The following is a 72,089-nucleotide window of genomic DNA, read 5'->3' on the forward strand; positions in this document are numbered from 1 at the left end:
CCACCACGCCGTTGTGCTGCTGTTGGATGGAGTCTTCCTCAACCTCTCCCTCTCTCCTTGCTGGATCAAGGCGTGGGAGACGTCACCGGGCTGTACGTGTGTTGAACGCGGAGGTGCCGTCCGTTCGGCACTTTATCATCGGTGATTTGAATCACGACGAGTACGACTCCATCAACCCCGTTCACTTGAACGCTTCCGCTTAGCGATCTACAAGGGTATGTAGATGCACTCTCCTCTCCTCCTTCTACTCGTTGCTGGTCTCTCCATAGATAGATCTTGGTGATACGCGTAGGAAAATTTTGAATTTCTGCTACGTTCCCCAACAGTGGCATCATGAGCTAGGTCTATTGCGTAGATTCTTTGCACGAGTAGAACACAAAGTAGTTGTGGGCGTTGATGTTGTTCAATATGTTTACCGTTACTAGTCCAATCTTGTTTCGACGGTATTGTGGGATGAAGAGGCCCGGACCGACCTTACACGTACTCTTACGTGAGACAGGTTCCACCGATTGACATGCACTTGGTGCATAAGGTGGCTAGCGGGTGCCAGTCTCTCCCACTTTAGTCGGAACGGATTCGATGAAAAGGGTCCTTATGAAGGGTAAATAGCAATTGGCATATCACGTTGTGGTCTTGCGTAGGTAAGAAACGTTCTTGCTAGAAACCCATAGCAGCCACGTAAAACATGCAACAACAATTAGAGGACGTCTAACTTGTTTTTGCAGGGTATGCTATGTGATGTGATATGGCCAAAAGGATGTGATGAATGATATATGTGATGTATGAGATTGATCATATTCTTGTAATAGGATTCACGACTTGCATGTCGATGAGTATGACAACCGGCAGGAGCCATAGGAGTTGTCTTTATTTTTTGTATGACCTGCGTGTCATTGAAGAACGCCATGTAACTTACTTTACTTTATTGCTAAACGCGTTAGCCATAGAAGTAGAAGTAGTCGTTGGCGTGACAACTTCATGAAGACACGATGATGGAGATCATGATGATGGAGTCATGCCGGTGATGATGATGATCATGGAGCCCCGAAGATGAAGATCAAAAGGAGCAAAATGATATTGGCCATATCATGTCACTATTTGATTGCATGTGATGTTTATCATGTTTATGCATCTTGTTTACTTAGGACGACGGTAGTAAATAAGATGATCCCTTACAAAATTTCAAGAAGTGTTCTCCCCTAACTGTGCACCGTTGCTACAGTTCGTCGCTTCTAAGCACCACGTGATGATCGGGTGTGATGGATTCTTACGTTCACATACAACGGGTGTAAGACAGTTTTACACAGCGAAAACACTTAGGGTTAACTTGACGAGCCTAGCATGTGCAGACATGGCCTCGGAACACGGAGACCGAAAGGTCGAGCATGAGTCGTATAGTAGATACGATCAACATGAAGATGTTCACCGACGTTAACTAGTCCGTCTCACGTGATGATCGGACACGGCCTAGTTGACTCGGATCATGTGATCACTTAGATGACCAGAGGGATGTCTATCTGAGTGGGAGTTCATAAGATGAACTTAATTATCCTGAACATAGTCAAAAGACCTTTTGCAAATTATGTCGTAAGCTCGCGCTTTAGTTCCACTGTTTAGATATGTTCCTAGAGAAAATATAGTTGAAAGTTGATAGTAGCGATTATGCGATCAGTAGAAAGCTTATGTCCTTAATGCACCGCTCAGTGTGCTAAACCCCAACGTCGTTTGTCGATGTTGCGAACATCGGACATACACGTTTTGATAACTACGTGATAGTTCAATTAAATGGTTTAAGTAGAGGCACTAAAGACGTTTTCGAAACGTCGCGGAACATATGAGATGTTTCGAGGGCTGAAATTGGGATTTCAGGCTCGTGCCCATGTCTAGAGGTATAAGACCTCCGACGTTTTTCTTAGCCTGCAAACTAAGGGAGAAAAGCTCAATCGTTGAGCTTGTGCTCAAGATTGTCTGAATATAACAATCACTTGAATCAAGTGGGAGTTGATCTTCCAGATGAAATAGTGATAGTTTCTCCAAAGTCATTGCCACCAAGCTGCTAGAGCTTCGTGATGAACTATAACATATCAGGGATAGATATGATGATCCTTGAAATATTCGTGATGTTTGACACCGTGAAAGTAGAAATCAAGAAGGAGCATCAATTGTTGATGGTTGATGAAACCACTAGTTTCAAGAAGGGCAAGGGAAAGAAGGGATACTTCATGAAACGGCAAATCAGCTGCTGCACCAATGAAGAAACCCGAGGTTGAACCCAAACCCGAGACTAAGTGCTTCTGTAATAAGGGGAACAACCACTGGAGCAGGATTACCCTAGATACTTGGTAGATGAGAAGGCTGGCAAGGTCGATAGAAGTATATTGGATATACATTATGTTAATGTGTACTTTACTAGTACTCCTAGTAGCACCAGGGTATTAGATACCGGTTCGGTTGCTAAGTGTTAGTAACTCGAAATAAAAGGCTACGGAATAAACGGAGACTAGCTAAAGGTGAGCTGACGATATGTGTTGGAAGTGTTTCCAACGTTGATATGATCAAGCATCACACGCTCCCTCTACCATCGAGATTGGTGTTTGCGTTGAGCATAGACATGATTGGATTATGTCTATCGCAATACGGTTATTCATTTAAGGAGAATAATGGTTACTCTGTTTATTTGAATAATACCTTCAATGGTCTTACACCTAAAATGAATGGTTTATTGAAACTCGATCGTAGTGATACGCATTTTCATGCCAAAAGATATAAGATAGTAATGATAGTACCACTTACTTGTGGCACTGCCATGTAAGTCATAATGGTATAAAACGCATGAAGAAGCTCCATGTTGATGGATCTTTGGACTCACTCATTTTTGAAAAGTTTGAGACATGCGAACCATGTCTATTGGTATATATGCATGAAGAAACTCCATGCAAATGGACCGTTTGAACTCACTTGATTTTGAATCACTTGAGATATGCAAATCATACCACATGGGCAAGATGACTGAAAAACCTCGGTTTCAGTAAGATGGAACAAGATAGCAACTTGTTGGAAGTAACACATTTTGATGTGTGTAGTCCAATGAGTGATGAGGCATGCAGTGAATATCATTATGTTCTTACTTCACAGATGATTCGAGTAGATGTTGAGAATATTTACTTGATGAAACACAAGTCTGAATTATTGAATGGTTCAAGTAATTTCAGAGTGAAGTAGCAGATCATTGTGACAAGAGGATAAAATGTCTATGATATGATCATAGAGATGAATATCTGAGTTACGAGTTTTGGCACACAATTAAGACATTGTGGAAATTGTTTCGCAATTAATACCGCCTGGAACACCATAGTGTGATGGTGTGTCCGAACATCATAGTTGCACCCTATTGGATATAGTGCGTACCATGATGTCTCTTATCGAATTACCACTATCGTTCATGGGTTAGGCATTAGAGACAACCACATTCACTTTAAATAGGGCACCACGTAATTCCGTTGAGATGACACCATATGAATTATGGTTTAGAGAAACCTAAGTTGTCGTTTCTTAAAAGTTTGGGGCTGCGACGCTTATATGAAAAAGTTTCAGGTTGATAAGCTCGAACCCAAAGCGGATAAAATGCATCTTCATAGGAAACCCAAAACAGTTGGGTATACCTCCTAATTCAGATCCGAAAGCAATATGAATTGTTTCTAGAATCGGGTCCTTTCTCGAGGAAAGGTTTCTCTCGAAAGAGTTGAGTGGGAGGATGGTGGAGACTTGATGAGGTTATTGAACCGTCTCTTCAACTAGTGTGTGGCAGGGCACAGGAAGATTGTTCCTGTGGCACCTACACCAATTGAAGTGGAAGCTTATGATATTGATCATGAAACTTCGGATCAAGTCACTACCAAACCTCGTAGGACGACAAGGACACGTACTACTTCGGAGTGGTAAGGTGATCCTGTCTTGAATGTCATGTTGCTAGACAACAATGAACCTACGAGCTATGGAGAAGCGATGGTGGGCCCGGATTCCGATATATGGCTCGAGGCCATAAAATCCGAGAACGGATCCATGGACTTTGGTGGACTTGCCCGATGATCGGCAAGCCATTAAGATAAATGGATCTTTAAGAAGAAGACGGACGTGGATGGTAATGTCACCGTCCATGAAGCTCGACTTGTGACGAAAAGTTTTTCACAAGTTCAAGGAGTTGACTACGATGAGATTTTCTCATCCGTAGCGATGCTTAAAGTCCGTCGGAATCATGTTAGCATTAGCTGCATTTATGAAATCTGGCAGATGGATGTCAAGACAAGTTTCCTTACCAGTTTTCGTAAGGAAAGGTTGTATGCAATACAATCAGAAAAGTTTTTGTCGATCCTAAGGATGCTAAAAGGTATGCTAGCTCCAGCGATCCTTCTAAGGACTGGAGTGAGCATCTCGGATTTGGAATGTATGCTTTGATGATGATCAAAGATTTTGGATTTATACAAAGTTTATGAGAAACTTGTATTTCCAAAGAAGTGAGTGGGAGCACTATAGAATTTCTGATGAGTATATGTTGTTGACATATTGATGATCAGAGATGATGTAGAATTTCTAGAAAGCATATAGGGTTATTTGAAAGGTGTTTTCAATAGAAAACCTGGATTAAGCTACTTGAACATTGAGCATCAAGATCTATAAGGATAGATCAAAATGCTTAATAATACTTTCAAATGAGCACATACCTTGACATGATCTTGAAGGTGTTCAAGATGGACCAGTCAAAGAAGGAGTTCTTGCCTGAGTTGTAAGGTACGAAGTTAAGACTTAAAGCTCGACCACGGCAGAATAGAGAGAAAGGACGAAGGTCGTCCCCTATGCTTAAGACGTAGGCTCTTCAGTATGCTATGCTGTGTACCGCACCTGAAGTGTGCCTTGCCATGAGTCAGTCAAGGGGTACAAGAGTGATCCAAGAATGGCTCACAGGACAGCGGTCAAAGTTATCCTTAGTAACTAGTGGACTAAGGAATTTTCTCGATTATGGAGGTGGTAAAAGAGTTCGTCGTAAAGGTTACGTCGATGCAAGCTTAACACCTATTCGGATAGCTCTGAGTAGAGATACCGGATACGTATAATGGGGCAACAAATTAGAATAGCTCCAAGTAGAACAGTTATTTGGAACAGCTCCAAATAGAGCGTGGTAGCTGCATCTAGGAGATGACATAGAGATTTGTAAAGCACACACGGATCTGAAAGGTTCAGACCCGTTGACTAAAACCTCTCTCACAAGCAACATGATCAAACCCTAGACTCTTTGGGTGTTGGTCACATGGTGATGTGACCTGTCAGTGTTAATCACATGGTGATGTGAACTAGATTATTGACTCTAGTGCAAGTGGGAGACTGTTGGAAATATGCCCTAGAGGCAATAATAAAAGTATTATTATTATATTTCCTTGTTCATGATAATTGTCTTTTATTCATGCTATAATTGTATTATCCGGAAATCGTAATACACGTGTGAATACATAGACAACAATATGTCCCTAGTGAGCCTCTAGTTGACTAGCTCGTTGTGATCAACAGATAGTCATGGTTTCCTGGCTATGGACATTAGATGTCGTTGATAACGGGATCACATCATTAGGAGAATGATGTGATGGACAAGACCCAATCCTAAGCTTAGCACAAAGATCGTGTAGTTCGTTTGCTAGAGCTTTGCCAATGTCAAGTATCTCTTCCTTTGACCATGAGATCGTGTAACTCCTGGATACCGTAGGAGTGCTTTGAGTGTATCAAACGTCACAACGTAACTGGGTGACTATAAAGGTGCACTACAGGTATCTCCGAAAGTATCTATTGTTTTATGCGGATCGAGACTGGGATTTGTCACTCCGTGTAAACGGAGAGGTATCTCTGGGCCCACTCGGTAGGACATCATCATATGCGCAATGTGACCAAGGAGTTGATCACGGGATGATGTGTTACGGAACGAGTAAAGTGACTTGCCGGTAACGAGATTGAACAAGGTATCGGTATACCGACGATCGAATCTCGGGCAAGTAACATACCGCTAGACAAAGGGAATTGTATACGGGATCGATTGAGTCCTTGACATCGTGGTTCATCCGATGAGATCATCGTGGAACATGTGGGAGCCAACATGGGTATCCAGATCCCGCTGTTGGTTATTGACCGGAGAACGTCTCGGTCATGTCTGCATGTCTCCCGAACCCGTAGGGTCTACACACTTAAGGTTCGATGACGCTAGGGTTATAAAGGAAGCTTGTATGTGGTTACCGAATGTTGTTCGGAGTCCCGGATGAGATCCCGGACGTCACGAGGAGTTCCGGAATGGTCCGGAGGTAAAGATTTATATATAGGAAGTCCTGTTTTGGCCATCGGGACAAGTTTCGGGGTCATCGGTATTGTACCGGGACCACCGGAAGGGTCCCGGGGGCCCACCGGGTGGGGCCACCTGCCCCGGGGGGCCACATGGGCTGTAGGGGGTGCGCCTTGGCCTACATGGGCCAAGGGCACCAGCCCCTAGAGGCCCATGCGCCAAGATAAAGGAAAAAGGGGAGAGTCCTAAAGGGGGAAGGCACCTCCGAGGTGCCTTGGGGAGGATGGACTCCTCCCCATCCTTAGCCGCACCCCTTCCTTGGAGGAGGGGGCAAGGCTGCGCCTCCCCCTCTCCCTTGGCCCTATATATAGTGGGGAAAAGGAGGAGCAATCATACCTAAGGCCTTTGGTTGCCTCCCTCTCCCTCCCGTGACACATCTCCTCTCCCGTAGGTGCTCGGTGAAGCCCTGCGGGATTGCCACGCTCCTCCACCACCACCACGCCGTTGTGCTGCTGTTGGATGGAGTCTTCCTCAACCTCTCCCTCTCTCCTTGCTGGATCAAGGCGTGGGAGACGTCACCGGGCTGTACGTGTGTTGAACGCGGAGGTGCCGTCCGTTCGGCACTTTATCATCGGTGATTTGAATCACGACGAGTACGACTCCATCAACCCCGTTCACTTGAACGCTTCCGCTTAGCGATCTACAAGGGTATGTAGATGCACTCTCCTCTCCTCCTTCTACTCGTTGCTGGTCTCTCCATAGATAGATCTTGGTGATACGCGTAGGAAAATTTTGAATTTCTGCTACGTTCCCCAACAGGTGGGTAGGATGTCCAACGTTACTTGGCTTGAGGGCACTTTCGTGGAAACCATCAAGGGGTGGCAATCGGGGTGGTTCTACATCACCGAGCTGCGTGACCCTGAATGGGCAGCGGCCCCCAAATTCAGATCTGGCATCCCCACATGGCTCACCTCCTGGAAAGAGAGCGGCCGGACTTGGGGTGATTCGGAGGAGCTGACCGGACTCCAAGCCTGCGTCCAAAAGCTGGTGGACAAGAAGCTCAAGCTTGTGAACGTGGTCCAGGTCATGCTCATCCGTCGGATCCTCCCGTGCCAACGACGGGGCTTCAACATGTGGGAGTTCGATCCGGCGCAGCACCAGACTTTGAGCGGGCTCTTCGACACTACGTACGAAGATGTCTAGAAGGTGCTGTTCAAGGGCGCCGAGGCTCCCGCATCCCCTACCGAAGATCGCGGATTCAGCTCGCAGCGTCCGGCTGACGAGGTAAGCGATTTTGTCCTTTATGGGACGCTTGTTTTCCATAGTTTGACTCTATGCGGGATCTAAACTCCCTTTCCTTTGACAGGACTGGCTGGCGAAGGCCGAGCGGACTATCTGTCCGGCCCCATTGCCAGAGGACCCAGCGGACGCCCGCCTAACGGGGCTGCTGGCTCCGGCACCCCACGTGGTGCCGAAGAAGAAGGCCACGGGGACTCGGAAGAGTTCCCATTTTCAGGTGCTATCGGATGACGACTCCGAGGCCGACTCCTCTCACCAAGGTGAGGAGGAGAAGAAGAAAGCCTCTCCCCCGGTGGGGGGAGAGAAGAAAAGGAAGGCCTCCCCAACGAGGGAGGCCGAAGGGTCCAAGAAGGGAAAAACTCTTCCCCCGGACTGCTCTGCCAACACCAGTGACGACGACGAGGACTAGACTCCAAGGGCCAAGCCCCTGGCGAGATCGTGAGTATCCGGACTCCCAAATAACTTCATGGTTTTTCTTTTTTGCCACACAATGTCTTTCTAATGCCGCATACAGCCCTGCAGCCCGCCCAAGGACGGTCTTCCTGCTTCGTCGAGCGGGTCCTTAGGTGCGTCGGATATGGATTCTCTTCCGACCGCCTCCACCCCCCGTGACACGGACGATGCCGACGTGGGATCCCGGGAAGGGACCCGCCAGGAGGAGGAGGCCCCGGAGGTGTCGCAGGACAACCTCTCGGACTTTGCACCGGACTCGGCTCCGGATCCCATAGTGGCTTCGGAGTCCAGTGGGCGGCCCCTTCGTAAGAAGGGCAAGACCGTGACACCGGCAGCCTCCGTCCAACCGGAGGCGCCGGATAGCTTGCTGGAGGCGCTCAATGGTGCCTCCATCAAAGAGGAACACCGCACTATTATGAGTGCGGTGATTCAGAAGGTGTAGCTCGCCAAGAGCGGGCTGACCGAAGCCTGCAGCAGCCTTCTAACAGGCTTTGAGGTAAGAATTTTGATATATGTAAAATAGTACTGCATAGACAGTAGCCCCTGATGCTCGGTTCGGTGTTCGGAAAGAAAAGCCGGACTGAGGATCTAAGAAGATATACGCAGGAGTCATAAAAAATACGTCAATATGGGATTGCAGGCTGCGCTGCTGACCTCTGCCGCACTGACTGCGGAGGTCAATACTTTGAAGGAAAGCCTTGAGTGGTCCGAGAACGAGCTCGGCGGTGCCAAGAAGCAGCTCGAGGACAAGGAAGGTGAGTAACACCTTATTAAAATTGTACCTTACAGAAAAGGATTTTGGTTGCAAAAAAATGACAAGGATAACGTGGGTATTGCAGGGGCCACTAACGAGGTGGCGACCCTGAAAGAGGCGGTGGCCGCGGCCGAACGCAATGCGGCCGCGGAGCGCACCGAGCGAGAGAAGCAGGAGGCGCGGGTGGCGGAGGTACAGTAAGAGCTCCAGGATCTCGTGAAAAAACATGAGAGCCTGGAGCGTGACTCGAAGACTCGAGAGTCTGAGCTTGCAACGGCTCTTGAGAGTGCCAAAGCCGCTAAGGCCGAAGCCTACAAGGCCCTCCAGGAAATCGAGGCATTGAAGAAAATAGCAGCGGGTAAGGCATTTTTCATGCAAAGTGAGCATGTGAGTGTTAATTACCTGTTGCTTACCCGAATTCGGAGCTCTCCAGGAGCGTTCGCAGATCTTCCTCGCAGCGCGTCCGATGCTGACGCGTTCTACCGGGCCGAGGAGGGGAGCTCGATGAAGAAGGTCTTCTGGTCTCAGTATGCTGAGGCCGGACATCCGGTTCCCCTTAGCGACCAGCTGAAGCAGCTGGTCGAGCTCCACAAGGCGGCCGAACAGGCCATGAAGGGCCTCATCGTTCGGCTGTGGCCTAAGGAGGCCATGCCTGGGAGCTACTTCGGCCTGGTGCGGCGGCTGGTGGATGCGTGCCCGTGGGTTGAAGTCATCAAGCACTCCGCCTGTATTGAAGGTGCCTGTCGGGCCCTTGCCCGCGGAAAGGTGCACTGGGGCAAGATGGATGCCCAGAAGCTCGTGACGGACCCGCCACCGCAGGGCAAGGAGCATCGGACGCCCGAGATGTATTATAAGAGTGTGCTGAAGGGCTCCCGCACTATTGCGGGTGAGTGCTCCAAAGATGTAATATTTGAGTAGACTCGCATTTTGTTATCCTGTGCGCTGAAAACTTAGTTCATTTGCGCTAAGCAACGCATTTTAATTTAAAATATTACCTTCTGTGCGGCTGTTTATCAAATCTGAGAGATGGCAAGTCGTCGGCTTCAGCCCCCATGCCACGAGTGCTGGGGTGTTCGGGATAAATTTGAGCACTCTTGTTCCCATATTTGGGTCCATCTAGGGAGGCGCTCAACACAACGAACAAGGCAACCGGACTTATAATGCTTGAACACTCTCACTTAGCCATAGAATTCTATAATTTTAAATTTCGGCGAAGCCCCTAGTCTTCGGAAGGCCGAATTTGGGGCGCTATCCACGCCTGGGCCGGACAAAGTCGGTGTCGGTGTCAAAACCGGCGGATATCGGGTAGGGGGTCCCGAACTGTGCGTCTAGGCGGATGGTAACAGGAGACGAGGGACACGATGTTTTTACCCAGGTTCGGGCCCTCTTGATGGAGGTAAAACCCTACGTCCTGCTAGATTAATATTGATGATGTGGGTTACAAGAGTAGATCTACCACGAGATCAAGGAGGCTAAACCCTAGAAGCTAGCCTATGGTATGATTGTTGTTCGTCCTATGGACTAAGGCCATCCGGTTTATATAAACACCGAAGAGGGCTAGGGTTACATAGTACAAAGGTAGGAGATCTACATATCCGTATCGCCAAGCTTGCCTTCCACGCCAAGGAAAGTCCCATCCGGACATGGGACAAAGTCTTCAATCTTGTATCTTCATAGTCTTGAAGTTCGGCCGATGATGATAGTTCGGCTATCCGGACACCCCCTAGTCCGAGACTCCCTCAGTAGCTCCCGAACCAGGCTTCAATAACAACGAATCCGGCGCGTATGTTGCCTTCGGCGTTTGCAAGGCGGGTTCTTCTTCATGCTCCATGTGTTTGCCGGATAGTGTCCGGTTGCTTCATAAATGTTGCGCTCCTTGGCTTCCGCTTGCAATAATGGTCTTCTTCCACGCGTCGCACGAATGCGAAAAGCCAGGGTATTTTTATGCTTTACCCCCTAGCTGCGCAAATAAGCTGCCTATAAGAGAGGCGAGGATCCAGATCCAAATCACATCATCCTCCTTCCGCAAGCACTCATCGGGGTGCATCTGACACCAAACCCATTCCAACATGGACAGTCGACGCGGCCCCTCTTCTCGCGCTCCCAGCCCTAAGCCAGGAGATTGGAGGAGATGCTCAGTCCCACACGGCGAGTTAGTGATGCTCTAAGCAGAGGGATATCTTCCTCCGGCCTTCATGGTTTCGGTTCGAGCCGGACTGGCCACCTACAAAGGGGGGAAGCAGGCGAAGAGCACCCCCAATCCCTTCAAAGGAGAGCGGGTGTGCTTCATCTCCTACTTAATAAGGGGACTCGGATTTCCTATACATCTGTTTCTCCGGGGGCTCCTGGAGTTCTACGGACTCCAGCTTCATCACCTTACACCTGCCTCCATTTTGCACATCGCGGGCTTCGTAGCTCTATGCGATCTGTTCTTGGGCATTGAGCCCCATTTTGCACTGTGGAAGAGGCTGTTTTGCCTCGTACCCCGCTCTCACGAGGGGTCGATATATAAAGTGGGCGGAGCCGAAATATGGCGCATCGCCGGGACCGGATACCTGTCCGGGACTCCGAAGATTGGCCTTCGGAGTTGTTTTATATGGAGGACGCTCCGCTGCCGGATCCAGTCCGGATCGGCCTTCCGGAGTTCAGCAATGCTCCCCTGAAAAAACGCCTAAGTTGGCGCCCACGGAGCCCTCGACGAGAAGGTGATAATAGCGTCCATTACTTGATGGGCCAGATACGGCTGCTAGCCCATTCCGAATTAACCATGATCGGAGTCATGGCCACATGCATTATGCGTGGGGTGCAGCCGCTCCAATATAGGGGCCACCCCATGTGGGACTTCAACGGAGACGACGACACCACCCGTCACGGCCGCAAGGGACCTGGCTCGGCCGACGATCTGGTGAAGATCCTGTCCGGCTTGTACAAGGGGGAGAAGGAGGACTTTCTCCGCACGAATCCTCTAAACGGATTCTCCATGAACAACCCTCGGAGCTGGGTAAGCGGTCGCATGCATATCTAAACCGTGCCTTTAAAGGCAATTGTCTTATTGTATGATTTTGACACAGGAACTGCGTCGGGATGTGGAGGGCATAAAAAGCCCAGCCCCGCACCCCGAAGACCCAGAAAGGTCCCTTGATCCGGCCTCCGAAGAGGATCTGGACTTAGCGGTGGAACTGATCGACGGGGTGTACCACCAGCTCAGCATAGATAATGCTTTAGTCGCCATTACGGCTGACTACCCTGCTTTGTGTCCGGCTTCCCCGGTGAGTACGACTGAAGTCCTGGCGCCGTTACTTCTTTAATGCTTAGTTCTGACCACCGTGCACCAATGGTGTTCGACAGGAAGCGCCTTTACAGCAGGAAGTCGAGCCCGTGGTGACCGGCCAACAAGGGTCAGTCCGGCCTAGCAGGCGGAAGAGGAGTGCGACATGAACTGAAACGTCGCCTCAACGATACGGAGCACTGCAATTTTTTAAGGGAAGGATTCCCAGGAGGTATATTAATGCTCATAACTTTTCCAGAAAGAGCGCTCGCCGGACAGTGTCCGGAGAGGTTGCCAATCAAGACTCCGCCAGCCATGCTCCAACGCATGGCCCGAAAGGGGAGGCGAATACAAGGCATGAGTCGGACGCTCCTCTGACGGAGGATGCCGACAGGCTGTCCGCCACCCGGTCTGAGGTGGAGAGCGCCATGAATCACAGGCGTCGTCGGACAGTTCTTCGTGACGCGTGTTTCTCCCCGGAGGCATTAAGTGCCTTTGATGTGGGAAACGCGCACCTCCGTGCCGCTCAAGATGGGTTAACCAGAGCCACGGAGCAGTATGTGAAAGACATAAGTGTAAGTAATTTTAATAGCTATATATGCCAGTAGCCCCCGAGACTTAAAATGATTAGAATAACTGATTTAAGGATCAATTTTTATGCAGGATCTTACGGAGAAGAATACCCATCTGTCCCAGGAGCTCCAAGAGTGCAAGGCCCAACTAGAGGCCGCACTGGCCGCCACAGGGGGAGCCACAGAGACCCCCGCTGGTAAGACGTACTTTGAAAAGATAATTAATTAACAAAGTGCGGCGTGAATCTGACAATAATATTGCAGAGGGCGCCGGACTAGATCCGGACAAGCAACAGCTACTTCGTCAGCTAAAGGCTGGCGAGAGGGTGCTTATGAAGGTGCAGCAGGAGAGAAACAAGCTCCAAGATGCCCACACCCAGCTAGGAGAAGAGCTGAAAGGTGTTCGGGCCCAGCTGTCTGGCTCCTTGAAGGAGAATCAGCGACTTCGTCGCGGCATTTATAGTAAGTGCTTGAGCAAATTCCTTTGAAAAGAAGAATTCGGCGAGGAAGTCGTTTGACAGAAATATGTCTTTAGGTGTGCTCACAGGTCGCCCTGCGGAGGAAATGCCTGGGTCAACAAGTGACCAACTTCCCGAGCTGGTGTAATTGTTTGAACGTGTTCGGCAGGCGATGAGTGGCGTCGTTCAGGCTTTATGGCCATCCGTCTCCCTACCCGAGGGCCTTGGTGAGCTTGCTGAGAAGCTCCAGGGAGCACGGCGACGCCTCCGTTTGTGGAAAATATCGGTCTGCCGTCAGGGCGCCAGGGAGGCCTGGGCCATGGTGAAGACGCGCTACCCGAAGGCTGACCCAAACCACATGGCTGAGGTCGGACCTGCGGGGCCCGATGGGAAGGAGATCCCTGTGAGCTTGATGTATGGCCAAGTAGAACTGGCCGCGAAATATTCCCAACAGGACTGTAAATTAGACAGCCTGTTAGATGGGATTGAGGAGGAGTACAATCAGTCGGTTTGACGATGTAATTTGAAATGACATGTAAGATGCCTTCTAGCCGGATTGTAGATCGTTTGTCTTTGCAGACCGTTTCGCTTCAACCTCGGGACCCAACAGTCCGGAGTGTGTCCGAATACCCCTATGGTTATAGAAGAACCGGGGCATGCATGGAGACAAGGCGTCGGGGTCATAATTGCTTTATCAGACAAGTGCCCAACTAGTTATGTTATATTACATGGTTATTAAGAAACATCTTCCAGGGAGAATAGTTCCGTTAAGGGTTCCTTTCCCTGGGAGGCATGCCCTAAGGTGCAATGCCGGACTGCGAAAATAGCAGAAAAAGCATCTGGGGGCTTATAAATAAGTAAGTAATAAATCATCTTTCAAGTCACCGACCGAATATTCTCTTAAGAACGCTAGCTTTCGGCTTCACCCAGTCTGAGGTACACATCCGGCTGAACCGGCAGTAACAATCGCAGAGGTGCTCCCTTTACCTCCTAGCCGAACAATCGGGAACGTAGGGGTAAGCACAGGAGCCAGGCAACCCAGCTTGGCCAAAACTTAAGTCATATCGATGCATATAATGGTGAATAAAAGGTACATGCCGAAGTATGACACATGTATTGGGCGTGAAGCCCATATTAATAAGCTTCTGGTAAAGAAGCCCCCAGGTATAATGAGTGCTAGGAGCACATCAAGTGTGTGCGAACAAAGCGCAAATCAGCCTATAAAAGGTATTGAAAAGAAAAAAGTGGGAAGAAGGAGGGGGACAAGAGACAGTAAAAAATATAAAAAGGTGGACGGGGGAGTGAGACGAACTCTGAGTCCGGTGTTTAGGCGTAGAATCTTCGGAGACGGGCTGCATTCCATGGGTTTGGCTCGAGTCGGTTGTCAGATGCTTTACGTAGACGGTATGCTCCGCCGGTCAGGACTTGGTCGATGATGAAGGGACCTTCCCACTTGGGCTTAAGTTTGTCCTTTTTCTTGTCCGGCAGGCGTAGAACGAGTTCGCCGACATTGTAAGTTTTGGCCCGTACTTCTCTGCTTTGATATCTTCGAGCCTGTTGCTGATAGAATGCGGAACGAGCCTTTGCCACGTCCCGCTCCTCCTCTAAGGCGTCCAAACTATCCTTCCGATCCAACTCGGCTTCTCTTTCTTCGTACATGCACACACGAGGTGAGTCATGAATTATATCGCAAGGCAGAACTGCCTCTGCACCATACACCATAAAAAATGGTGTGTATCCGGTAGTTCGGTTTGGCGTGGTCCGCAGCCCCCAGAGTACGGAGTCGAGCTCCTCTACCCAGTGCGTGTTAGATTCCTTGAGGGACCGCACTAGTCTGGGTTTGATGCCGCTCATGATGAGACCATTTGCTCGCTCGACTTGACCGTTAGTTTGGGGGTGATAGACTGAAGCGTAATCGAGCTTGATGCCCATGTTTTTGCACCAGAGTTTAACCTCGTCGGCAGTGAAGTTCATTCCGTTATCAGTGATGATGCTGTGGGGGATGCCAAAACGCTGTACTACCCCGGATAGGAAGTCTATCACCAGTCCGAATTCTGCCGTTTTAACTGGCTTGGCCTCAATCCATTTGGTGAATTTGTCCATCATGACCAATAAGTATTTGTGCTTGTGGGTTCCCCCTTTAAGGGGTCCAACCATGTCAAGCCCCCAGACCACGAACGGCCAGGTAATGGGTATAGTTTTGAGGGCGGTGGGTGGCATGTGGCTCTGATTAGCAAAGAGCTGGCAACCGACGCATCGTTGGACTAAGTCTTGAGCATCTGCCCGGGCTGTCGGCTAATAAAATCTTGTACGGAAGGCCTTGCCTACGAGTGCCCGGGCTGCAGCGTGGTGCCCGCCTAGTCCGGCGTGAATTTCAGCCAGGAGATTCCGCCCCTCCTCTTCGGAGATACACCTTTGAAGGACTCCGGTTGTGCTTTTCTTGTAAAGTTCTCCCTCATGGACCTTGTAGGCTTTAGATCGCCAAACTATGCAGCAGGCCTCATTTTGGTCTTCGGTAAGTTCCTGCCGAATTAAGTAGGCTAGGAATGGTTCTGTCCACGGGGCAATTACTGCCATTATTTCGTTGGCTGAGCCGCCGATTGTGTCAGATTTGTCTGAGTTCGGTGATGCAGCTGGCTCCGGATTGTTATTTCCGGGCTCCTCTTCCCATAACACGGATGGCTTGAAGAACCATTCCAGGAAGATGTTTGGAGGGACGGCGTCTCATTTTGCGCCGATGCGTGCTAACACGTCTGCTGCCTGGTTATTATCCCGGGCTACATGGTGGAATTCGAGTCCTTCGAACCGAGCTGACATTTTTAGGACGGCGTTGCGGTAAGCTGCCATTTTTGGATCTTTGGCATCAAAGTCTCCATTTACTTGGGATATTGCGAGGTTTGAATCCCCGTGCACCTCTAGGCGTCGAATGCCCATGGAGATTGCCATCCGGAGGCCATGTAGAAGGGCCTCGTATTCGGCTGCGTTATTGGAGTCCATGTACATTATTTGAAGTACGTATTGGATTGTGTCTCCAGTTGGGGACGTCAGGACGACGCCAGCCCCCAAGCCAGCCAACATTTTGGATCCGTCGAAATGCATGATCCAATTGGAGTATGCGCCGTACTCTTTAGGGAGTTCGGCTTCGGTCCATTCGGCGACGAAGTCGGCCAGAACCTGCGACTTTATAGCTCGCCGTGGTTTATAGGTTATGTCAAATGGTAAGAGCTCAATAGCCCATTTTGCAATCCTGCCCGTTGCGTCACAATTGTTTATAATATCGTTGAGAGGTACTTCGGAGGCCACCATTATGGAACACTCTTGAAAGTAGTGTCGCAGCTTCCGGGATGCCATGAACACCGCATATGCTATCTTTTGATAATGTGGGTACCGGAACTTGCATGGAGTTAGAACAGTGGATATGTAGTACACTGGTTTTTGAAGAGGGAATCTGTGCCCTTCTGTCTCTCGCTCGACGACGAGTACCGCACTGACAACTTGATGTGTTGCTGTGATATATAATAACATAGGTTCGCCCAGGTTGGGCGCGGCCAGGACCGGATTTGTTGCCAGTATGGCCTTTATTTCTTCGAGTCCGGCTGTGGCAGCATCCGTCCATTCGAAATGTTCGGTGCGCCGGAGGAGGCGGTAGAGGGGTAGAGCCTTTTCTCCCAAACGGGAGATGAAGCGACTTAAGGCCGCTACGCATCCGGTTAGTTTTTGTATTTGCTTGAGGTCTTTTGGAATAGCCAATTGTGATAGAGCTCGGATTTTGGCCGGGTTTGCTTCAATTCCTCTACCGGATACGATGAAGCCCAAGAGCTTACCGGCTGGTACGCCGAAGACGCATTTTTCCGGATTGAGCTTAATGTCATGTGCTCGGAGGTTGTCGAATGTCACCCTCAAGTCTTCTACTAGAGTTTCGACGTGTTTGGTCTTGACGACCACATCGTTTACGTATGCCTCTACTGTTTTGCCTATCTGGGTAGCCAGACATGTTTGAATCATGCGCTAATATGTTGCGTCGGCGTTTTTGAGTCCGAAGGGCATTGTGTTGAAGCAGAATGGCCCATATGGAGTAATGAATGCCGTTGCGGCCTGGTCTTTCTCCGCCATCTTGATTTGATGGTATCCGGAGTATGAGTCGAGGAAGCACAATGAATCGTGCCCTGCGGTAGCATCGATGATTTGGTCGATGCGAGGGAGGGGGAAAGGGTCCTTTGGACAGGCCTTATTAAGGTCTTTAAAATCGATGCAGAGGCACCAGGATTTGTCCTTTTTTGGTACCATCACTAGATTGGCTAGCCAATCCGGATGTTTTATATCTCTGATGAATCCGGCTTCTAAGAGTTTGGCCAGCTCCTCTCCCATTGCCTGTCTTTTGGGTTCGGAAAATCGCCGAAGAGCTTGTTTGACCGGCTTGAATCCTTTTAGGATGTTTAGGCTGTGCTCTGCCAGCCTGCGTGGGATTCTTAGCATGTCTGAAGGGTGCCAGGAAAAAATGTCCCAATTTTCCCGAAGGAATTCTCGTAGTGCGGCTTCGACATCAGGACTTAATTGTGCCCCAATGGAGGCCGTCTTTGTGGGGTCCGTTGGATGGACCTGAAATTTGACTATTTCGTCTGCTGGTTTAAAAGAGGTGGACTTGGACTTCGGACAATGCCTATCCACCGTGGAGCGCAGTGTAGTTAGTTCCTCTGCCGCTAGGGCTTCGGACAATGCCTCTAGGGCCAGTGCGGCTGTTTTATTTTCAGCGCGGAGTGCTGTATCTGGATCACTGGCAAGAGTGATTATCCCATTGGGTCCGGGCATTTTGAGCTTCATGTACCCGTAGTGGGGTATAGCTTGGAAGATTGTGAATGCCTCTCGCCCTAACAAAGCGTGATATCCGCTGCCGAATGGGGCCACTTGGAACGTGACCTCCTCGGACCTGTAATTGTCCGGTGAGCCGAACACTACATCTAGTGTGATTTTTCCTGTGCAGCGTACTTCTCGACTAGGGATTATCCCTCTGAAGGTTGTGCTGCTTCGCTCGATGCAGCTCCAGTCAATATCCATTTTTTGAAGGGTTTCCTCGTAGATGAGGTTTAATCCGCTGCCTCCATCCATGAGTACCTTGGTAAGGCGAAAGCCGTCCACTATCGGACTGAGGACCAATGCGGCTGGTGCTCTAGCTATTCGGAATTTAGGTTCGTCGCTGGCGTTGAAGGTGATAGCCGTGTCACTCCATGGATTTTCTGTTGCTACTTGGTAGACTTCGGCGAGGCCGCGGATTGTTCGTTTTCGCATGTTATTTGATGCGAAAGTCTCGAAGAATGTTAATACTGTACCGGTACTACTGGGCTGTTTGCCCGGGGCTAAAAAGCCTTCGCCACTTTTGGCCACCTGCGGTAGTATCCAACATGCTCGAAGGCTGTGTGTTGGAGTGGCGCCCTTCGTACTGTGGATTTTGCAGGGTCCGTTGAGCCAGCCCTCCAGTATGGTTCCATGCCCTTTAGGGGGTCTTTGCTTTTTGGTTTTTAACCCAGGTGCTTGAGTATGGCGCACCCTTTTACTTCGGACTAGGGTTGTGGTCAAGGCCGGACTGTCCCAAAACCTAGTTTCGGTGTTCCTGGCACTCTCTACCGCACAGTATTTTTGTACGATAGTTGCTAGGTTGATGAAGCATGTAACTTCGCGACGACTTATGGCGTTCATGATTCCCTTGTCCGTGCAATTGTTGCAGAAAATTGAAATCACGCTTTCTTCGCAGCAGTCCTTTATCCTGTTCATAACCAGGAGGAATCTGGCCCAGTAATGATGTACTGTTTCATCGGGCTCTTGCCGTATTCGAGATAGATCGCTTATGTTTGGGTGGGCGGGTGGAATCAAGTTCGGAACCCCGCCCAATCTGAGGCTCAAAGGCCAGGAAGTTTCCGGATTTGGAAGCTTGACTTGCTGGATGCTTTCCAACGAATCTAGTCCGATGCCTGACTAAGTTTAGTATTTGATTAGCGTCCGTCCCTTCGCGGGAATCCGGCTTGGAGGGATCGAGAATCCGGACATAGTTGGTTTTCAACATAGAAGAAGGGTTGCCGTACTGTTCCTCTACCACGACAACGTGGTGGGTGGCTTGAGGAGAGTTAATCTCTCTCAGATCGGGTTTAAGCCCAATTTGATCGTAGTCTGTAGCGACTCCCTGGGCGGCGATGCGATCCAAGAGCTCGTTTACAGAGGAGAGCTCAATCGGATCTAACTGCTCGGCGAATTCCGGGCTGACATGAAGATCGCTTTTGATGACCTGAAAGGTCATCATCGGAGCGGTGGCCGAACAAGCGGTCATAAGAAAACCACCTAGCCGGACAGTTTGGCCGGCGGCCAAAGCTCTCTTGACGACGGTGCCGTCTTTAAAGACGGAAGAAGGCATCCTTCCTGATCGTGACGGCACAGAGGAACTCTCAATGAAAGCACCAATGTCGGTGTCAAAACCGGCGGATCTCGGGTAGGGGGTCCCGAACTGTGCGTCTAGGCGGATGGTAACAGGAGACGAGGGACACGATGTTTTTACCCAGGTTCGGGCCCTCTTGATGGAGGTAAAACCCTACGTCCTGCTAGATTAATATTGATGATGTGGGTTACAAGAGTAGATCTACCACGAGATCAAGGAGGCTAAACCCTAGAAGCTATCCTATGGTATGATTGTTGTTCGTCCTATGGACTAAGGCCATCCGGTTTATATAAACACCGGAGAGGGCTAGGGTTACACAGAGTCGGTTACAAAGGTAGGAGATCTACATATCCGTATCGCCAAGCTTGCCTTCCACGCCAAGGAAAGTCCCATCCGGACACGGGACGAAGTCTTCAATCATGTATCTTTATAGTCTTGGAGTCCGGCCGATGATGATAGTTCGGCTATCCGGACACCCCCTAGTTCGGGACTCCCTCAGTCGGCTCCTCACTCTAAGCGGCATAAGTCTTTAAGGACTCGCAAGAAACCTCTCGAACAGCGACCAGCTCTCGCCTCATCATGACGGTCAGTTTTAGCTTTCTCCACTGAGGCGCTCGCCCAGCTCAACCGGGGCGCAATCGCAGTGGTTCTCCCAGTGCTACCTTAGCCGATACAACGGAACGTAAGGTACCAAAACATGGGAGCCGGGCAAACCCAACTATTGACCCAAGACATGATTCGGAGCCGATGCATATAATGCTATAAGTTCGGGGTGCCGCACTTGTGAAAGTGTTCGGACTTATCACACCATGATGCGGGAAACATAAGCCCCTGGTGTATTTAGCCGTACCAAAACGTACGGATGCGACATGTCACAAATGAACATATGTATAAGAGAGAAATGCAATTAGAAGCAAAAAGGTGCTGCATTACTTATTCAAGAAAAACTGATGTAAGTGCAGAACGATACAAATGGTGTGATAAGCAAGGGATGGGACTGTTAAACATGTCCTCCTCCAGGGGTAGGCTGCGGAATGGTGCATAAAACAGATTTAATGCTTGTAATGGAGACCACCTGGATATTCGTTGTAGCCTCTCTTCTTCCCTGGCTGTTGCATCGTGAGTTCGGCAGGTCTACTGCCGGACAGGGCCTCTGACGAACGGAGTCCTGTGGGAAAAAATAAAAAGAAAAGAAAAAAAGAACGACACACTTGAGAGCCCCTGGTGTGGTTAAGCCGTATTCTGGGCCTATCGTGGTCGTGCCCCTCTCCCCATGCCCATGGTATCTTCAGAGCGTAATGGTGTACGCGAATGACCTGTCTTGACATTTTGCGGGGGCTGGGGTTGGGGCCGCACTGCTACGCGTGCTCGGAACGTGCCAGGTGGTCTTGTTGTATGTTACTCCGGGCACGTTTAGCCGTGTCCGGTCGCTTAACGGCCGGACTCGAGAATTGCCTTAAGAGGCTGCACTGTACTTCTACCACGAGAGCCGCTGTATGTTCCTCCGTTCGGAGAGAGCGTTCAGTGTTTCCGTTGACCGTGATGACTCCTCGAGGGCCTGGCATCTTGAGCTTGAGGTATGCATAGTGCGGCACCGCGTTGAACTTTGCGAACGCGGTACGTCCGAGCAAAGCATGATAGCCGCTGCGGAACGGAACTATGTCGAAGATTAACTCCTCGCTTCGGAAGTTATCTGGGGATCCGAAGACCACTTCCAGTGTAACTGAGCCTGTACAATTGCCTTCTACACCTGGTATGACGCCTTTAAAGGTCGTCTTGGTAGGTTTAATCCTTGAGGGGTCTATGCCATTTTGCGCACTGTGTCCTGATAAAGCAGGTTCAGGCTGCTGCCGCCGTCCATCAGGACTCTGGTGAGGTGAAATCCATCGACGATTGGGTCTAGAACCAATGCGGCGGATCCGCCATGGCGGATGCTGGTGGGGTGGTCCCTTCGGTCAAAAGTGATCGGGCAGGAGGACCATGGATTGAACTTCGGGGCAACTGGCTCCATCGCATATACATCCCTGAGTGCACGCTTCCGCTCCCTTTTGGGTATGTGTGTTGCGTATATCATGTTCACCGTCCGCACCTGTGGGGGGAAACCCTTCTGTCCTCTATTGTTCGGCGGTCGGGTCTCTTCCTCATCATCGTTGTGCAGCCCCTTGTCATTGTTTTCGGCAATTAACTTGCCTGCCTGTTTGAATACCCAACAGTCCCTGTTAGTGTGGTTGGCTTTTCGGGGGTGTCGTGTATCTGGCACGAGCGGTCGAGTATTCGGTCCAAATTGGATGGACATGGAGTAGTTCTTTTGAATGGCTTTTTCCGCTAACTGGGTTTAGAGCCTCTGAATCCGGCATTGACTGTCGTATCTTCACTGTTATCGCTGTTAATGCGGCGTTTGTTTTTGTTGCGACCTGCCATTACGGTCCTTGAAATCCGGACTGCCAGAATTTTTGCTGAGGTTATTGCTGCGTGCTAGCCAGCTGTCCTCACCTGCGCAGAAGCGGGTCATGAGTGATGTGAGGGCTGCCATGGATTTCGGCTTTTCCTGTCCTAGGTGTCGGGCAAGCCACTCATCGCGGATGTTGTGCTTGAAGGCCGCTAGGGCCTCTGCATCCGGACAGTCGACGATTTGGTTCTTCTTGGTTAAGAACCGTGTCCAGAATTGTCTGGCCGATTCGTCTGGCTGCTGAATTATGTGGCTTAGGTCATCGGCGTCTGGTGGTCGCACATACGTGCCTTAGAAGTTATCGAGGAATGCAGCTTCCATGTCTTCCCAACTCCCGATTGACTCTGCTGGCAAGCTGTTAAGCCAATGCCGGGCTGGTCCTTTAAGTTTGAGTGGGAGATATTTGATGGCGTGAAGATCATCACCACGGGCCATGTGGATATGAAGGAGATAGTCTTCAATCCAAACCGCGGGGTCTGTTGTGCCATCGTAGGATTCAATGTTCACGGGTTTAAACCCTTCGGGGATTTGATGATCCATTACTTCGTCTGTGAAGCATAGTGGGTGTGCGGCTCCTCTGTACTGGGCGATATCACGACGGAGCTCGAAAGAGCTTTGTCTATTTTGTTCGGCCCGGCCAGACTTACTGTGTCCGGCGCGACGGTTGTCGTCACGTATCATGGGGCGCCCACGCGATCCATAGATCGATCTTGATTGTCTTGCCTTATCCTCCAATATATCTCGCAAGTCTGGAGCGTTCCCCTGTGGCTTTGTGCTCTTCGAGCGATGCCGGGGTACGATTCTAGTGAAGGGCCTGGGGGCCTCTCTGTCGTGACCACGGGGTGGTCGGTCAGCCGTATTGTCTGCTGCTGATGCAGGTTCATACGCCTCCTCCTCTAATCGGGGGAGTAGCTTGCGTTTAGGGTAACTTTTGGAGGGGCGTTCGAGCTCATGCTCTTTGGCCGCAAGGACTTCAGTCCATCTGTTGGCTAGCAGATCTTGATCAGCTCTAAGCTATTGCTGCTTTTTCTTGAGGCTGTTTGCCATGGCCATAAGCCTGCGTTTAAAACGCTCTTGTTCGACGGGATCCTCAGGTACGACGAATTCGTCATCGTCGAGGCTTGCCTCGTCTCCGGAGGGAGGCATATAATCCTCTACCTCTTCTTCTGCCGCTCTCTCATGAGGGCTGGCGTCTCCGTCCTCCTACACTGAATCTTGCTGGAATGGGTTGTCTTCGGCACTATCCGGTGTGTTATTATCTCCGGTGCCGGAATCTTCATTCTTGCTGTGGCGGGATTTAGAGCGGCGCTGCTGACGCCGGCGCTTGGGCTGTTTCTTGGAGGGGTCATCCTCCGCTGTTGCTTCGCCATTCCCATCCTTTGGGATATCCACCATGTATATGTCATATGATGAGGTGGCTTTCCAGTGCCCGGTAGGCGCTGGTTCTTGGTCGTCTCCGGCATCGTCGTCCATACCGTCGATGTCTTCGGAGTCGTAGTCTAGCATGTCGGTTAGATCGTCGACAGTGGCTACTAAGTGGGTGGTGGGTGGGCTTTGAATTTCTTCGTCGTCCGCATCCCAACCGTCCTGATCGCAGTCCGGCCAGGGTTCTCCTGATAACGAGAGATACTTTAGCGAACTCAAGATGTCGCCGAAAGGTGAGTGTTGAAAGATGTCCGCTGCGGTGAACTCCATGACCGGCGCCCAATCGGATTCGATTGGAGGGGGCGCGGGAGGTTCGGAGTCCGGCAAGGAGTCCGGCACCACGGAGTCACGAGCTTCGTGAGGGACAAGGTCAGTGTTCGGCTCTATCGCCGTAGAGGTTGCAGCCCCCGAGGCGGTGTCTAGACATCCGTCCTCGATCTGCGCAGCCGACTCCGAATTGAAGATCGGAGCGGACTCGAGTGCGGCCTCCGGGGTACTGTCCAGCTGCAGAGCTAAATCATGCCCATCGTGCAGTGCGGCGTGCTTGGCTGTGGCCCGAACCCATCGAATATCAAGTCCCCGCGGATGTCAGCCGTGAAGTTCAAACTTCCAAATCTGACCTGACGGCCAGGGGCGTAGCTTTCGATCTGCTCCAGATGGCCAAGTGAATTGGCCCGCAGTGCAAAGCCGCCGAATACGAAGATCTATCCGGGGAGGAAGGCCTCACCCTGGACTGCATCGTTGTTGATGATCGAAGAGGCCATCGAGCCTATCGGTGACGACACAGAGGAACTCTCAATGAAAGCACCAATGTCGGTGTCAAAACCGGCGGATCTCGGGTAGGGGGTCCCGAACTGTGCATCTAGGCGGATGGTAACAGGAGACAAGGGACACGATGTTTTACCCAGGTTCAGGCCCTCTTGATGGAGGTAAAACCCTATGTCCTGCTTGATTAATATTGATGATGTGTGTTACAAGAGTAGATCTACCACGAGATCAAGGAGGCTAAACCCTAGAAGCTAGCCTATGGTATGATTGTTCTTCGTCCTACGGACTAAAGCCATCTGGTTTATATAGACACCGGAGAGGGCTAGGGTTACACAGAGTCGGTTACAATGGTAGGAGATCTACATATCCGTATCGCCAAGCTTGCCTTCCACGCCAAGGAAAGTCCCATCCGGACACGGGACGAAGTCTTCAATCTTGTATCTTCGTAGTCTTTGAGTCCGGCCGATGATGATAGTTCGGCTATCCGGACACCCCCTAGTCCAGGACTCCCTCATTGGGGATGATCAAGGCACCCCAAGGTAATATTCAAGGACAACCAAGATCCTAAGCTTGGGGATGCCCCGGAAGGCATCCCCTCTTTCGTCTTCGTTCATCGGTAACTTTACTTGGAGCTATATTTGTTCATCACATGATATGTGTTTTGCTTGGAGCGTCATTTTATTTTCTTAGTATTTGCTTGATGTTATTTATAATAATGTTTTGCATCTATATTTTCAACAAAAATGTCAAGGATAGCCTTTACCATGCTTATTTTGCAAGTATACATGTTGTTGTTTCAAAACAGAAAGTTTACCACTGTTGCAAAAATTCCCTAGAAAAGTCAGAGAAAGATATAATATTGAAACGTTTTCCATATTGAGCTCTGATAAATCTTCTACAGTGTAGTATTTGTCTCATAATTTTTGGAGTTAGGGAAGTATGATGAATCTTGCATTCTTTACAGACTATACTATTTTGGTAGATTGCTGTTATGTTTCCATTGGTTGCATATGTTTGCTTGTTTAATGATTCTATTTGAGGATAGGAGTATTAAATATGCAGAGACATTTAGTATGCAATGTTGAATAATAATCTTAGTGATTTGTTACAGTAGAAAATGATAAGATTTTTGCATTGGTTTATACTAACTTATCTCACGAGTTCTTGTTGAGTTTGGTGTGAATGAAGCTTTCGAGATTTAGGAAACCGAGATATAAAAGGAATTAAGGAGACACAAAAGCTCAAGCTTGGGGATGCCCAAGGCACCCCAAGATAATATTTCAAGAAGTCTCAAGCATCTAAGCTTGGGGATGCCCCGGTAGGCATCCCACATTTCTGCTTCAACAATTATCGGTTAGTATCGGTTGAGCCTAAGTTTTTGCTTCTTCACATGATATGTGCTATCCTTGCAATGTCATTTTGTTTTGTTTTGCTTGCTGTTTGAATAAAATACTAGGATCTGAAATTCTTAAATGAGAGAGAGTCTTCACATAGCTAAATAATTATTTGACTACTCATTGATCTTCACTTATATCTTTTTAGAGTAGTTTGTCATTTACTCGTGTGCTTCACTTATATCCTATGAGTAAATGGTTGAATGAGTTGAATATCATAAATCTGAAATTATATATGTTTCATATGCTTACCCCATGGGGAGTAATGACTTCACATATAATAAGTAGAGGTGGTAAATTTTTGAATGTTAGCAAACATTGTATTGGTCACTTGAACAATTCATGAAAGAATATTGAAGGAAGACAGATTTCACATATAAATATACTATCTTGGACATCTTTTGTAATTGTGAGCACTCATTAAAATATGACATGCTAAAAGGTTGATGTTGGACAAGGAAGACAACGTAATGGGTTATGTTTTCCTATATCTGAAAAGTTATATTGTCTTGGATCATCCAACATGTTGAGCTTGCCATTCCCTCTCATGCTACCCAAATTCTTTGCACCAAGTAGAAATACTACTTGTGCTTCCAAACATCCTTTAAACCAGTTTTGCCATGAGAGTCCACCATACCTACCTATGGATTGAGTAAGATCCCTCAAGTAAGTTGTCATCGGTGCATGCAATAAAAATTTCTCTCTAAATATGTATGATCTATTAGTGCGAAGAAAATAAGCTTTATACGAACTGGTGATAGGGAAGAAATAAAAGCGACGGACTGCATAATAAAGGTCTTTATCACAAGCGGCAATATAAAGTGACATTCTTTTGCATTAAGATTTTGTGCATCCAACCATAAAAGTGCATGAAAACCTCTGCTTCCCTCTGCGAAGGCCTATCTTTTACTATTATCTTCTACCCTTGTACGAGAGTCATGGTGATCATCACCTTTCCTTTTTACACTTTTTCCTTTGGCAAGCACTTTTTGTTGGGGTGACCCGGATATATATATATCCACTTGGATGTAGGCGTTCATAAATTATTATTGTTGACAGTACCCTTGAGCTAATAGGTTGGGAGGCGAAACTATAAGCCCCTATCTTTCTCTGTGTCTGATTAAAACTTTGAACCCATAAATATCACGTGAGTGTTAGCAATTGTGAAAGATTAAATGATAGTTGAGTATGTGGAGTTTGCTAAATAAAAGCTCTGACATAGACCCTTCCTGAAAATAAGATGAATTGCCATTATTTGATGACTCAGAATGTGGTTTTCTAGTTTTCAAGAAAGTTTATGATATATACTTTAACATGTGAATAGCTTGTTACTTGATCATGAAAAGTTTTATGAGATGAGCTACTGTTATGACATATAATGATGCTAGAAAAGGTGACTGAAATTATCATTGATCAAACGTGTGCACCTACTAGCATTCACACTTCATAAATTATTTCTTTTATCATTTACCTACTCGAGGACGAGCAGGAATTAAGCTTGGGGATGCTGATACGTCTCCAACGTAGCTATAATTTATGGAGTATTCATGCTATTATATTATCTGTTTTGGATGTTTAATGGGCTTTATTATACACTTTTATATTTTTTTGGGGGACTAACCTATTAACCGGAGGCCCAACCAATATTGTTGTTTTTGCCTATTTCAGTGTTTCGCAGAAAAGGAATATCAAACGAAATCCAAACGGAATGAAACCTTCAGGAGAGTTATTTTTGGAACGGAAGCAATCTAGAAGACTTGGAGTAGACGTCAGGGAAGCTTCGAGGTGGCCACGAGGGTCAGGGGCGCGCCCCCTCCCCTCGTGGGGCCCTCGTGGCTCCCCTGACTAACTTCTTTCGCCTATATATGTCCATATACCCCGAAAACATCCATGAACACAATAGATCGGGAGTTCCGCCACCGCAAGCCTCTGTAGCCACCAAAAACCAATCGGAACCCTGTTCCAGCACCCTGCCAGAAGGGGATCCCTCACCGGTGGCCATCTTCATCATCCCGGCGATCTCCATGATGAGGAGGGAGTAGTTCACCCTCGGGGCTGAGGGTATGTACTAGTATCTATGCGTTTGATCTCTCTCTCTCTCGTGTTCTTGAGGTGATACGGTCTTGATGTATCGCGAGCTTTGCTATTATAGTTGGATCTTATGATGTTTCTCCCCCTCTACTCTCTTGTAATGCATTGAGTTTTCCCTTTGAAGTTATCGTATCGGATTGAGTCTTTAAGGATTTGAGAACACTTGATGTATGTCTTGCCGTGCTTATCTGTGGTGATAATGGGATATTCACATGATCTTCTTGATGTACATTTTCATGATCAACTTGCAGGTTCAGTGACCTTGTGAACTTATGCATAGGGGTTGGCACATGTTTTCGTCTTGACTCTTCGGTAGAAACTTTGGGGCACTCTTTGAAATACTCTGTGTTGGTTGAATAGATGAATCTGAGATTGTGTGATGCATATCGTATAATCATGCCCACAGATACTTGAGGTGACATTGGAGTATCTAGGTGACATTAAGGTTTTTGTTGATTTGTGTCTTAAGGTGTTATTCTAGTACGAACTCTATGATAGATTGAACGCAAAGAATAGCTTCATGTTATTTTACTACGGACTCTTGAATAGATCGAGCAGAAAGTATAACTTTGAGGTGGTTTCGTACCCTACAATAATCTCTTCATTTGTTCTCCGCTATTAGTGACTTTGGAGTGATTCTTTGTTGCATGTTGAGGGATAGTTATATGATCCAGTTATGTTATTATTGTTGAGAGAACTTGCACTAGTGAAAGTATGAACCTTCGGCCTTGTTTCGTAGCATTGCAATACCGTTTGAGCTCACTTTTATCATTAGTTACCTTGCTGTTTTTATAATTTCAGATTACAAAAACCTATATCTACCATCCATATTGCACTTGTATCACCATCTCTTCCCGAACTAGTGCACCTATACAATTTTCCATTGTATTGGGTGTGTTGGGGACACAAGAGACTCTTTGTTAGTTGGTTGCAGGGTTGTTTGAGAGAGACCATCTATGCCTCCCACGGATTGATAAACCTTAGGTCATCCACTTGAGGGAAATTTGCTACTGTCCTACAAACCTCTGCACTTGGAGGCCCAACAACATCTACAAGGAGAAGGTTGCATAGTAGACATCAAGGACCGACAAGAAGAACATGAATAACAACCTCAATAGCTTATATGTTATGTTGATGTAAAATGGGTTGTACTGGTTCCTAACCTTGTATGATATATTGTCCATTTATGTTGTAATTTATCACTTCATAGAAGTATTTTGTAAACTGCTATGTTGTATTTACATATGGATGGCTGCGAACTGGATCAAATGTGTAATGTTCTGACAGTTTGCAAATACTTCCTCTTGGGCCGAAATTGGCATTTGGAATTGTGAGACACATTATGCTAAAAAATGTTCCTGGTCAAAATTAGGCAGAAATAAATGGGTTAATGAGGCAGAAACAAATGGGCTAATGGGCTCCGCCAAATTTAAATTGTGCTGAAATCGATGACGATTTTTGTGACGAAAAATAGTATCCACGTAGGCAGACATGTCATTCGAATTAGTCAATCGGAAATCCTACATGGCGTCAGTCCATGACGGATTGTTCCTGTCACAGAGGTTTGGGCTTGGGCGGGCCTGGTGCAGATCCATGATGGACAAGAACCATCAAGGAAGGGATGATGTGAAATTATGATGCAATATACATGACGGATTTCAAATCTGTCATGCATGCGGACCCTTGACAGTTTTTCACTAATCCATGATGGACTCTATCCGTCATGTATTAACAAATTTCTTGTAGTGGTGTTCTATTGATTCACTTGATGTATGTTTTGGCACTCAACTCGCGGATTCCCGAGGTGACATTGGAGTAATCTATGCATAGGGGTTGATGCACGTTTTCGTCCTTGTTACTCTGTAGAAATCTTGGGGAACTCTCTGAGGTTCTTTATGTTGGATTGAATATTATAAATCTGAAGTTGTTTGATGCATATCGTATAATTGACCCACGGATACTTGTGGTGATACTGGAGTATCTAGGTGACATTATGGTTGATTGATGTGTGTCATATGGTGTTATTTTACTACGAACTCTAGCGATGTTTGTGATACTTATAGGAATAACTCAATTGATTGTCAGAAATAATAACTTTGAGGTGGTTTCATACCCTACAAGCAATTTCATCTTATGTTCTCCGTGATAGGAACTTTGGAGTGACTTTTGTCGCATGTTGATCATTGTTGAGAGAATTTGCACTAGTGAAAGTATGAACCCTAGGCCTTGTTTCGAAGCATTGCAATACCGTTTTCGCTCACTTTTGTTACTAGTTACCTTGCTGTTTTTTATATTTTCAGATTACAAAATCCTATATCTACCATCCATATTGCACTTGTATCACCATCTCTTCCCGAACTAGTGCACCTATACAATTTTCCATTGTATTGGGTGTGTTGGGGACACAAGAGACTCTTTGTTAGTTGGTTGCAGGGTTGTTTGAGAGAGACCATCTACGCCTCCCACGGATTGATAAACCTTAGGTCATCCACTTGAGGGAAATTTGCTACTGTCCTACAAACCTCTGCACTTGGAGGCCCAACAACATCTACAAGGAGAAGGTTGCATAGTAGACATCAAGTTGTAAAACCATCTCTTCACCGAACTAGTGCACATATACAATCTACCATTGTATTGGATGTGTTGGGGACACAAGAGACTCTTTGTTATTTGATTGCAGGGTTGTTTGAGAGAGACCATCTTCATCCTACACCTCCCACGAGTTGATAAACCTTAGGTCATCCACTTGAGGGAAATTTGCTACTGTGCTTGGAGGCCCAATACGAGTCTACAAGAAGAAGGTTGCGTAGTAGACATCATATGATACTAAACTTCCCACACTTCCATCCACTTGTCGTATAAAATAATAAGCCTTAGAGATTAACCAGGAATTATTGTCTTATATAGGCCTAAACCCATCTATAATGCATCATATTGTTATATGCTAGTCCTACTCCTCTTCTTCCTCCTCCGCCCGCTCAACTCTCCTTCCATCCCTGCCTCGCCTTCGCCTCGCTGTCACTTGCAGGGCTGCCTGTCTCTGACGAGGTAGGTATATAATCCAAGCGGTAAGCCGAACCCGCACCTAAAAACCATCATCCTTGCTGCTGCTTTCAGGCTGTCCCTGCCCCCGCGAGGCCTCAGGGATGCTGTGGTCAGGCGCAAAGTCCATGTCTCGCTGATAGAGCCCCGCGCACCTACGTCCTTTTCTTCTTGTCTCTTAAATGAAATCGACTTACGCCTATCTTTTTAGGCAACCTATAATTAGCTGATGCGTCAAACTTATTTCCATCTCTTTAACTATGTTTTTGCAGTTTAATTTGAGCTAGAAAACGTATCTATTATATAATTAAGACAGAAGGAAAATAAGCGATTACATTAGCCCACATATATTAAATTATCTCACACCGTAAATTATAGATACTAACAGCCCATCTTAAAAAAAAGTCCAATTCAAAAAAAATAAGGACCCCGATATCTCCCGGCCGTTCGGTTTGGGAGAGCCCCAGATCGAACGAGTTGTTCGTTACAGGTGAGCCGATTGATCGAACGTGTCTGTTCGGGAAAAGAACCGACAGCCCAAACACCATCACTCTAGGCCTTTTTTGCGTTGAATAAAAAGGAAAATAAAGCCCAGTTTACTCAAAAACTATTTTGACTAAGAAAAGCCCACTTTTCTCTGTGACGAACAGAGGTCAGATTTGCCATACTCTAAAAATATTGAAATGGTCCAAAAATAATTTGTGCTCTTTTTACTATATAATTTATGCTCTTGGTCCAAAAATAATTTATGCTCTTTTTACTAGAAAATAAAGAACAAGATACTACTAAAAAAATCACTATGAGTTGAAGCCAAAAAAATTGCCATGATCTTTATAAGAAAAAATTGCCATGGTAAAAACAAGAGAAGATCTTTTTCTGCAAATGGCAAAAAATAAAACAGTTCATGGCAATGTTGCATCTCTACCTTGATGGCAAGAAATGTGTATTAAAAAAAATTATGCTCTTTTTACTATATAATTGAAGAGACAAAAAATGTGGATGAAAATTTGCCATCATGTGGAGCAGAAACAAAAGTGCACAATCTTTTGTTTAGTAATAATTGCCATGTTTTGTAAAGTAAATGACCATAGTCAATAGAAGCAAAAATTACCATGAACGGTGGAAAAAGGCAAAATTTGTCCTGGATGTAAAGTATTTTTGACATGATCCATAAAAGTAAGTATGTCATGAGTGAAAAAAGGTAAATTTGTCATGCATGTCACATAAAAATTGTGATGGCAATAAAAAGCTAATTTTGCCATGTTAATAAAGGTAAATTAGCCATGGAAAAATAGAAAGTAAAATTTGCCACGGCAATAAAAGTTAAATATTGCCATGGGGATTTAGGTAAAATTGTCGTGTTAATAAGGGCCGATTTACTATCGGTAGATAGGCAAGCAAAAATTGCCATGGCAATAAAAGTTAAATATTGTCATGGAGATTTAGGTAAAATTGCCGTGTTAATAAAGGTAAGCTTGCCATCAGCAAATAAAAAACTAAAACTTGCCATGGCAATAAAATTCAAATATTGCCATGGGATTTAGGTAAATTTGCCATGTTAACAAAGGTCTATTAGCCATGGCAAATAGTAAACCTTGCCATGGCAATAAAAGTTCAATACTGCCATGAGGATTTAGGTAAATTTTTCATGTTAATAAAAAGTCAAATAAATAGTAAAACTTGTCGTGGCAAATAAAATTAAATATTTCCATGGGGACTTAGGTAAATTTGTCATGGCAAATAACTAGTGAAACTTGCCATGGTAATAAAATGTTAAAAAATACCATGGGGGAAGTAGGTAAATTCGCCATGTTAATGAAGGTAAAATAATTAGTAGAACTTGCCATGGCAATATTTGCCTTTTTGTCTTGTTTTGGACAATTTAAAGAATTAGCGCGACGATTTAAAAATTCAAAAGTTGCCATGGCAAGTAAGCATGAATTTTCCATGATCCGAGAATTAAAATTGCATTGATTCGATAACTATATTCGCCATCATGCAGGAAGCAAATTTGCTATGATGTGTAAACTAAATTTGTCATCATCAATTTAACAAAAAATTTGATGTTTACATGGCAAGAAGTATAAGATTAGTTGCCATGGTAGAAAACAAGATATCTTCTAAACTGTTTTTTTGTGGTTCTTGTTTTTTTTGGTCTTGCAATTCTTGTCAAGATTTGATGATGTGCTTCCATGTATGAAAAATCAATGATAAAAATAAAATATATGTGTTTGCGAAAATAATATGAATGTAGTCGGGAAGCGGCCAAAATGCGCCAGTATGTTGGGCGCACGGCCGGCGCATCCACAAATCCGGGCGAACACGACCCCATTACCACCATAAACGAACGAAAAGCGGACGAAACGGACGTTCGCTTGGAGTCGCGCGTTAGAGTTCGCCTTACGACTTGCACAATGCAAATGGTTCACAAAGCTAGCTAGGTGCACGCACCTTTCAAAAAAGAAAAAGAGAAAAAGAAAAGCTTGCTGCATGCATGTGCATCGGCGCATGGGGACACTCCTGAAAGATTAGCTGTCAGCCTGGCCAGTGTACCACACCGACAGCTGTGGTGTATATATACACCAGACCCAAGTGTTAAACCTCACGATTCAGAGCGCACAAGTACGTACGTGCATAGTACATCTCGCGAGCACAGTAACAATAATGGCCATGTCCTCCAACCTCGCCCGCTCCCTCCCGGACAGCCCTGCCGGGGACTTGCGTCCCGCGTCGCTGCTCTCGAAGATGGCGAGCCGTGGCCGACGCCCGTCTCAGCTAGTCACCTCCGCGGTGTCGACCGACGAAGCGCCAGCCAACATGTCGCCCGGCTCCGTGGTCGGAGACATGGAGCGCGGCACTCTCGCCGAGAAGACCGGCCGCTCCGACGGCCAGCTGACGTCGCGATGGCGGGAGCTCCACGGCAGCAACGATTGGCAGGGGCTGCTGGACCCCATCGACACGGTGCTCCGGGGAGAGCTCATCCGGTACGGGGAGTTCGCGCAGGCTTGCTACGACTCCTTCGACTACGACCGCTTCTCCCGCTACTCCGGTAGCTGCAAGTACCCGACGCGCACCTTCTTCCAGGACGTCGGTCTTGCCGGCGTCGGCTACGAGGTCACCCGGTACCTCTACGCCACATCTCACCCAAGCTACCCAAACTTCAGCATCTGGAAGCACAACCCGGGCGACGACAAGCTGTGGAGCGAGTCCGCCACTTTCATCGGCTTCGTCGCCGTGTCCACGGATGAGGAGACGGCGCGCATTGGACGTCGGGACATCGCCGTCGCCTGGCGCGGCACCGTGACCCGGCTGGAGTGGGTGGCCGACCTGACGGCGATGCTGAAGCCGCTCTCTGCCTGTGGTGTGCCGTGCCCCGACCCGAGCGTGAAGGTGGAGAGGGGGTTCGTCGACCTATACATCGGCAAGGACCCGACGTGCCGGTTCAGCAGCTACTCGGCGCGCGAGCAGGTGCTCGCCGAGGTGCGGAAGCTGGTGGAGCGATACGCTGGGAGGGGCGAGGAGGTTGGCGTGACGGTCACCGGCCACAGCCTCGGCAGCGCGCTGGCCATGCTCAGCGCCTTCGACATCGCCGAGAGTGGAGCGAACGTGTCTCCATCGGCCGGCGGCAAGAAAGCGCCGGTGTGCGTCTTCTCCTTCGCCGGACCGCGCGTGGGGAACACCAGGTTCAAGCAGCGCTTCGAGGGGGAGCTGGGCGTGAAGGCGCTGCGCATCCGCAACGTGCACGACATGGTGCCCAAGGTGCCCGGTTTTTTGTTCAACGAGGTGATATTCCCGGCGGTGCTGCTGCGGGTGGCGGATGCGCTAAGGGTGCCGAGCGTGTACACCCACGTCGGCGTCGAGCTCGTGCTGGACCATATTGTGTCGCCATTCCTCAAACCCACCGGAGACCTGGCTAGCTACCACAACCTAGAGGCGCACCTCCACCTGCTCGACGGCTACCGGGCACATGGCCAGCCGTTCGAGCTCGGTGGAAGGGACCCGGCGCTGGTCAACAAGGCCGCCGACTTTCTTAGAGACGAGCACATGGTGCCTCCCGGGTGGCGGCAGGAGGAGAACAAGGGCATGGTGAGGACGGAGGGCGGACGATGGGCATTGCTGCAGCTTCCGAGGGATGTTGAAGCTCACCCGGTCCCGGATGACATTGCCATCCACCTCGCTGCGCTCGGCCTCCTTGTGCAGGAGCAAGATGGTATATGATCGAGGACAAGATTCATATAGCAAGCCAAAGAGGAATCAAAATCGTTGCCATGGATTTTCAATGTTTTGAAATGTAACTGTTTTGTACTCCCTCCGTCCGGAAATACTTGTCATCAAAATGAATAAAAGGGGATGTATCTAAATGTATTTTAGTTCTACATACATCCTTTTTTGTTCATTTTGATGACAAGTATTTTCGGACAGAGGGAGTATGTTTATTGTCTTTTAGCTATTGCTGAAGTTTTAGTTTGACCTCGAGTTTGTATCAATGTTTTTGAACTCTTAAACATCTAATTTGTTTACATTTCTTCACATGTCCGTCTCATAGCTGTTATAGTTTGTATCAATGTTTTTGACCTCGAGTTTGTATCAATGTTACATGGCAGCGGTTTCATACACTAAAAACGAAATTCAAAAGCTAAATCATGTGTAGTACTAGGGATTCCATAAACACTATAAATGCATATTATTTAAAATATTCCAGGACAATCATAGATCTCGGTATTTCAAAAAATTGCATGTTTTAATGTCTATTTTCTTTATTTGAATTTCTCTCATAATTCAGTAACTTTATAAATAGAATACATGTTATTTTGGAAGTTTCCTGTTCTATCGCCTAATTTTCTGTTCCCGTTTTTTTCATTTTCAAGAGGCACGGCCGTGACTCTCGCAAAAGCAAAACCATGCCTCTCCCGGAAGCAAAACCGTGACTCTCGCAAAAGAAAAAAATGTGTTTTTTGCGCAAAAAGAATTTCGAAATTTTTTTTGGTCGAAAAGCTAGGGAAGACCGGTGGAAAACCAAAACATCGAAAACCCCCGAAACAAATCGTTTAAAAAGCCGAAAACACGTGCAAAAAAAAAACTAAATCCGGAGGGAGCGTCTAGAGCGCGACACGTGACGAATGGCTGAGAGCACTCCAAGTGACGCAGATCGTTGCGAGGCTCCCGAAGGAGTGCTTGTTAATTAGTTACTCCCCATTTTTTGTTGTATTAAAATACAGGGGGAAAAAGCTACATGGGCCACCTCCATGTGAGGGCGCCTCAGGCGTCCGTTTGCAAAGTACACAGTAATGGGCACCTAAAGCTCCAAATAGGAATTGAATTGGGCTTTTGTGTGGTTGTGGTTCAGTCCAATGCATTGTCTGATATCTTTCAATTGTAGTCCCTTCGTTCCTAGATATAAGTCTTTTTAGAGATTCCAATAAGGGACTAGATAGAAGCAAAACAAGTGTATCTATACTCTAAAATATGTTTATATACTCCCTCAAAAAAAATGTTTATATACATGTGTATGTAGTCCATAGTGGAATCTATAAAAAGAGTTATATTTAGGAACGGAGGGAGTAGGTTAAATCCCCTTCATAGCAATCCACCTCTTGGAAATAAAACATTCTCTTGCATTTTTTTTAGAAAAGGAGGATTCCCCCGGCCTCTGCATCTTCTGAGCGATGCATGCAGCCATTTTATTAATTATTCTTAGAAACCTTACGAAGCATTACATCAATAAGCCTGAAACCACCATCTCGACGACACCTGTCGCTATAACTATCCCCTTGATGCAGGGGTGCCGAATGTCCAAGCCTAATACCAAACAGACATCGCGCCAAAACCTAACATCTAATGCCGGATGCCCCATCCCAATCACATATCGGGAATGGGTCACACACCGGTCCGGCGCACTCACCGAAGCTACCGCCGCCGTCATCCACCTAACCATCTTCAAAGCAAGTACCAACACAAAGACCTTGCAGGGTCAGTTGTCGAAGCCACCATGGTGCCAGACAGCGCCACCGTCCTGCGCTCGTCCATCCAGCCGCATCTGTCATCGATATCCAGCTGCACCATGCCGCCAATACTCATCGTCATCGACGCGGTAGAAACAACGCCGCACCTCTTGGCAACCTCCAGACCGTTGCCGCTGCTGGAGCTACGCGGAGTCACCCACAACATCTCTCCGCCGAACAGCAGAACCTCCCAAGAAGGCGCCTCCATGGAGGGTACGACACGAAGGACGCCGCCACCGCCCAATCCAGACTGAATTTTGGATTTTCGTCCGGGAGGAGTTCAGAGGTGGATAGGAGAGACCTCGACATCGCCTCCACGGAGGGTAACAACGTCGAGAGACGCCGCCGATGCCGGATCGAGCAAGCCGATCAAAGTTTCCTCCGATCCCCATTCTATACCACCAAACCTCCGTCGACTCCGGATCCGGCAACGGACCACGAACCGAAACCTGCAGAGATGCGAGAGCCATAGGGCTCAACCCACCATGAAGGAGGATCGAGAAGTATCCATCGTAGATCTCCAGGTGCCGAATCCAGCGATCCAGCATAGTCAGCGACGACCACCACCACCCTGCGGCGGCCACCGGCGTTGAAGCCCAAGACCCATACGGATCCGATCTGAACCCGGCAGCGCCCGCGACCACCGATCCTGCCCAGCACGCATCCGTCACCACGCCGCGAGCAGGCCACCGCCGCCGCCGAGCAGCGCACAACGTCGCCAAGAAACCCGCCCGCCGCGCCGCCCGACCCCATGCTAGCCCGGCGCCCCATCCGATCTGGCTGCCCTGCGCCAGCTGCGATAGACAAGGGGAAGAGATGCCCTGCCGCCGCCCAGCCGGCCAAGCTTTGCCCGGTGGCGCTGCGAACGGCGGCGAGGATAGGTGGAGGCGGAGGAGGGCCGAGAGGAGGGCGGCGCGACGTATAGGTAACTTTTTCTCTTTTCTGTCAAGATGGAGAACATTCTCTTGCATATTCAAGAGTAGTTAGTTAAGAACGTATATATGGCACTCCAATATTGTTTTAACAATATAAGCACACCATCGTACAGTATATACGAGTGCATGGATGCATGCACGGCAGTATAAACACATACAGTCCCAATGCTTTAGCCGGGCATGACAGGTTTAGAAAGAGTATGCACAGCACACCAGAACGTATAGATAGCAAGTTCAGTGTCCAAACTATGAGCTGGGCCAACGCCTAAGGATCGCCGGAGCCGAGAGGCACCGGCGGCCTCCCCGGCAGATAAGAAGAAGATGCCCCCCAGTCCCCAGATGAAGAGGTGCTTCCGATATGTTGGCGGGCCCAGAGCCTAGCGATAGCTAATTCAAACGTCCACACCACACACGTACTATTCTTGCTCTTGGCAGGGTCCATCAGCACGATTCACGTGTGCGTCCGGCCAATTCCCATTTTTGGCAGCTTCCAAAGAAGCGCCATGGACCATGCATGGATTCATATGTTCTCGGACGGTAATACCCAATCACCATCAATCGAATACAAAACAAGATCCACATGCGCCTTAAAGCAATTCTTTATTTGAATCCGAGCCTCACAACAACAATAGTATGTACTTCATTTTCTTGCGTGCCTCGTAAAAGGAAAAAGGTGTACATTCTAATTGTTATATAAAATCTTTTCACATTATATGTTCGTGACACATTTTTAGCATATTTTCTTACTTAGTTTAAGACCCCAAAAAATGCCAAATGCCATCAAGTTATGGAGCTGACTGTGCATACAACTCGATTTACCATACCAAATAATTCAAACTTTCCCCTCCAAAAACTAATTCAAACTTTGTGTAGTTCAGTCAGTTTACTCAAATATTATGAATTGTAGCATTTTAGCGCAATATGCACAGCTGGCTCGACACCAAACTGCTTCTACACCATAGGGGATACATATGTAGGAAATGGAGACTGAGTTGTCCCTTTACTCAGCTTCACATCATCCCGTCGACACATTGGTCTGTCATATTAATTTGGCTAAAAAAAATCATCACATGGTCAAAACGGACGCAACTGGGGTAAAGGTAATCCCTCCTTCCATGTATATGCGATCCATCTCCGAAATCGACTTGTACACATGATATAAGGCCACATGTCCACATTCTCTTCCCACTCCCTTTCACGAGATAATTTAAAATTATTTTCCAATCGCCATGTGTGTAGATCATTCCTATCGGGAATTATGTAGTCGAAAACGCATTAGTGGGGCGATACAAGGACCTCGCGTAATGAAACTCCAACAAGATCAAAAAAAGACGAGGCATGATTTATCCAGGTCAGGCCCCAATGCGGATAATAACAACCCTAGATCATGCATTGCAATGATCTTATAGTTTGAAGATTGTTATAAGGTGTGTTTGTGGCTAAAATGACTAAACCCTAGATGGGCGAGGGCTTCCACGGTGTTTTTGGTTCAATAGTTTCTTGAACTTCTTGTGGTCTCCGAGTCCTTATATATGTGTCCTATCTGTTCTCCAATTGAAGACCAATGAGATCTAGTCTATAAGATCCTACCAAACGAAGGAGATGTGTCTTATATGGTTTTGAGCCTAGACCCTTGCCGTTCCTTTCTTTTCCACACTCGAATCCGTTTGATCCTTGCTTTTGCTCTTATTACAACACCTTTCCCTGGATGGTCTGGGGTATTCCCTTCTAGAAAGATCCTTCCTCACATAAAAGTATTTCGTCAGGTCTTGTAGGAATGTGGTAAATACGAATACATGTATATCCATCGCATCATGTACTAATAAAAAATGTTGTTCCATCAGTATATGTCTTCTTTTTGATAAGGTCATCATGACCAGCTTTATTAGTTCTCCATCCGTTCAAAAATAAATGTCGTGGTTTTAGTTCAAAACAGAGGGAGTATTTATATAATGGCTATGTCGTCCACCAAGAACCTTAAAAAATAACTGAGGGGCTCATCGACCCATTTAAATGAATTATGTTTAGACAAAAAAGATATAGGTATTCAATGTTCTACTTCATTCACTTCTCCCAAACAATGCATGAAATCTAACATTAGCAACTAATTTGGTTAACTCCATGTAATATGAAAACATCTTGTTTGCTTCATTCCAAATAGTTGTTGTCCATGCACACTCATATCTACCACTTCAATAGGTTCCGGTTCCACCTCGTTCCCTCTGAGAAGCTCATTCGAGCGACCAATGCCACTAGAGAGCGTCCCATAAAAAACATTGCCAGGAAACATTTCAAAAAAAATCATACTATAATAGAGATGTTTGACATGCTATAACAGAGACCATGCTAAGAAGAAATAATTGACAGGCTATAACAGAAAAATTGCCATACTATATTAGAGAAATTTGTCATGCGTTTTTAGATATTTGACATGCTGCAGCTGGGAGAATTGTGAGACTAAGAAGAGAGGGAACTTGCCAACATGCCAGCGAATCGCCATGCTGCAATAGTGTGAATTGGCATGCTAGACAGAGAAGTCAAACATATATGCTACTAGTAATTGGCATGTTACATCAAAGGGGAGTGCAATGTTACATACAGTTCATTCGCTTGGGATGGTGTCTGGGAGGAAAGCTTTTCGTCGTTCCCTGGGAGGCTGCATGGGAGCAAATGGCACGCCCAAGGGGATTTCCACATTTCACTGCTTTGGGATTCGCTCGAGAACAGATGCATCATATAGATTTCTCTCAAAAACCACTCGCGGGAAATGTTCGCTCAATATGATTACCGAATTCAAAATGTAACATTAAAGAGATACAAAGCATAAGAGTGTACACCTGGCCTCTGCATTATTAGGATGCATATAACGAACACCAACACACAAAAAGGAATGGAAAATGTCGTAGAATACCAAAGCAAATCCTAAGACGAAGATGGTGGATGGCTTATCTGTAGAATATGCCACCATCCGTGTGGAGACCCCTAACCACCTTCTCCAAGCACACACACTCTACCTAAATAAAGTCGTTATTTCTATCATTGTAGCCCATTCGTAAACCGGTAGATAACCTGTGTAGGAGACGAAATTTACCAAACAAAAAAGCAAGTCATTTCTACATAGCGAACCCGACTGTAATTAGGCAGACGATCTCACCTTACTTACTCTTGTTAGGTATACAATCAAGCTAGTGACCATACTTTTTGCTTCCTCACAAGTTGCACGTTAGTGATGCATACTTAGAGGCGAGTTTTGCTAGACATACATGCAATTACGGGTGGGTTTAGTTACGAGTAAAGCGACCATAATCCTACACGTCCATGCATCTTAGGCTGGTCATAGTGGGAGTAACTTAAAGAGTAACATAGATGCCACATAAGCAAAAATGATGGGGTGGCAAGTAGTTAATGAGGAGAGAGGCAAATAGAGTAACATAATATGTTACCATCACATAGCGCTTTCCAATGCAAAATGAGTCTACATAGTGATAAATAAAGACATCTATGTTACTACACATATGACACTATCCACTATGAAGGTAGTATAGTAACATATACATGTTACTACTCTAAGTTACTCCCCACTATGACCAGCCTTACGCTCATGTTAGAGAGCCCTTTGTAAAATTTCAACGCCCCACCCCCTCCTCTTCGTTCCAATCCCTATTTGACATCTCATCGCGTAATTAAACCCACCCCGTATTGCATGTACGTGTAGCATTACTCCTTAGAGGCCGATCAAGAGCATTAAAATTCCTCCATGTGTGGTTTCTATTAATAGAAATGGTAGAGGAACTCTCTTGTATATAAAAAAAATCTGGCTCTGTAAACTTTTTGGTGGAACTTAGTGAAATCACTGGGGATGTCAACCGGTCCCGTTTAATCCCACTAATAATCTAACAGTTCTAAATTTATTTATGTTGAAAAAAATGAATTATGGAGCTGGCTAAAACTCTACACGGGACTTGTGGATGCCGTTTATTTGCCATTTACATCCATAGTCAGCAGCTAGGCACGGCGGTCCATCCATGTGCGTGTGAACCCTAGCGACTTTGGAATATTAGAGCTGTCGCGAACGTGTTCCACGCTGCGCGGGCGTGTATACATACACACGCGACGCCGCGACCTAACGCTCAAACCTCATCGACCCATCCGTCCACCACCTACCCAAATAGTGGAGTAGTAGCTGCTCCAGCTCTAGTACGTACGTACTCAAGCTCACACACCGACGTACGCCCATCCATCAGCTAGCAGTTAACCAGCAATGTCCACCATGTCATGCTCCTCTAACCTATCGCTCAACGCCCGCGCCCTCCCCGGCAGCGCTGCCGCCAGCCGGAGTGTGCCCCCGGCCGGCCGTCTGACCCTCCCGCAGGGACCTTCCGCCGGCACCCGCGGGGCGCACGGCTGTCGGCCGCGCCGCCTGTCTCATGTCACGTCGGCGGTGTCGACCGACCAAGTGGAGCCCGTGAAGCAGGAGAAGGCAGAATCCTTCGTGGGAGACATGGAGCGCGGCACCCTGGCGGAGGAGTCCGGCCGCTCCGACGGCGAGCTGACGTCGCGGTGGCGGGAGATGCACGGCTGCAACGACTGGGACGGCCTGTTGGACCCCATCGACAGGACGCTCCGCGGGGAGCTCATCCGGTACGGCGAGTTCTCTCAGGCCTGCTACGACTCCTTCGACTACGACCGCTACTCCCGCTACGCCGGCACCTGCAAGTACGCCCAGGAGTCCTTCTTCAAGGACGTCGGCCTCGCCGGCGTTGGCTACGAGGTCGCCCGCTACCTCTACGCCACCTCCCACGCCCGCTTCCCCAGCTTCGGCGTCAAGAAGCACAACCCCAGCGACGACCGGATGTGGAGCGAGACCGGCACCTTCATCGGCTTCATCGCCGTGTCCACCGACGAGGAGACGGCCCGCATCGGCCGCCGGGACATCGCCGTCGCCTGGCGGGGCACCGTCACAAAGCTCGAGTGGATCGCCGACGTAACCGCGTTCCTCAAACCTGTCGGCCAGTTCGGGCTGCCGTGCCCTGATCCGAGCGTCAAGGTTGAGGAAGGGTTCGCCGAGCTCTACACTAGCAAGAACCCGGACTGCAAGTACTGCAAGTACTCGGCGCGGGAGCAGGTGCTCGCCGAGGTGCGGAAGCTGGTGGAGCGGTACACCGCGCAGGGCGAGGAGGTGAGCGTGACGGTCACCGGCCACAGCCTCGGCGCCGCGCTGGCCGTGCTCTGCGCCTACGACATCGCCGAGACACGCGTCAACGTGTCCACCACCGGCGCCAAGGCGCCCGTCTGCGTCTTCTCCTACTCCGGCCCGCGCGTCGGGAACCCCATGTTCAGGGAGCGCTTCGAGGGGGAGCTGGGCGTGAAGGCGCTGCGCATCCTCAACGTGCACGACTCGGTGCCCAAGGTGCCCGGCATCTTCACCGAGGCCGTCCTCCCCATGCCGTTGCTGCGCGTGGCCGGCGCGCTCGGCCTGCCCAGCGTCTACTCCCACATCGGCGTGGAGCTGGCGCTCGACCACAAGCTGTCGCCGTTCCTCAAGGACGTCTTCGACCTCGCGTGCTACCACAACCTCGAGGCGCACCTCCACCTTCTCGACGGCTACCAGGGCCGCGGCAAGGAGTTCAAGCTCGGGGGCAGGGATCCTGCGCTCGTCAACAAGGCCGCCGACTTCCTCATGGATGAGCACATGGTGCCCGACGGGTGGCGCCAGGAGTTGAACAAGGGCATGGTCAGGACCGAGGATGGGCGGTGGATGCTGCCGCATCGCCCGAGGAATGTTGAGGAACACCCCGAAGACACCGATCTCCACCTCGCTGAGCTCGGCCTCGCCGCCGCCGTCACCGCCAAGGCCACCGCTGCCGCTACCGCCAACGTCTGATCGTTCCATCATGGGCCGGACATGCACGTGTCCATTCATCGTCACTATATTGCATTGCAAGTATATATATAGTTGCCATGACTACACTAGTTAGTTACGAGCGATCGAGTTACCCTATCTTAGAGAATGGAGTAGCCTTAATGGAAATTATATATATGGATCACCAAATAATTGATCTTATGGTGTATTATTATTGTATGCCAATAAACAATAAGACAAAGAGCTGTGGTTAAAATGAGATATATTTTTTTGTACGGTGCTGTGTGAAATGTCCTTTTACTAGCTCCTTACCAAATTGAAGTGTCTATATACATTTTCCCCTAAAGTCAAATTTTGTAGACTTTGACAAGTTTTCAAAAGAAAAACAAGAACACAATGACGAATATGTACCAGATGAAAACATATTTCATGATGAATCTAATGGTATTGTAAATGTTGATATGTTTTTCTATAAGCGTTGTCGATGTTTACAAATGTTTGAATCTAGCAAAACTTGTATGCATTGTAGACTCAGCAACAACACATGCGAGGATGCTTATGGTGTGCCCGGTGCTCATCTTAGCATATTGTCCACCTGGAAATCATGTAAGTGCTGATGAGTGTGCATGTTATGTCACATTTCCCTAAACGGGTATGTGTATGTCACGTCATGAGCTCACGATTGCATCTAAATGACTAGAAGTGTCCACTATTGGGTTTTCCATCGAAGGTTAGCATGGGAGTTATAGTTTTCTAATCTAAGAACAACCAGTTGCGGTAATTTGACATAAGGCACCGTGAAGTTATGGTTTTGAGTAGTAATAAGCTCATCAGAAAAAAAAAGCATAAACTAGTTGTATGTTCTAGTTTCACCACAGGACATACTCCTAGAGTAGAGTTTACCAAGAGAAATCTTGTGGACCTGCCAAGATGGGATGCTACATGAGTAGTCACTTTGTGTCTCTCACTCAACAAGATGATATAGTTTTCTTTCTATGGTAGCCGGATGCATGTACTAGACAATAACAAACTTGTTCTCCATTGTCTATCCCTCTGAAACACATATGATGAGCAATGGTACCGACATTTAATTTAATTTTCCAAAACATGGGTTACAAGATATTTTCATCATGTTCGACGTTCTTGATTGAATTATTTGATATTTAGGCATGTGCTCTTCACATAAGCTATAAATAGACCAATCTGGCCTAAAAACGGGGACTTGCATTCATAAGATTGGTCCGTTGTCCTACTTTGCAATAGTTTGATTACCCACCTCGTTGAAGAAGACCAACACTATTCAACAATTAATGACAAATTAAGATGTAGCAGGCATATGGATTATTCCACTGATAGAATTGTTATCAAAACAGGGCAATCTACTATTTCCAAATCAGGGGAATAATTCAAGGAGAAAATACTCCCTCTATCCTATAATATAGACGTTTTTTACACTAGCTTTTAGTGTAAAAACGTCTTGTATTATGGGACAGAGGGAGTACAACGGTTGCCAAGGTCAATTGTAATCAGTTTCCTAATATTCTAAAATGCAAAAATAGTAACATATTTCATGACGAATCGATTGGTATTGTAAATGTTGATAAGTTTTTCTATAAGCTTTTTCGATGTTTACAAATGTTTGAATCTAGAAAAACTTGTATGCATCGTAATTTATCAAAGAGAGAGTAATTGTCTATCTAGCATTTGTGAGCATCTCATTTATAGTTCCTCCTGATCAAATTATGTTTAGTTTTGTACTTACAGAGCAACAACGCGAGGGTGCTAATGGTGGGCCCGGTGTCCATCTTAGCATAATCTCCCTGTGGCAATCATAACAGTTTAATAGCATGCAGACCAACAACCTACTAGCAAATTACTACAACGACGAGCACCAGGGAAAAGGCACAAGCCATCCTAAGACGCTGCAGCATGCCCTTGATCTTCATCATTTCATTACTTTTACTTCATGTTTTAACACTGTGATGCTTCCAAAGTTATTACCTCACAATTTTGCAATTATGGTACCTTTTGGCAGCCTGTTTTTATTTTATAAATCTCATCCACCTAAATTGCATGTCTCTAGCTTAGCCTAAAATGCAATGAGAGGTGTGCTATTGAGCAAATAATTAACTGCAATAAACAAACTATTAATGGTTTTGTTAAGGATGTGCACTAAGTATTACACATCAAAGTCATATGTCATTAGCTTACAAAAAGAAGTCATATGTCATTGATTTTATGCTTAGGTTTGTGCGGGTAATTTTATTTTTCTCTTTTTTTAATTTATGTTTGATTGAGTCACTTAGATATGCAATACTTATGTCACATCTAGAGGTGCTCTGAACAGACCCAATTATTAACTTGGTGCCTTGGTCCTTCCTCTTGGCTGATTGGATGCTGCCAGAGGGATATAACCAACCAGACCGCGTGTGTGTACCCGGCCTGACCTGTCACCGGCATGCACGTCCCGCTTGTACGCATCTACATGTACCGCCGGCGCCACGCGCCACGCGTTCCTCGTTGCTAGCATGCAATCTGAACATAGCACGTTACTGCGTCGTTGTTGCCAAAAATAATGCCATCGGCAAGCCAAGTCTGGGCATATCGCATATACATCGATGGATGGATGGACCGGTGGTGACAAGGTAGTGGTACCAGTACATGCATTAGTGGTTGTGCACTCTGAACATAGCCTGTGATAGAAAACAAACAAAACATTTCTATCTTTACCTCCGCACATGGTCATCATCACCGTGCCAGCGGTCCGGATGCTCGATGCTGCTGACTTTGGCTGCCGGAGCTGGGATCCTAAGGTAATTTGTCTCCGATGTGCTTTGGGGCCTTGAGAATCTATTCCAGGACAATCTGTGCAAGCAATGTACCCTAGCTTTTTACATCCGCTCGATGTAAATCTGGGAATATAATGATGGATTGTTGACATATCCACCAAACGGCCTTGTACAAGGGGCGAGAGCAGCGCATCGGCGGCTCGTTCTGGTGGCTGTAGTGATCGTTCGGTGGTCTTGAAATTTCGATGTAGTTTTAATTATATTTGAGGTATTTTGTACTTCCGGTAAACTTTCATAATAGATCTTGATCATTTTTGCAAAAATAAAATAAAAATCGGACTCCATAGTATCCCATCATTAAATACATGATTTTATTTAATCCTTAGATGTGGGATTGATGTAGGTCGCAGAATCCTTTTTTAATACTACGTTTGCAGGGTCTTAAACTCAAAACCTCTTGTCTCGGATATCATATTAAATGTATGCTCTGTAAGCTCAAACTGTTGGGAAAGATGGGCTATGCATTTATACGTCAGCGCTCCCCCTAACATGTGGCTCCCTTAGGCTTAAACGCGGACCGAAAGTGAGTTGCAATCTAATTACGCCAGCCCAGTCTTAAACTCAATATGGTATCCGAGCCAAGAGGTTTTGACATTCAAGACCCTGCCAACGCAGTATTAAAAAAAGATTTTGCGACCTACATAAATCCCACGTCTAAGGACTAAATAAGCCTAGACATGAGGAGGTGTTGAAATATATTGCTTGCCTCTCTCCATCAGTTCGGACTTTTGAATGAGTTGGCTGGAGCATAAATACAATATGATATCTAAGCTAGGAGGTCTTTAGTTCAACGCCCTGCCAACGCGGTATTATAAAAAGATTCCACGTCCTACACAAATCCCAAGTCTAAGGACACGTGAGGGGGGGTGTTGAAATATACTGCGTCGTTGTCTATCAGTTCTGACTTTTGAATGAATTGGTTGGAGTATGAAATCAATACTCCAAACAAAAGGATTCCTATAATTTGTACCACGTTGCCATTGAATCTGGTTTGACAACCCCTTTTGCTTTGACGAGATGTTCGAAACAAGACAAATATTGATTATGTTTTAAAAATAATTGTTTTTTTTCTGATTTCTTTAACTTGATTGAAACATTTATGAATCAATTATGAAATTCGGGATGGTATTTCATTAAATTTATTAAAACATGTCTTTCGTATTATGTTCTTATGTAAGTTCCTTGTTTGAAATAGAACCCATGAAGTCTCAAAAGCAAAAGGTTTAAACTACAATACTATATTCTACATTGATCTTGTTTCAAAGAGCTCTTCAAAAGGAAGGTAAATGGATCCAAAATAAGGCATTCAGATCAAAATATGAGTCACCCTTTTTATGTTCATATCAAAAAATAAAGACATTGATTTTTTGTTGGGACAGGAAGATGTGGAGTGCGGGTCAATTTTGATATGTAAGGAAATTTCGGAAACATGTCACAAACCCATTTTCTAGCCTCATCATGTCCCTCTGTTTCACGCCCAAGGGCTTAACTAGAAGTGGTGCACCCCGTGCATAAATTAGACCGGTGCATTGGGGACGCGAATGTTTGGTTCCTGAGTGTATCTACTCTATATGGGAAAAAAATAGTAATTCAACAAAAAGTCAAAAAATCTGAAAATATTTTTGAATAACTTGACCTTCCATTGTACTTGTGAGAGAAATTCCACAAAAAGAAAAATCCCCCTTTCACTTCTGTTCAAAAAAGACAACTTTTTAGCGAAAACAGTGTGAATAGTGACCTATAATAGCAAATAAAATGTCTTTTTTGCCCTGAAGTCAACTTTGGTTTTGTTCATGAAAATTTATATACTAGTGCAAAAGAAAGTCAAGTTTTTTCTTAAAGAAATTCTAAACAATTTTGAATTTTTGTTTAATTATTAAGAAAACTCCCCATATAGGTGTATATACAACCAGGTTCCGATGTGTATTTCCCGGGACGCGGGCATTTGGTTCCTGCAGAAAAATAACTTTAGTAATCAAACAAAAAGTCAAAAAAAATTAAAAATATTTTTAAAATAAACTTGACCTTCCATTGTACTTGTGAGAAAAGTTACATAAAAAGAAAATCCCCCTTTGACTTCTTTCAAACGAGATACAATCTCGTGAGGCCTGATTGGGTTGATCGGCGGCTGCTTGTTGGCCTGGCGCTGATACACTTGGTAAATTGTGAACATAGACGGGAAAACTATCAATTGCAAGTCAAGATGGACATCCATGTCAAATGATTCCAGGATGCATACAGAAAAAAAATTCGTAGATCAGAGATGGATCAAAACCATACAATATCAACATCTAGAGATTGGAGTATTACGTACCGACAGCATATAGTTGGTGGTGGGCATTATCACGGGTTAAGCTGGCCGCAAATTTCCGGTTGCGTCGCTGCCCACATGCGAGATGAGACCGCCACCGTACGTGTCACATGTGTTGATGTAGCATGTTGGTGTAGATGTGAGAAGGCACCGCCCACCTGCTCTTCGGCGCGCGTCAGGCGGTGCCGTGGTATGCCCGCCGCGTCATCTCAACGCGGTGCTCACGCCCTCCATTGACGCGTGCGCGTGGCCACTGCTTCCCGGCTGCATGGGTTGATGTAGTTAGTGAAAGCGTATATTAAAGAAGACACCGCGAGCGAGCTCCCCGGCGGAAGTCCCTCAACGTCGTCGTATGACAATGGAGCTGCAGTCGCCGGCGCGTCATTCGGGTGCCTTGGGTGCAAGTGCAGCAAGTGCTAGGTCCTCTCTTCTGCGGCTCCTATCCCTCCTCGGGTCTGTTAATTAGGAACAAAAGGAGAATCACTGGGGTCCGCAAGTAGTCGCCTTCTTCCCTAAGAAAAGCCTAGGGTTCATCTACCTCCCACTTCCCTTAGATGGCGGTCCGCCTTGTTACATTAAAAATGTGCATCGTTAGAATAACAGAAGCATCAATAGTACATTAACAATCTTGAGGCCTGATTAGGAATCCGATTCATGTTTATCTTTTCACATAAGCAAATAGGTTTTCGTCGAAAGTTCATATTCAAGAACCGTTGCAATTGTAGCATGGAAACATAAACTTAATTATGAACATAAAAATAGGACGATAGTAACTTTATTATTATATTAGGGCATATTTTCGGTGGAATACATATGGGGCGGATGTTTCAGCGCTGGGATACATAGGCACCACTCAGCCTAACGAACAAACTGAGTGACACATTGCACTACTACACGGTAACACATATGCCCTTCGCCATATGAAGGGCTATGATCGATACAACATATTCGTTAATTAACTTTATCCAGCTTTTTCTCTCGATCATCACATATATTATTACTCTCATGAATCAATTGTTCATCACCTGCCTCCTCTTGATCTTGGCCTTGAAGCCGTTCTTCATGTGGAGAATGATGGAGACGTTGGGCTCGACGACATGCCCCGGCACGTCCTCCACCAAGAAGTTCCGCACCACGGTGGCCGCCACCACCTTGAGTTGCACGAACGCCATGTCCTTGCCGAGGCAGGTCCGTGGCCCGGTGTTGAAGGACACGAACTTGTACGACGGCATGTACCGCGGCTTGCCGTCCTCGCAGATCCACCGTTCCGGCCGGAAGTCCCGGCAGTCCTCGCCCCACACGGCCTCCATTCTCCCCATCGCGTACAGCGACACGATGATCTTGTCCCCCGGCCGCACCTCGTGTCCGCTCGGCAGCGTCTCCACCGCCACCACGCCCTTGTGCTCGAACGGCACCGGAGGGTATAGCCGGAGAGCCTCGCACAGGGCGGCATGCAGGTACACGAGCCGGCTCAGCTCATCCGGGTCGTAGGTTGCCATGCCATTGCCGTCCACGGTGGTGGTGGTGGCCTTGATGGTGTCGAGCTCTTCCAAGATCTTGGACTCCACGTGCGGGTTCTTGGTGAGGAGATAGAAGAACCAGGACAGCGCCGAGCCAGTCGTGTCACGCCAGCGAGCATAAGGTTCATGGTCGTGTCGCGGAGGAAGACGTCCACAGTCATGCCAGCATCATCGTCGTCGATGTAGGAGGAGAGCAGGTCCGTCGTGTCCGAGTCCTCGTTTCCGCCTCTAGCTTTAACCGCCTCACGCCTCTGTTGGAAATATGCCCTAGAGGCAATAATAAAAGTGTTATTATTATATTTATTTGTTCATGATAATAGTCTTTTATTCATGCTATAACTGTATTATCTGGAAATCGTAATATACGTGTGAATACATAGACCACAATATGTCCCTAGTGAGCCTCTAGTTGACTAGCTCGTTGTGATCAACAGATAGTCATGGTTTCCTGGCTATGGACATTGGATGTCGTTGATAACGGGATCACATCATTAGGAGAATGATGTGATGGACAAGACCCAATCCTAAGCCTAGCACAAAGATCGTGTAGTTCGTATGCTAAAGCTTTTCTAATGTCAAGTATCTTTTCCTTAGACCATGAGATTGTGCAACTCCCGGATACCGTAGGAATGCTTTGGGTGTACCAAACGTCACAATGTAACTGGGTGGCTATAAAGGTGCATTACAGGTATCTCCGAAAGTGTCTGTTGGGTTGGCACGAATCAAGACTGGGATTTGTCACTCCGTGTAAACGAAGAGGTATCTCTGGGCCCACTCGGTAGGACATCATCAGAATGTGCACAGTGTGATTAAGGGGTTGATCACGGGATGATGTGTTACGGAACGAGTAAAGAAACTTGCCGGTAACAAGATTGAACAAGGTATCGGTATACCGACGATCGAATCTCGGGCAAGTACAATACCGCTAGACAAAGGGAATTGTATACGGGATTCATTGAGTCCTTGACATCGTGGTTCATCCGATGAGATCATCGTGGAACATGTGGGAGCCAACATGGGTATCCAGATCCCGCTGTTGGTTATTGACCGGAGAACGTCTCGGTCATGTCTACATGTCTCCCGAACCCGTAGGGTCTACACACTTAAGGTTCGATGACGCTAGGGTTATAAAGGAAGTTTGTATGTGGTTACCGAATGTTGTTCGGAGTCCCGGATGAGATCCCGGACGTCATGAGGAGTTCCGGAATGGTCCGGAGGTAAAGATTTATATATGGAAAGTTGTTGTTCGGGTTCCGGAAAAAGTTCGGGTTTTTTCGGTATTGTACCGGGAAGCTTCCAGAAGGTTCCGGAGGATTCCGGAGGGGTCCGGAGGTCCGGAAATTGTTCCACCACGTCCAATACAGTAGCATGGGCTGTAGGGAGGCGCCCTAGCCTTAATGGGCCAGGGGCACCAGCCCCCCCAAGGCCCATGCGCATGGGAGGGGGAAACCCTAAGGGGGAGGGCCTCCACTTGACTTGGGAGGCACTCCTCCCCCCCTTGGCCGCACCCCTTCCTTGGAGGAAGGGGCAAGGCTGCGCCTCCCCCCTCTCCCTTGCCCCTATATATAGTGGAGGGGAGGGAGGGCAGCCATACATGAAGGCCTGGCGCCTCCCTTCCTCCCGTGACACCTCCTCCTCTCCCGCAGGTGCTTGGCGAAGCCCTGCAGGATTGCCACGCTCCTCCACCACCACCACGCTGTCGTGATGCTGCTGGATGGAGTCTTCCTCAACCTCTCCCTCCCTCCTTGCTGGATCAAGGCGTGGGAGACGTCACCGGGCTGTACGTGTGTTGAACGCGGAGGTGCCGTCCGTTCGGCACTAGGATCTCCGGTGATTTGAATCACGACGGGTACGACTCCTTCAACCCCGTTCTCTTGAACGCTTCCGCTTAGCGATCTACAAGGGTATGTAGATGCACTCTCCTTCCCCTCGTTGCTGGTTTCTCCATAGATAGATCTTGGTGACACGTAGGAAAATTTTGAATTTCTGCTACGTTCCCCAACAGTGGTATCAAAGCCAGGTTTATTGCGTAGATTCTTTGCACGAGTAGAACAAAAAGTAGTTGTGGGCGTTGATGTTGTTCAATATGCTTACCGTTACTAGTCCAATCTTGTTTCGACGGTATTGTGGGATGAAGCGGCCCGGACCGACCTTACACGTACTCTTACGTGAGACAGGTTCCACCGACTGACATGCACTTGGTGCATAAGGTGGCTAGCGGGTGCCAGTCTCTCCCACTTTAGTCGGAACGGATTCGATGAAAAGGGTCCTTATGAAGGGTAAATAGCAATTGGCACATCACATTGTGGTTTTGCGTAGGTAAGAAACGTTCTTGCTAGAAACCCATAGCAGCCACGTAAAACATGCAACAACAATTAGAGGACGTCTAACTTGTTTTTGCAGGGTATGCTTTGTGATGTGATATGGCCAAGAAGAATGTGATGAATGATATGTGATGTATGAGATTGATCATGTTCTTGTAATAGGATTCACGACTTGCATGTCGATGAGTATGACAACCGGCAGGAGCCATAGGAGTTGTCTTTATTTATTGTATGACCTGCGTGTCATTGAAGAACGCCATGTAACTTACTTTACTTTATTGCTAAACGCGTTAGCCATAGAAGTAGAAGTAGTCGTTGGCGTGACAACTTCATGAAGACACGATGATGGAGATCATGATGATGGAGATCATGGTGTCAAGCCGGTGACAAGATGATCATGGAGCCCCGAAGATGGAGATCAATGGAGCTATATGATATTGGCCATATCATGTCACAACTATATAATTGCATGTGATGTTTATTATGATTATGCATCTTGTTTACTTAGGACGACGGTAGTAAATAAGATGATCCCTTACAAAATTTCAAGAAGTGTTCTCCCCTAACTGTGCACCGTTGCTACAGTTCGTCGCTTCTAAGCACCACGTGATGATCGGGTGTGATGGATTCTTACGTTCACATACAACGGGTGTAAGACAGTTTTACACAGCGAAAACACTTAGGGTTAACTTGACGAGCCTAGCATGTACAGACATGGCCTCGGAACACGGAGACCGAAAGGTCGAGCATGAGTCGTATAGTAGATACGATCAACATGAAGATGTTCACAGATGATGACTAGTCCGTCTCACGTGATGATCGGACACGGCCTAGTTGACTCGGATCATGTAATCACTTAGATGACCAGAGGGATGTCTATCTGAGTGGGAGTTCATAAGATGAACTTAATTATCCTGAACATAGTCAAAAGATCTTTGCAAATTATGTCGTAAGCTCGCGCTTTAGTTCCACTGTTTAGATATGTTCCTAGAGAAAATATAGTTGAAAGTTGATAGTAGCGATTATGCGATCAGTAGAAAGCTTATGTCCTTACTGCACCGCTCAGTGTGCTGAACCCCAAACGTCGTTTGTCGATGTTGCGAACATCGAACATACACGTTTTGATAACTACATGATAGTTCAGTTAAATGGCTTAAGTAGAGGCACCAAAGACGTTTTTTGAAACATCGCGGAACATATGAGATGTTTCGAGGGCTGAAATTAGGATTTCAGGCTCGTGCCCACGTCAAGAGGTATAAGACCTCCGACGATTTTCTTAGCCTGCAAACTCAGGGAGAAAAGCTCAATCGTTGAGCTTGTGCTCAGATTGTCTGAGTGCAACAATCACTTGAATCGAGTGGGAGTTGATCTTCCAGATGAGATAGTGATGTTTCCCCAAAGTCATTGCCACCAAGCTGCTAGAGCTTCGTGATGAACTATAACATATCAAGGATAGAGATGATGATCCTTGAGGTATTCCCGTTGTTTGACATCGCGAAAGTAGAAATCAAGAAGGAGCATCAATTGTTGATGGTTGGTGAAACCACTAGTTTCAAGAAGGGCAAGGGCAAGAAGGGATACTTCATGAAACAGCAAATCAGCTGCTGCTCCAGTGAAGAAACCCAAGGTTGAACCTAAACCCGAGACTAAGTGCTTCTGTAATAAGGGGAACAACCACTGGAGCGGAATTACCCTAGATACTTGGTAGATGAGAAGGCTGGCAAGGTCGATAGAAGTATATTGGATATATATTATGTTAATATGTACTTTACTAGTACTCCTAGTAGCACCAGGGTATGAGATACCGGTTTGGTTGCTAAGTGTTAGTAACTCGAAATAAAAGAGCTACGGAATAAACGGAGACTAGCTAAAGGTGAGCTGTCGATATGTGTTGGAAGTATTTCCAAGTTTGATGTGATCAAACATCGCACGCTCCCTCTACCATCAAGATTAGTATTAAACTTGAATGATTGTCATTTGGTGTTTGCGTTGAGCATAGACATGATTGGATTATGTCTATCGCAATACGGTTATTCATTTAAGGAGAATAATGGTTACTTTATTTATTTGAATAATACCTTTAATGGTCTTGCACCTAAAGGAATGGTTTATTGAATCTCGATCGTAGTGATACACATTTTCATGCCAAAAGATATAAGATAGTAATGATAGTACCACTTACTTATGGCACTGCCATGTAAGTCATATTGGTATAAAACGCATGAAGAAGCTCCATGTTGATGGATCTTTAGACTCACTCATTTTTGAAAAGTTTGAGACATGCGAACCATGTCTATTGGTATATACGCATGAAGAAACTCCATGCAGATGGATCGTTTGGACTCACTTGATTTTGGATCACTTGAGATATGCAAATTATACCACATGGGCAAGATGACTGAAAGCCTCGGTTTCAGTAAGATGGAACTAGATAGCAACTCGTTGGAAGTAACACATTTTGATGTGTGCAGTCCAATGAGTGCTGAGGCATGCAGTGAATATCATTATGTTCTTACTTCACGGATGATTTGAGTAGATACTGAGTGTATTTACTTGATGAAACACAAGTCTGAATTATTGAATGGTTCAAGTAATTTCAGAGTGAAGTTGAAGATCATCGTGACAAGAGGATAAAATATCTATGATATGATCATAGAGATGAGTATCTGAGTTACAAGATTTGGCACGCAATTAAGACATTGTGAAAGTGGTTTCACAATTAATACCGCCTGGAACACCATAGTGTGATGGTGTGTCCGAACATCATAGTTGCACCCTATTGGATATGGAGCGTACCATGATGTCTCTTATCGAATTACCAATATCGTTCATGGGTTAGGCATTAGAGACAACCGCACTCACTTTAACAGGGTACCACGTAATTCCGTTGAGACGACACCGTTTGGAGAAACCTAAGTTGTCATTTCTTAAAAGTTTGGGGCTGCGACGCTTATGTGAAAAAGTTTCAGGTTGATAAGCTCGAACCCAAAGCGGATAAAATGCATCTTCATAGGACACCCAAAATAGTTGGGTATACCTCCTAATTCAAATCCGAAAGCAATAGGGATTGTTTCTTGAATCGGGTCCTTTCTCAAGGAAAAGTTTGTCTCGGAAAGTTGAGTGGGAGGATGGTGGAGACTTGATGAGGTTATTGAACTGTCACTTCAACTAGTGTGTAGCAGGGCACAGGAATTTGTTCCTATGGCACCTACACCAATTGAAGTAGAAGCTTATGATAGTGATCATGAAACTTCGGATCAAGTCACTACCGTACCTCGTAGGGTGACAAGGATGCGTACTACTTCAGAGTGGTACAGTAATCCTGTCTTGAAGGTCATGTTGCTAGACAACAATGAACCTATGAGTTATGGAGAAGCGATGGTGGGCCCAAATTCCGACAAATGGTTAGAAACCATGAAATCCGAGATAGGATCCATGTATCAGAACAAAGCATGGACTTTGGTGGACTTGCCCAATGATCGGCAAGCCATTGAGATAAATGGATCTTTAAGAAGAAGACGAACGTGGACGGTAATGTCACCGTCCATGAAGCTCGACTTGTGGCGAAGAGTTTTTCACAAGTTCAAGGAGTTGACTACGATGAGATTTTCTCATCCGTAGAGATGCTTAAAGTCCGTCGAAATCACGTTAGCACAAGCTGCATTTATGAAATCTGGCAGATGGATGTCAAAACGAGTTTCCTTACCAGTCGTAAGGAAAGGTTGTATGCGATAAAATCAGAAAGGTTTTGTCGATCCTAAGGATGCTAAAAGGTATGCTGGCTCCAGCGATCCTTCTAAGGACTGGAGTAAGCATCTCGGAGTTGGAATGTACGCTTTGATAAGATGATCAAAGATTTTGGGTCTATACAAAGTTTATGAGAAACTTGTATTTCCAAAGAAGTGAGTGGGAGCACTATAGAATTTCTGATGAGTATATGTTGTTGACATATTGATGATCAGAAATGATGTAGAATTTCTAGAAAGCATATAGGGTTATTTGAAAGGTGTTTTTCAATAGAAAACCTGGATTAAGCTACTTGAACATTGAGCATCAAGATCTATGAGGATAGATCAAAAACGCTTTATGGTACTTTCAAATGAGCACATACCTTAACATGATCTTGAAGGTGTTCAAGATGGATCAGTCAAAGAAGGAGTTCTTGCCTGAGTAGTAAGGTACAAAGTTAAGACTTAAAGCTCGACCACGGCAGAAAAGAGAGAAAGGACGAAGGTCGTCCCCTATGCTTTAGACGTAGGCTCTACAGTATGCTATGCTAAGTACCACACCTGATGTGTGCCCTACCACTTGCCTGGCAAGAGAGTACAAAGGTGATCAAGGAGTAGATCACCAGATAGCGGTTAAAATTGTCCTTAGAAGAATAAGGACATGTTTCTCGATTATGGAGGTGATAAAGAGTTCGGCGTAAAGGGTTACGTCGATGCAAATTTTAACACCTATCCGAATGACTCTGAGTAGCAAACCGGATACGTATAGTGGAACAACCATTTGGAATAGCTCCAAGTGGAGCGTGGAAGCAGCATTTACAATATGACATAGAGAATTGCGAAGTACATACGGATCTGAATGTTACAGATCCGTTGACTAAAACCTCTCTCACAAGCAGAACATGATCAAACCCCAGAACTCATTGAGTCTTAATCACATGATGATGTGAACTAGTTTAATGACACTAGTAAACTCTTTGGATGTTGGTCACATGGTGATGTAACCTGTCAGTGTTAATCACATGGTGATGTGAACTAGATTATTGACTCTAGTGCAAGTGGGAGACTGTTGGAAATATGCCCTAGAGGCAATAATAAAAGTGTTATTATTATATTTCTTTGTTCATGATAATAGTCTTTTATTCATGCTATAACTGTATTATCCGGAAATCGTAATACACGTGTGAATACATAGACCACAATATGTCCCTAGTGAGCCTCTAGTTGACTAGCTCGTTGTGATCAACAGATAGTCATGGTTTCCTGGCTATGGACATTGGATGTCGTTGATAACGGGATCACATCATTAGGAGAATGATGTGATGGACAAGACCCAATCCTAAGCCTAGCACAAAGATCGTGTAGTTCGTATGCTAAAGCTTTTCTAATGTCAAGTATCTTTTCCTTAGACCATGAGATTGTGCAACTCCCGGATACCGTAGGAATGCTTTGGGTGTACCAAACGTCACAACGTAACTGGGTGGCTATAAAGGTGCATTACAGGTATCTCCGAAAGTGTCTGTTGGGTTGGCATGAATCGAGACTGGGATTTGTCACTCCGTGTAAACGGAGAGGTATCTCTGGGCCCACTCGGTAGGACATCATCAGAATGTGCACAGTGTGATTAAGGGGTTGATCACGGGATGATGTGTTACGGAACGAGTAAAGAGACTTGCCGGTAACGAGATTGAACAAGGTATCGGTATACCGACGATCGAATCTCGGGCAAGTACAATACCTCTAGACAAAGGGAATTGTATACCGGATTCATTGAGTCCTTGACATCGTGGTTCATCCGATGAGATCATCGTGGAACATGTGGGAGCCAACATGGGTATCCAGATCCCGCTGTTGGTTATTGACCGGAGAACGTCTCGGTCATGTCTACATGTCTCCCGAACCCGTAGGGTCTACACACTTAACGTTCGATGACGCTAGGGTTATAAAGGAAGTTTGTATGTGGTTACCGAATGTTGTTCGGAGTCCCGGATGAGATCTCGGACATCATGAGGAGTTCCGGAATGGTCCGGAGGTAAAGATTTATATATGGAAAGTTGTTGTTCGGGTTCCGGAAAAAGTTCGGGTTTTTTCGGTATTGTACCGGGAAGCTTCCAGAAGGTTCAGGAGGATTCCAGAGGGGTCCGGAGGTCCGGAAATTGTTCCACCACGTCCAATACAGTAGCATGGGCTGTAGGGGGGCGCCCTAGCCTTAATGGGCCAGGGGCACCAGCCCCCCCAAGGCCCATGCGCATGGGAGGGGGAAACCCTAAGGGGGAGGGCCTCCACTTGACTTGGGAGGCACTCCTCCCCCCCTTGGCCGCACCCCTTCCTTGGAGGAAGGGGCAAGGCTGCGCCTCCCCCCTCTCCCTTGCCCCTATATATAGTGGAGGGGAGGGAGGGCAGCCATACCTGAAGGCCTGGCGCCTCCCTCCCTCCCGTGACACCTCCTCCTCTCCCGCAGGTGCTTGGCGAAGCCCTGCAGGATTGCCACGCTCCTCCACCACCACCACGCTGTCGTGCTGCTGCTGGATGGAGTCTTTCTCAACCTCTCCCTCTCTCCTTGCTAGATCAAGGCGTGGGAGACGTCACCGGGCTGTACGTGTGTTGAACGCGGAGGTGCCGTCCGTTCGGCACTAGGATCTCCGGTGATTTGAATCACAACGAGTACGACTCCTTCAACCCCGTTCTCTTGAACGCTTCCGCTTAGCGATCTACAAGGGTATATAGATGCACTCTCCTTCCCCTCGTTGCTGGTTTCTCCATAGATAGATCTTAGTGACACGTAGGAAAATTTTGAATTTCTGCTACGTTCCCCAACAGCCTCTTGGCGATCGTGTCGCCAATGAACCGGTCGATCTCGCGCTGCGCCACCGCCATCTTCCTCTCGTACCCTACCCCGAGCCACCGCACCAGCTTCCACCACGACAGCGGGAGTACATTGCGGATGAGGAGTACGTCCATGGCGTCGTCTATAGCACGCGCAAACCGCACCTCCGGGAAGCCAATGGCCAGGCAGCCTGGGTCGACGCCGAACACCAGCGTGGTCGTCATGTCGAATGTCAGCCTGAGGAACACGTCCATGAGGTCACACTCGCCGGTGCCGGCGGCGGCGACGTGGGCGAGCAGCGGGAGTAGGTCACTCTCCACCTTGCGGCGGCTGCACTGGGACACAAAGGCCCGGAACCGGGGTCCGGACATGAGCAGCTGCGCCTTAGCGCGCTGGTGGCGCCAGGAGTCGCCGTCGGCGTTGAAGATGCCACCGCCGAGGATGTCCATGATCTCGGCGAAGTCGGGGCCCTTGGGGTAGTTGGGGAAGTTGGAGGTGAAGACGTGGCGGACGTTGGCAGGATCGGAGGTTAAGAAGAGCTGCATCCCCGAGTGCGGCGGGCCGATGATGCGGAAGTTGAGATCGCTGACGCTGAGGAGGGAGGTGGCCCAGTCGTGGAGGCGCGGGAGACTGCCGAGGAGAGACGGCAGCATGCGCACCAGCGGCCAGTCCAGCGGGATCGCTGGGTTCTTGCGCCTGGACCTCAGGTGGAGGTAGTAGAGGACGACGAGGAAGACCAAGGAGAGTGAAAGCTCGAGGAAGGAGACGGGAACCATTGTTGCTGATGTTAGCATTTGCATTGCAGATCGAAGACAACTGTGGAGGGGAGTTGAAGGCCATGCGAGGGCCATATATATACTCATGATCGGGCAGACAAGAGGACGATGAATGGTGAGAGATTTGCTTTCAGATGTTACTACATACTGTATTGTATTGATCAATGACGATCGATGCTTCGATTTGAAATTTACCTAGAAGGTATCAGTAGGGTACAGTATATTTACTCAAATCCAGCGACATGCCAACAACTAGTATTTAGCACTGACGCACGTAGAGTTCAACGATCCACTCCACCATGGCCAACTCGCCATCTGCTAAGTGCTAAAAACGAACTCTCTGACATGGACAAGGCGATTAATTAAACTCCCGCTTCCATGTACATCGCTGATCCAGAACACACGCTGATGTATGTAGTTGTATTTATCCTCTACTAGTACTGTGTAACCTGTACCGTGTCACTCTGTCAGACCAGCCAGTTTTTATGTGGCAACATAAGGACATAAACACACGTTTTTAGGATGACTTTACTTAGTAACATAAGGACAACACCATTTAGCTGACATGCCCAGATAACTAACCAATTAACGAGTAGCCGGTACTGTCACTACAGGAAAACACATGTTGCCTAGTATCATGCGGTAAGCCGAGTGTTAAAACAAGGTCTCACGGCTTACGAGAGGATACACCGAGTCTGCACCAACATGTACACGGCAAACAAAACGAGCAGGGCTTACGTCAGAGTATGCCGTGAGGACGAACAAAAGGTATTTGGCTTACAGGCGACACTCGATTTACGAGAGAGTAAGCCATGAGGCTCGTGAAAATATACTCGTGGTACAAAACAGCTACGACAAAGTCTATTGCCACGTGGCCTCCATCGCCGCACCTAATGGCTAGCTTGATGACCGTTGGTGTAAACCGAGTATGCTCACCAGACACTCGGCTTATATTCTCGATTTTCGTTTTCATAACCAGGGATTTTCGTTTTCATAACCAGGAAATGCTTGGCCTCCCAGCAAGACGAGTGGTCCCGAAAGGACACTCGGCTTACTCTAGTTTATAAATAGCGGCCCGGCCACCCCTTTGAACTTCAAATCACGCCGCCGCCGCAGTCGGCCTTTCCCGTGACACTTCTGCCGGTTGCATCCGCAGCCACCGCCACCGCCGGTTTTCATCGCCGTCTCGGAAAACCGAGGTGAGCACATAGCAACCCATCGATCTTTTCGTGTTCATATAGTTCGATCTCTTCGTGTTTGACCTATTCATATGAATAATATTGATGATATTTTGTTTATGGGGTAGTGAATATGAACAACAAAGGGGTATGTGGCTACGTGTGCGTTCAAATTCATATTTGTGACAAAATATGCGAAAAGGAACATGTATGTGTTCATATTCACTCCTTTCGTGTTCATATTCATATGAACATAACGATGATATTTTGTTTTTCATATTAGAATAGATGCATTTCTCGCAAAAAAGAATAGATGCGTGCATGATATCTTGGTACTACATTATGTATTGTATTGATCAATGACCGTCAATGCTTCGATTTGAAATTTACCTAGAAGGTATCAGTAGTGTACAGTACTATTAGTACAGTATTTACTCAATTCCAGCGACACGCCACCAACTATATTTAGCACTGACACAGGTAGAGTTCAAAGATCCACTCCACCATGGCCAACTAGCCATCTGCAACAACGAACAATCTGACATGGACAAGGCGATTAATTAAACTCCTGCTTCCATGTACATCACTAATCCTGGACACTCGCTGTCCGCAACTATTACTGCTAACTCCCGCTGATGTAGTTGTATTTATTCCCTAGTTGGTAACCAGTACCCCTGTCACACCAGTCAGTTTTTATGTGGCTACATAAGGACATAAACACACGTTTTTAGGATGGCTTTACTTAGTAACATAAGAACAACACCAACTAACATCAGGGAAGTTCGATATGTACTAACACCTTTGCTGAAATCCAGTTAACAAGCAGCCAGTAGTGTTGTGCCGTCTCTATGAAATTCACACTCTTTTTTTTTTCAGGGAATGAAATTCACACATTAATCCTGTATATCCTCCTTGCATATGTGAAACAAATTCTCTAGATTTATATCTGTTGGTAGAACAACATTGATTCGATTTTCCAAAAAATAAAACATTGCTTCCTTTGCTGGTTGGTTTGTAAGATTTCCTACACGTAACAACCTGAGGAGTTGCGCCTGCAAGGGCGAGCTGACGAGGCGCCTAGGAGTGTGGTCCTAGACGGCAGGGGAATGTAGCTGGGATGGAGCTCCAGTGCTTCCGTGACAGAGGGAGCAGAAGAGTTGCATGGCGACGAGTTACCATGGGCGCCGGAGAAGAAAGGGATTCAGTAAATATGGTGGTTGGAAGTAGGGATTAGGAACAGATTCACAATTACTGGGAATTCATGATAACTAGCCTGGCTGCGTTGAGATTCATTTCGCCAGGTATCCTCTGCTGGAGTGGTCCTTAACAATCGGGAGCGTACGACCCAGGTCATATAACTTTTTTTCCCATGAAGCACTACTCCTGCCGCTACTCGTAGTCGACGAGGCCATATTCCCTACGGTCTAAGATATCAGCCGGTGATATTGACTTGTTAACAACCGGCTAATAGTTCACTCAATCAAAAAGTACAAGTTCAGATGGATGTTTGGTTGCAAGAACAGGAAAGAAAGAAAGCCTGGATGGGAAGAGGAGAGAGGTACAGAGAAGAAGCCGGTCTACTGGGGTGTGTCATGGAATACGCACACCCTAGTGTGGAACTGTGGATAGAATGTATGTACACCCTATTGTGTTGATTGCCTTCCGCTTTTAGGAAGGTTCCAGAAGATTCCGGCCAGGTTTTTTCCTTTCCTTTCTCTTATTTTTCTACCAATTATCTGTCGGTCTTAAATATTTGTTTTCTCTTATTTAATATGAATCTTTTTCCTATTTCTAATTTAAAAATTCATGATTTTTTTAAAATTCCAGAATATTTTTATATTCACACAACTTTTGAATTCATGAATATTTCAAAAATTATGAACAAAAAATTGTCATTGTTTTTAGAATCATGAATATTTTAAACCCAGGAATAATTTTAAAATCCATGAATATATTTCAACTTTTGCAGTAGCCGTGTTTTAGGGGAAAAATTGCTCAAAAACCGCTCAACACAACATCGTGTAGCTACAAAAATGACCGCAGTTATTACTGTAGGTCCTGATGTAGTTGTATTTATTCTGTACTGTGTAACCTATACCCTGTCACACCAGCAAGTTTTTATGTGGCAACATAAGGACATAAACACATGTTTTTAGGATGGCTTTACTTAGTAACATAAGGACAACACCATTTAGCTAACATGCCCATCTAACTAACAAAAGGGTACCCTGATGTACTAATACCTTTGCTGAAATCCAATTAACGAGTAGCCGGTAGTGTTTTGCCCCATGAAATTCAAACATTATTCTTGTATATCCTCCTTGCATATGTGAAACAAGAACTGAAGGATAGTCTCCAAATGTCAATCTGTGGGTGATTTATATTATCTGCAAAATCAAACTCCAAATTCATCAACATCTGTCAGCTGAACAAATATTGATTCATTTGCCTCGTTGGTCTGTATATATTCCTGCACGTTGTGTGTATCTTTTCCTGCAACTAGCAAACAGAGAAGTTGCGCCTCTAAGGGCGAGCTACCGGGGCTCCAAGGAGTGTGGTCCTTGACGACGGGGGAGAGTGGCGAGGGTGGAGCTCCGGTGCTTCCGCGCCAGAGCGAGCAAAGGAGTCACGGGGCGACGAGTTGTTAGACTGTATTTCCATGTGTATATTGTAAAAACCCGGAGGCTGGCGCATGTAAACCTCCTCCGCCAAGACACCATGAAGAAAAGCATTTTGAACATCAAGCTGACGAAGAAACCAACCTCGAGTAACAGCCAGAGAGAGAAGAAGTCTGATGGTAGTAGGCTTGACCACTGGACTGAAGGTGTCTTCATAGTCAAGTCCAAAACACTGTCGAAAACCACGAGAAACCAGACGAGCCTTATAGCGCTCAATGGACCCATCAGAATGCCTCTTCACTTTGAAAACCCATTTGGAATCAATGACATTTACCCGTGATTGTGGAGGAACAAGAGTCCATGTCTGATTGCGAAGAAGCGCTTGATACTCCTGCTCCATGGCCTCTCTCCAATGAGGAATGCGCATAGCAGCTTGATACGTGCGTGGCTCAGAGGATGGATCTGCGAGAGCAGCAGACATGCACGCCGCTAACCAAGCAACTGCGCGTATGTGGACGTAGAGTAGCAGCAGGAGCCGGCGAAGGCGAAGGTGACGGAGACGTGACGGTCGCCGGAGATGCAGGAATCACCTCAGGCGAGCTCGGGACAGACGACTCCGGGCTGCATGGCGAAGACTGGCCCGACGACAGGGGCTCAGAGGCCATGGAGCAGACGGTGACACCGGCCCAGACGGCCTTGGCGAGGCGAGAGCAGGCGAGGCCGGCCCTGGTGAGAAGGGCCCAGACACCCTGGGCGAGGCAGGGGCGGGCGAGGCCAGGCCTGGTGATGACTGCCCCAACGCCCTGGGCGAGACGGGGACCGAGGAGGCCGGCCCAGTCGGCGGGGTTGCAGGGCGCGACGATGGCGAAGGCAGCCCAGAAGCCAGAGGCGACCGGGCCAGGACGTCGATCGGCCGTGCATGAGCACGGAAACCGAGGCCATGCAGGGGCGCCATGTGCTCCTCATGCACAACAGAAGGTGCCGAGGATGAAGGCGATGGCGACGAAGAGGAAGACGACGCTTCCAGAATCTCCAAACGAGCCCCACGACCAATGCCTGCACCATGGTTAGGCAACAATAGAGGAGAATATGCAACATCATCAAATTGGTCAGAAGCAACAGAGGATGAATGCATGACAGGTGGCTCGGTAGTGGACACAGGGAGTTTGGCAAAGGGAAAAATATGCTCATCAAACACAACATCCCGAGAGATGTAGACACGATTAGTGGGAACATGAAGACATTTGTATCCTTTATAAAGAGAGCTATAACCAAGAAAAACACACTTCTTGAAACGAAACTCGAGCTTACGCTTGTTATATGGACGGATATGGGGCCAGCAAGCACACCCAAACACCTTGAGAAAGGTGTAATCCGGTTGTTCATTAAGGAGAACTTCAATGGGAGTCTTCATATTCAAAACACGAGTGGGAGTACGATTGGTGAGAAAACATGCAGTGGTGAAAGCATCACTCCAAAAACGAAACGGAACAGATGCATGGGCCAAAAGAGTCAGACCAGCTTCAACAATGTGACGATGCTTACGTTCTACTGAACCATTCTGCTGATGTGTATATGGACATGCTAAACGGTGAGTGATCCCAAGCGACTAAAAAAGGAGTTGAGGTTGCGATACTCGCCACCCCAGTCCGACTGAACATGAACAATTTTGTGCTTGAGAAGGCGTTCAACATGTTTTTGGAACTGAACAAAAATGTCAAACACATCAGATTTACGTTTGATAAGATAAAGCCAGGTAAAGCGGCTGTAAGCATCAACAAAACTGATATAATAATTATGACCACTAACAGAAGTCTGAGCAGGACCCCATACATCTGAAAACACAAGTTCTAAAGGATGTTTCACCTCACGACTGGACTCCGAAAAAGGAAGTTGATGACTCTTTCCCTGCTGACAAGCATCACACACTGCTACATCTTTATTACTAGACACACTAGGAAGCTCATGACGACGCAAAACATGCCGGACAATAGGTGTGGCCGGGTGACCAAGACGAGCATGCCACTGTGACGGAGATACCCGAACTCCACTGAAGACGCGAGCGACGCCAGGATGCTCCAGACGATAGAGACCTTGGCAGAGCCGCCCACTAAGAAGAATGTCCCTCGTGCCCCGATCCTTAATAAAAAGATCAAAAGGATGAAATTCACAAAGCACATTATTATCACGAGTGAGTTTAGGAACTGAAAGAAGATTACGTGTCACAGATGGAACTCGAAGAACATTGCGAAGTTGAAGACTCCTATTGGCATGTCTAGTGAGAAGTGATGCTTGACCAATATGAGAGATGTGCATACCTGCTCCATTGGCGGTGTGGATCTTGTCGGAGCCATGGTAGGGTTCACGAGTGTGAAGCTTCCCCATCTCACTGGTCAGGTGCTCTGTCGCCCCAGAGTCCATGTACCAGTGGGGATCAATGGAGTAGGACTGAGTGTGTCCCTGTGGCTTCTGCGGCGGCGGACGATCAGCCATGGCGACCTGACGAGCAAAGTTGCGTGTATCCTTCCCGTCATTGCCAAGACCAAGAAAACCCCGCTGGAAGCGCTTGTGACACTTCGAGGCCCAATGCCCATCGCGACCACAAAGCTGGCACACACGTGAACCGCCAGCCCCTGGTAGCGTCGCAGTAGGAGGAGGGGCCGAGGCGGGTGGTGGTGACTGCCCCGAAGGAGCCCTGGATGAAGCAGAGGAGCGACCACCCTTAGTGGCGGCGTTTGCCGAGAGGGCGACGTTGCCCCTGGATCGACGCGTCTCAACTCGTTGCTCAGTAAGCAGGAGGCGTGAAAAGACCTCGTGTGCTGGCATGGGCGTGGAGTTGCCCCTCTCATTGATGATCTTGACTAGGGCATCATACTCCTCATCAAGACCATTGACAATAAACGAGTTGAACTCGGAGTCGGTGAGGGGCTGTCCAATGGAGGCCAGCGTGTCGGCGAGACTCTTGACTTTGTTGTAGAACTCAGTGGCGGTGGAGTCAAGCTTCTGACACTCCCCAAGTTGGCGACGGAGCCCAGATACACGAGCCTGCGACTGTGCCGCAAACGAGCGCTCAAGAATAGTCCATGCCTCGTGGGACGTCTTGGCGAAGACAACAAGCCCAGCAACGGCCGGAGAGAGCGACCCCTGGATGGAGGAGAGGTTCGCCTGATCCTGCCCTGTCCAGACACGGTGAGCCGGATTATAGACCGGACCATGCACGCTGTCAACCAGCGCAGGAGGGCAAGGGAGAGAGCCGTCGACATAGCCAAGCAGGTAGTGACTCCCAAGAAGCGGAAGAACCTGCGCGCGCCAGAAGATGTAATTGTCCGATGACAATTTGATGGTGATGAGATGGCCGAAGTGAAACGGCGGCGGCGGCTGCGATCCCATCGAGGAGACTGGCTGAGGTGAGAACACCGTGGAGACAGTCGGAGGGGCAGCCGGCGCGGTGACAGAGGGCGCGATGGCCGCGGTTGACGCCGCGAAGCCTGCCAGCGCGACGTCCTCCGCCACCAGCGGTGCAGTGGCCGAGGGTGCGACAGCCGCGGTTGACGGGGCGGCGGTGGTGTGGGCCACAAGCGCCTGCCCGGGCGAAGTAGCAGCCGGCGGGAGCGCGAAGAGGGAGCCGACGCTCCGTGTCCCGATCGGCGCCTGAAGGGAGGCGGCATCGAGCGGCCTCGAGAGAAGTGCCGCGAGGGAGGCCGGCAGAAAACCGGTGGCGGTGGAGCCGGACGCAGCGGCGGACGTCATAGCAGTCGGGCGGCGGCGGCGGCGGCGGCGGCGGTTTAGGGTTTTTAGGCGGAAGCGGACGTAACCTAGCGTGATACCATGTAAGACAATAGGCTTTGGAAGTGGGATTCCGTGATTCGATAAATGGGGTAGTTGGAAGTAGGGATTAGGAATGGATCGAAAATTACCATGAATTGATGATAACTTGCCTGGCTACGTTATCGAAAATTACCATGAATTGATGATAACTGGCCTGGCTGCGCTAAGATTCCTTTCTACGTGTGTCCTCCGCTGGAATGGGTCTCTACCGATCGAGAGCGTACAACCCGGGTTGTGTAAGAGCATCTCTTGCAGACCCCGTAAAAAATCGACCCGCAAAACGCGTTTGCAGCTCGCGGAAAAACGGCTTTGCGGGTCGGCGCTGGCGGCCGCAGAGGCAAAGCCCCGCAAAACGGGCCCGTATAAGAGGACATTCGCACAATATGCTCTTTTACGGGCCGGTTTTGCGGGGTCTGCTCTTGCGTCGCTGCCGCTGGCCCGCAAATATCAATACCACATCACAAATAGAACAATCTTCCACACTATAAATAATTATTTAGAAAAAAATTCAATACCACAGCACAAATATAACAATCATCCACATTACAATAATTATTCAAATCACAAAGAGAGATCGGCGCGTTCGATACCTTCTCCGGAAGAGGTACGGCGGATATGTTGGATTCTCCGCGAAGTAGTCTTGCATCAACATCTCATTCCCGTGATGGCGATTTCAAGGAATGCAAAGACGACCGACGGTCGATCCTCGCCACCTCTTTCGATTCTCATCTTCGTGCTCTTTCATGGCAAGGGCCATCAACAACATCTGTTCCGATAGTTTGGAAGCAGCGCCTCAACATCCGAGTCATCCGAATCGGATGAATCGTCGAGCAAAAACTTCTCGCACGGGCTCAATTCCATCTACATGACCAAAAATCGCCCGCCGCGTCAACCAACTATGCATAGCACTCGGCACAAAGCACAAGTAAACACTCACCGGCTGCTCGTGGGCGATGTCTCTCCGGCGATTTGGGGGGCGGGCGATCCTGGGCGGCGACAACGACTAGGGGCGGCTCGAAGGCGGTCGTTCCCCGGCGGCGACGGCGACTAGGGGTGGGTCGTGTCGCTGGATCCGGGGGGAAGGGGGCGGTGCAGCGTATCGGTGGTAGAGGGTGGGGACGCCCCCGCGGCGCGATTTTGCCCAAAGATTTGGCCGGAATCGCCGGCGGCGGACGGGCGGAACCAATGGCGGGCGGCGGCGGAAGGAGGAGCGGGCTGAAATGTCCCTCCCGCCAACCGCTTTCCTGGATACAGGACATCGTAGATGTGATGCGGAAACCCGCGTATTCGCAGGTTGGGGCCGAGTTTTTGCCGCGACCCTCAAAAATATTTACGGGTCGGACGCATTTGCGGGGTCTGGTCGGGCAGCTTTTTCCGTGCCGAGCCGCATTTTGGCGGTTATTTTGCGGGTCGCGGCTTTTTGCGAGGTCTGCTAGAGATGCTCTAAGAATAATATTTTTCCACGAAGTACTACTCATGTGGCTACTCTCAGTCGACTAGGCCATATTCCCTCCGTGCAACATATCAGCCAGTGATATTGAGTTGTTAGCAACTGGCTAATCGTTCACTCAATAAGGAGTACAAGCTCAAATGGATGTTTGGTTGCAAGAACAGCAATAAGCAAAGAAGATTGAAAGCACCAGGTGGGAAGAAGAAAGAGACAGGGAGAAGAAGCCGGTTATGTTTCGGTGTTTCAATTTTCTGTTTTTTTTTCCTATTCCTAATTCTAAAATTCAAGAACTTTTTAAACCAAGAATATTTTTAAATTCATGAATATTTATAATCTATTGATATATTAAAAACTTATGGACAAGGCGATTTATTAGACTCGTGCTTCCAAGTACATCACTAATCCTCGACACACTCGCTGTGCGCACTAATTACTGCCAACTCCCGCTCGTGTAGTTGCATTTATTCTGTGTAACCTGTAGCATGTCACACCAGCCAGTTTTTAGTGGCAACACAAGTACATAAGCTCACAGTTTTCAGGATGGTTTTATTTAGTAACACAAGGACAACGCCATTTAGCTGACATGCCCAGCTAACTAACATCAGGGAAGTTTGATATGTACTAACACCGTACCTTTGCTGAAATCCAATTAAGACGAGCGGCCGAAGTGTTCTGCGCCATCTCCATAAAATCCAAACATTAATCGTTTGTATCCTCCTTGCATATGTGGAGCAAACATGATTTGATTTTCTAAAAACAAAACAAGAAAAACATTGATTCATTTGCTTGTTGGTTTGCAACATTTCCTACACATATATAGCGAGCAGAGGAGTTGCGCCTGCAAGGGCGAGCTGCCGAGGCGCCAAGGAGTGTGGTCCTAAACGGCGGGGGAAGCAGTCGACGAGGCCATATTCTATGCAAGATATGAGCCAGCAATACTGATTTGTCAGTAACTGGCTAATAGTTCGTTCAATCAAAGAGTACAACGGATGGATGTTTAGTTGCAAGAAAAGGAAAGAAAGAAAGCACGCCCTAGTGTGGACTGCGTGTACGTGGGCCGGTCCAGTATTGTGTTGATTGCCTTCCGCTTTTAGGAAGGTTCCAGAAGATTCCGGCCAGGGTTTTTCTTCCCTTTTTCATTTTTTTCTACCAATTGTCTTTCGGTTTTAAAATTTTAATTTTTTTCTTATTTATTATGAATGTATTTCCTACTTGTAATTTTAAAATTCCAGAATATTTTTAAATTCATACACATGTCTGAAATTCATGAATATTTTAAAATTGATGACCAAAATTTTGTGAATATTTTTAGAATTCATGAATATTTTTAAACGCATTAATGTTTTTAAAATTCATGAATATATTTCAGCTTTTGCAGTAGCCGTGTTTTAGGGGAAAAAAGGCTGAAAAACCGCTCAACACAACATCGTGTAGCTACAAAAGTGAGCAACGAAAAGTTCACTAGTCCTGGACACTCGCTGTCCACACTTATTACTGCTAACTCCCGCTGATGTAGTTGTATTTATTCTCTATTGTGTAACCTGCACCCTGTCACACCAGCCAGTTTTTATGTGACAACATAAGGGCATAAACACACGTTTTTAGGATGGCTTTACTTAGTAACATAAGGACAATACCATTTAGCTGACATGCCCAGCGAACTAAGATCAGGGAACCTTGATGTACTAACACGTTTGCTGAAATCCAATTAATGAGTAGCCAGTAGTGTTTTTCCATCTCCATGAAATTCAAACAAATTTTGTATATCCTCCTTACATATGCGAAACAAGAACTGTGGCACTGTCCAGATGTCATGTCTCTGGGTGGATTTATATTATCCACAAAATCAAAGATAAATTAGTCTACATCGATCCGCTGGACAAATATTGATTCATTTGCTGGTTGGTTTGTATCTTTTCCTACATTATATGTGTATCTTTCGTGCACGTAACGAGAAGAGGTGTTGTACCTCCTAAGGAGAGATGCCGAGGTGCCGAGGAGTGTGGTCCTGGACGGTGGGGATGGAGCTCCGGTGCTTCCGTGACAGAGCGACCAAAATAGTTGAGCCAGCGACAGTGTCTGTGGAGACGAGCAACCGTGGGCGTCGAAAAGAGAAAGGGTAATCATGATTTGAGAAATGGGCCGCTGGAAGTAGGGAGCATAGACATATTCATGATTTGTTACTAGGAATCAATGATAACTAGCCTGACTGCATTGAGATTCTTTTTGCCGCGTCTCTTCTGCTGGAGCGGGTCTAATGATTGGGAACCCTACGACCCCTTTGTCCTTTGTCGTGGACTACTTGCGAATAGAAAGATGATCCTGGTTTTAAGAAGAAAGAGTCGTTGCCATGCCTCGATCTGATACATCATATTCCCCACATACTGCGGAGGGTGTTGACTGTTGAGCAAGCGCTCGAGAGTTCCTATGTGGCGCTTGATGCCGCAAAATGCCGAGCAAGCGCACATAGGGCTTCCGTCTGGGCTAGCCCACTCGTTTGTAGCATGTAGGTTTCCTACAGCGGTACTCTAGTGCTAGGTTTTCCCAATGGCGACCCCGGTTTTCTCTTTACAGTCACTCCGTTTCCCTGCATTGGTACAGTAGGGACCCCGTTTTCAAGTAGTGGCACTGTAGCAACTGTTTTTTTGTCATTGCAGCGACTCGACACTATAGCTCAAGGTTTTTCGGTGAGTTATTTTTTTTTCTAAACACAGAAACATTCTTTCAGTAAAAAAGGCAAACAAGTTTTTGAAATTGTGAAGTATTTTTAAACACAACATTTTCAAAAACAAACAATTTTTTATTTGCATTTTTTTGTCAAGGTGAACCTTTTTAAAAGTATGAATTTTTTTTGGAATGCAAACATTTTGAAAAAGTGCAAAAAGAATTTTTTTTGTAAATGCTAACCTTTTTAAAATGCTTACATTTTCTGGAAAATACCAACAAGTTATAATAATGAAACTATATTAGGTATGTTTTTTAAAAAAAAGTGTTCAGAAACTCCAAAAAAAAGTTCAAGTTTAAAAAAGTTTCTCACGTTTTTTATTAAAATTTTGAACAATTTTTTGTGAGAAAACATGGTCAATTTTCTAAATTGGAAATATCGTTTACAAATGTGGTCATTTCATAGAAACACATGATTTTTTTTAAAGAAAAAGGGGAAT

The 72,089-nt window shown here is 47.0% G+C and overlaps 2 protein-coding genes and 1 pseudogene across 2 annotated transcripts; 2 read left to right on the forward strand and 1 right to left on the reverse strand.

Moving 5' to 3' along the window:
- The first annotated feature begins 33,337 nt into the window (after window positions 1–33,337).
- Window positions 33,338–35,186, forward strand: LOC123066784 (phospholipase A1-Igamma1, chloroplastic). Its single transcript, XM_044489794.1, has one exon. The coding sequence runs from the start codon at window positions 33,381–33,383 to the stop codon at window positions 34,932–34,934; it is 1,554 nt and encodes a 517-aa protein (XP_044345729.1). The 5' UTR covers window positions 33,338–33,380; the 3' UTR covers window positions 34,935–35,186.
- A 6,601-nt stretch (window positions 35,187–41,787) lies between these two features.
- On the forward strand, window positions 41,788–43,791 carry LOC123072593 (phospholipase A1-Igamma1, chloroplastic). The gene has a single exon (XM_044496174.1). It carries the CDS (start codon window positions 41,915–41,917, stop codon window positions 43,535–43,537), a length of 1,623 nt encoding a protein of 540 aa, XP_044352109.1. The 5' UTR covers window positions 41,788–41,914; the 3' UTR covers window positions 43,538–43,791.
- A 5,895-nt stretch (window positions 43,792–49,686) lies between these two features.
- On the reverse strand, window positions 49,687–59,851 carry LOC123067977 (alkane hydroxylase MAH1-like; annotated as a pseudogene).
- Between the last annotated feature and the right edge of the window lie 12,238 nt (window positions 59,852–72,089).

Source organism: Triticum aestivum, chromosome 3B (assembly GCF_018294505.1).
Source record: "Triticum aestivum cultivar Chinese Spring chromosome 3B, IWGSC CS RefSeq v2.1, whole genome shotgun sequence".
Lineage (NCBI taxonomy): Eukaryota > Viridiplantae > Streptophyta > Magnoliopsida > Poales > Poaceae > Triticum > Triticum aestivum.

Bases quoted from the DNA above. Each gene is read 5' to 3' on its own strand.
- LOC123072593 (XM_044496174.1), top strand. From the start codon at position 41,915: ATGTCCACCATGTCATGCTCCTCTAACCTATCGCTCAACGCCCGCGCC.
- LOC123066784 (XM_044489794.1), top strand. From the start codon at position 33,381: ATGGCCATGTCCTCCAACCTCGCCCGCTCCCTCCCGGACAGCCCTGCC.